This window comes from Lotus japonicus, chromosome 3 (assembly GCF_012489685.1).
Source record: "Lotus japonicus ecotype B-129 chromosome 3, LjGifu_v1.2".
In the NCBI taxonomy this organism is placed as follows: Eukaryota; Viridiplantae; Streptophyta; class Magnoliopsida; order Fabales; family Fabaceae; genus Lotus; species Lotus japonicus.
Window position 1 is genome coordinate 24049026 of NC_080043.1, and position 72089 is coordinate 24121114.

Genomic DNA, 72089 nt, shown 5'->3' on the forward strand with positions numbered 1-72089 from the left:
GCGTGTTGTGGTTCACTTCCCACACGTTAGGTGAATCATTGTGGAAGAGATTATACTTCATGCGGTGCAACATCCTCTTTATCTATTGGCGATAGGCGCCCAAATAACAAACATATCAAACAAAAGAGGGTTAGCGCCCATATGAGAATAAACAAGAAGAAACAAGTCTATATCTTGGATGGCACCAATATATAAGATAATCAAAACACAAGTGAAATAAAACTCAGGACAAAAGTCAGTCAAGTAGAGGTGTCAGATCCTAAGAACTATACGCTACTACCAACAACTGGTTCAAACACCTCAAGAGATGGGACAATCAGATGGGACGACTGTCATCACATTGCCACTTCAATCAGGATGTCAACACATCCTGTTTTCAACCCTATTTCCAAATGTTAGAACCAAATAGTGCATCTGCAAGTCTCTTCCAATCACAAAGAGCAGGATTCCAATTATCACCAAACGAAAATGGCAAAGAACAAACATAGACAATTTAGAGGCAGTAGGTAAACACGATCAATAATAATTCATGTAGCAAGGTATACAGATAGATGGTACGAGGGAACCAAGAAGAGAGACAGTATCAAGTTTGGAAAATAATTAGAAATTAAGGTGTTATCAGGCATGGTAATACTTGAGGGAAAAGTGGCACTCATAACTTAAAATTTCACCAAGAAGAGGCCTAGCCTCGGTTTGATTTAACCAGAGAGCAACACAAATATTAAACCTTGCGACCTATCTCCCTATCATTAAGAATAGTTTTAAATGAAACAGATCATGACCAATAAAAATAATATTTCTAATATTTAAGCATGTTTACCATTGGTTCTTCCTAAGTTGGACTTGCTGTACTAGGTAGATGGTTCCATTCAAGAGGCACATAAGACAAACAAAACCAAGAAATTTGTTGCATATATCTCGAGTTACATCTCAAGTAAAATGGTTCACGTAACTGGGCATAAAGCAGTAAGATTACATTTAAAGAAAAAGGTACAATAGCATATCCAGATATATCAAATTGATTTAGGAAAATAAAGGTTCTAGCATGTGTATAGATACTGCAGTAGTAATTCATATAGTAGTTCAGAATTCAATCACACAGATAGACACAAACTCTAGACCGGCACCACCCTTGCATGTACTCTCTGAATCAAATTTTCCAGAAAGAAGGAGAGATAACCGATGAATTTTTCTCAAGAAGAGTGCTATATATAATCTACTGGAAGATAATAAAAGAAACAACCTCTTAACAGCACCCTTTTCTGCAGCACAACTCGGTTGCTTTCTCCCTTCTTTTTGGTTAAGTTTAAATTTTGTTTTGATAGCAATGTATCTAGTCATTTGGCTTAATCTCACTCTATACACTGAAACCAACTTTCAAATTTAAAACAACTCTATTACTCTTATTTGAAATTATGACTTTAAAAAGAAAAAACAAACAAATAAATAAATAAAAGCAATTATGTTCCATTTAACAACCAACAGACTACATGGAGCATTATAAAACCGATCCTATCTATAAATAGCCTATGACTCCACATTCAAGCAACCAATTTTCTCTTCTAGATAAAAGTTCAAGTATTATTTATTTAATAATAGTAATAATCCTCACAAAGACTCTAAAGCCTTTGAATTAAATACGGTTCTCACATTATCTATTAATCTATTTTTATAAGCTCCAAACTTATACCAATTTTTATATCATTATTAGTGAGAATGTATAAAAAGTTGTATATATATATTATTTGCTTATAGATAATGCTTATACTTGAAACAACATATTCTAAATCAAAATAAATTAATTTACTGATGAATTAATAAATTTAAATTATGGAAAATCTGGTAGCCTTGCCATGCTTCATGAGAATTCAACAGTTGAGTTGATAAAAATTATCATTTATAAAATAATATTGAAGAAAAAGTGGATTCTGTTGACAAAAATATGAAGTCTTGTTTTGTCTATTTGGGCCAACAACAATATCGAAATGTATTCAATTTGGGCGAACTCAAAATAACTCAACCTTCGACCAAAAAAAAACTCAACCCAGCTTTACTCTATTAAATTATTTAACAGCTCATTGACAAAAAAAAAAACCATCTAACAGCTCCACACGGTACATACTGTATGTACTATGTAGTACATCTGCTTTAAAAAAAACTGTAGTTTATCTATCACATTATCTATTGTCCATGTTATTTCACAAATATAATGTGAGTTGACATTGTTTTAACAATCAATCATTAAAGGCCATGTTTACTCACAACTTCTTAACTCATCGAGTCATCGGCTAACCTCCTATTGTTGTGCGCTGCTGACCGCGAGCAGTGACAGATCTAAGTAGAGCACCATGAGGACATGTGCACTCATTTAATTTTGAAAAAAATTATTAGAAAAAAAATTGAGTAGTAAAAGTATGTGATTTTTTATTGCTCTTTTGGTAAAAAATGTTCTCACTTGTGTTTCACATTGCTAAATGTCCTCACTTGTATTCCACATTACTAAATGCCCTCACTTGAGTAGTAAAAGTATGTGATTTTTTATGACTTCCTTGGTAAAAAATGTCCTCATTTGTGTCCCTTTTTTAGTAAAAAATACACTTACTTCTAATAGATTTATTAAAAAAAATTATTCAAATTTTTATGTTTATATGACCCTCACAGCATCAAATTTCTGGATCCGTCACTGACCGTGAGGCCATGTATTACTTAACTCTTGCGACCATAAATAACTCATTCGCTAGCCTCCGGTCTTACAACTATTGGTTGTGAGGATACACGGTTAACACCGGAAAAAAATTATGAATATTTTATTTTGAAATGCACTTCTTATATCTTCTGGGTAGTTGTTTTTTGGATTTTTGTTCGAACTTCTTTGGGCTTAGCCCATCTATAAGTTGGGTTTAGCCTAGTTCTAGCATTTTCATTCGTTTAATATATTCGGGTTAATATTTTAATGGGCAACCCGCAACTCAACCCGTTAAAACTTATAAAAACAAAAGGGTTTCATTTTAGGGTTTTACTTCTTCTTCTTCTTCAGCCTTTAGCAATGGAGACACAACAGCAACCATGTATGTTACACCTTTCAAGCCATGAAATTTTGATTGCAATGAGTTCAATTAGTTTCATTCCGGTGTAGTAGTAGTATAAAGAAAAAGGAGAAACCATGAAATGGAAAATTAAAGTTATGATTGATTACACCATTGATTTTTTTTATTTTTTTTTTCTGATGTTATTAGCTTTGAAGTAATAGCTATTGGTTTCAATGGCCCAAGTCCATATTTGAGCTTCTAATCCCCCAAAACCCTAATTTCACCCAATCTCACTCAATATCTCTCAAGTCGTGCCCATAACTGCTGTCCAACCAACCTCTGACCACCGCTCCGCCCATTCCCGCCCAACAACGGCCACTCCGGTATCCGGCCGCTTCTCAGGTTCGTTTTGTCTGCAATTTCTCAGTTTCACAGTTCATGCGTCCTCTCACTTCTGTTTCTCAGTTTCCGTCTCTCTCATCTCCCAAACGCCTGATTCGTTTTCCTGCTCTGTTTCTGTGTCCTCTGTTACTGTTTGGTTACAAGTTACAACCCTCATGTTCTTCTCCTATGTTTAAAGACACTAGGATTATGTCCCGTTGCCGTGCGATGCACGGACGAGCGATTCTGTGTGTTATGATTTTTAATTCAATGATTTATAAAATTAACAAATTTATTTATACACCATTAACTTTATCGAAACATTGGTGATGTTAAACTAATTATTAACTTTAGTGTATATAGTATATAAAATATATGGATTTAAAAATAAATTTCATATTTCTGTTTTTAACAGATTTTAGAGAACAGAAAAAAAGTTGTTTTTGTTTTTTGTTTTATTATTTTATTTCCAAAACTATAAAAACACGGAGAACAACTTTTTCATTAATGGCAAAGTTGCAATTTTTCACAAAATGTTTAATCGTGAGAAGCCTCTGACGCTGACAAACACACTGAACAGAGCAAGGTGAGACCAGTTGGGCAATGAAGATCATATCCACCCTCATTGTTGCTACAATGGTTTATGGTGCTTTTCATGTTCTTGACGGTGTGGCGTGGCCGAGATGATGATTTTAGTGTGATGAGCAGGGAGACAACGGAGGATCGGGTGGTGCAGGCACATGCCGAGCTCGAACCGTAGCAGGGCTTCAGAAAGTAAAAAAATGAATCCAAAATAGGGTCTTCATAGGGTAGAAAAAAGTTTTGCTACTTCATAGCAATTCTCTCTGAAAAATCTAAAATTTCTAATCCTATTCATATGCATATGATTTGATTCTCCAAATATCTATTCACTGATTCCCCTCTGCCCAATTTCTCAGATCCAGGTTCCTCTCTACTGCTTTTTCAAAACAAAACAAAAATACAATCTTCACCTCTGTCTCCTCGTACCCTCTTCAATTTTCAGCTTCCTATTAACGTTTTGAATTTGATCCTTTTGATGACCTCTTGCTTTGATAATCCAGAACATGTCTCTTCCTTTTTGTCAATTCAAGCATGCTTCTGGATCGACCCATGGAAAAATCTATTGTCTGCGCCACACACACACTTAGAGGAGCGGAATGGGTGGCTTTGGGGAACAGTGGGTTGGGTTCGACCTACAAGGCTATCAACCATGGCGAGTGGATTGTCTAGGTTATCTTTTTACAGAGAAGTATCCAGAGGAGAATATTGTGGGGAAGAAACGCTTCTTTTTTTCCTTTTTATCCAATAAATTCATAAAAGAAATTTAGCATAATCAAACAAGTTTTTTGTTTTTTATTTTTAAAATATGATTTCAGAACAAATTTATCAAGCAAGATTTTATATTTTATAATTTCAAAATCTGTTTCTAAAATAGGATTACCGAACAGATTTTTTCTTTGCTTTTTCCTCAAAAGTAGTTTTTAAAATTTGATTTATAAAACAGTTTTTAAAAACAAAAAAATCAAAACAGAATCAAACAGGAAAATAAAAACAACCTATCAAAACTTAAAAAAAACCGGTCAAAACTTAAAAAAAAACCGGCTCCAGCCGGTCAAAACCGGTCTGGAACCGGTCAACAACAGTTGGATGACCTGCCCAGCAGGTCACCCACTATATAAAGTTCATTCCACTCTTTCTCACCCCAAAAACCCTAGCCGCCCACCTCTCATCTCTCATTCTCTCTGAAACGTCTTCGTCCTCCTCTCTTCTCCTCTCTTCTTCTCACTTCTTCTTCTTCTTCTTCTTCTTCCTCCCTTTCTCCTTCTCATCTTCCCGTTCTCCCCCTCATCCTCTCTTCCCCTTCCTTTTCTTCCCCTTCTTTTTTCCTCATCTTTCTTCTTCTTCTTCTTCTGCGTATAAAAAAAAACTTCTTCTTCTTCCTCCCTTTCTCCTTCTCATCTTCCCGTTCTCCCCCTCATCCTCTCTTCCCCTTCTTTTTTCCTCTTCTTATACTGTTCTTCAAACCCGATTCTTCTTCTTCCTCATTTTCGCCCCCAACCGATCCAAAACCCTAACTTTCGCCCCCTGCCGATCGAAAACCCTCATTTTTCTCCAAAACCGAGTCAAGAAGCACCTGGATCGGAGATTTTTAAAACGATTTGATGCATGCAAGGCTCGTTGCTATCCAAGCAACGATTTTTTCACCAAAATCCGAGGGAAGAAGCACCTGGATCGGACATTTAAGGCTCTGAGGTATGTAAAAATCAAATTTTTACTTGATTTTGTTTGTTTAAAATTTGCACTAACTGAATCCCTCTCCTTTCCCTTCCAGATCATCTCCCTGTCAACCAAACTGGACTTGCAAGCCACTGAAGATGAAATTTTTTTTTTCCATGTAAATTTCAATATTCTGTGTAAAAGAACGATTTTTTACTGTAAAGTTTGATTTTTTATGTAAAGTTTGGATTTTTATTAATATTGCTATAAGATGTATGCTAAATGCTAACCTCTTTAATGCTTCCTTCCTTTCTCCTGCTTGTTGATGCAAGTTTTCCTCTACTTCTCCTTCTACTTTCTCATCACCTTCTATTCTGCTTTATACTCTGGTTGATGCAAGCTTCCTCTACTTACTTTCTCATCTGACCTTCCAATTAATTCGAACAGTGAGAAAGTGAATGATGGGAGTAGAGTAGAGTCATGGAAGGTGGTACAGCTGATTGAACAGGTGAACACGGGGAAGGAGGAAAGTGATGCATGAATAGTGCAATGAATAGTGCTCTTAGCTGGAATCAGGACTTTGAAAATAGCCTTTAGATTAGCAGTTGAAATTAATGGTCAGGATTTCATTTCCCTTATGAATAGTGCTTTTCAAATTGCCCGTTAAGTAGATGTAGATAAGTCTCTATTTTCTTTGGATGATTCGTTATTTAGATTGAATTCTACTCTTTAGACTTTATTTTTCATGTCAATTAAAACTTCAAGTCTTGAATTTGTTATCATGTTTTGGTAATTGGTATGTAATTTGTTCAATGAGAGTATCAGACTTAATATCTACTGAACCTTTGTTATGATTTGCTATTATATGACTATGATATTGATCCTATATTTGATGATATAACTTGTTATTAGTTAGCAGAATTTTTATTTGTTGTATTGTATAATTGCATTATGCAGGTTTTTTAATGTGTGTATGTATAATTGTATATATATATTTATAATTTTTTTTTGTTAAGGCCGCCATGGCATCCGCCATAATTATATGACGGTATTTTGGCATTCTGTCATGGATCATCATCCACAATTGATGGACCATCACGATGCATATATCTACTAACTTAAAATGCAATGTGCAATTTTACTGTTCATAGTGCACCATTTTTTTGTTGCAGTTGTTAGATAATTGGGCCTATTACTGATTTGGGCTTTGGTTGAATGTTAGGTTTTGTTTCCATAGGTTAGCAGAAATCAATCTTTCCCTTTCTTCCTTACGCACGCTCCACCCTCTCCTGCCTCTACCGTGTAGACTCTGCAATCTCCCTCGACTGCTTTTCCGTTTGCCTATGATGCCATCTGCAGCTACCCTCCTCTACGCTTTGCTCTTTCCTCTCCTCTACGCTCTGCTCGACCCTCTCCTGCTTCTACCGTGTAGGGTCTGCTCGTCCTCTACTACTTTTTCGTTTTCGACGGCGTTCTGCAGCTACCCTTCCATCAGCTATGCGCTTTCCTCTACTCTGCTCGTCCCTATGGACATCACTTTACAGGTATTTTTCCTATACCCTAATGCATCCCCTATTTTCTTTACAGCTGTTCTGATTTGATGTGTTAAATTTCTCTTTTTGATTTTGAATTTGAATTGGAACTCAAATGCTGGGAGTGTTTCTATAAATTGAACCCTCTTCTCCTGAAATTCCCACATTGTATTCCAGTCTTCTGTCCTGATGTGTTAAATTTCTCTTTTTGATTTTGAATTTGTGGAGACAGATGCACTTCGAACACGATGGTGGTGCTGGTGCTGAAGGTGGCGCCGCTTCATCAAGGTTGCATTCAGAGGATTCGGAAGGTGTTTCCTACTATCTGTTTCTATTTATGGTATAGTTATTTTCTTTGGTGGCCTTCCTTGATCATATGAACAGATGATAGTTTTTTTAGTCACTTTTAAAGCTTTTGCCCGCAAATTAATTCATCTGTCATTTTACTTAACAGTGTATGTATGTTGTTTATTTTCATTATTCCTTATCTGTATCAGTTATTTTCATTATTCCTTTCAATTTTCAGTTTGTATGTTGTTTATCTCTTCGATGTTATTGTTATGTAGAAATGAGATTGCTCTTGGTTCTTACTAACATTGGAAGTATGATATACCAATTTTTTGGCATGAGTTATTGAATCATGGTTTTCATATTGTTAACTTCTTTTCATCCATGTAGGGATGATTTTGAAGGACTGGTCTAAGGACTGGTCAAAGTTAGGGTTCATGGCTTCTATCTTATCAAACGTCTAAAGTTATCATGCATGAAACATTAGATGCCATGTCTATATTGTTAATATTGGTGACTCTCTTTCATTTGTTTAGAAGAATATAGCTTCTCTAAATATTATTAATTGTGAATTTGCAGTTGCATGACAGAGCTCAAGTATTTATCTGTTGCCCTTCCAAAGAAAGTGGTTCAAGGCCAACTTATGTTGGAACTGTTGAAAGAAAAAGATATTCAAATTACAAACTTAGCCTTCCTGGACTTAAATGCCATTCTAAAAGCAACTTATTTATTCTGGCATGTATCTGCTTTTTTATGTATTCTCATTTACTTTTTGTAAGAGGAAAAACATGTTTAGGTTGAAAACATGATCGTGTAAATTACGGGTCTTTCATCTTTGATAGGAAGGTAAATATCATATGAATATGAAGATGCCTCTGCATACATTGATTGTAGTTTGTTGATCTTTGTCAAAATTTCTACAGGGCATTCTGTCTTCTGTTTATCTAGACGGGGAAATAGTACAAGGGTGGAAAAGGATCCCTGTTCCCTTGCTTACAACCCCATCATCCAATCTTCATATTCTGCATTGAAGAAAATATCAGCATCCAGAAAAAGGTTGATATATAAATCTGGTATGTACTACAATACATTTGGGAAGAAAAGCATGATATCATGTTATGCTCAATCATCACTTCGTTATGGTAACAATTTGTGACCAAGGTGTTTCTTTTTTCCTTTGCAGAGAATACTTCAAGAGAACCTTACTTTAAATTTAAAAGAAAATATATTTTTAGATATACTATTTTTATGGATGTTTCTTAGGATCTGGGTGTTGTAATTAGTGAATAAAAGTTACTTTATTTACAATTTTTAAACCATGTGGTATGTATAGTTTTTATCTCATCATATATCAGTTGGTCTATTAATATAAAACTGCATGAGTATTTATATTACCTCCATCGTTCATCTATCATCTATGACCTACGCCCTATTTCAAAATCCAGCTGTGGATTCTGCTTTCCAGAATATGTGCCTAAACTCTAGATCAGAAAGCCAGCTCTTCATTCTTCTTTACAGGTTGGTTGATTTGAGACACTCCCAATACTGCTGAATTTCCTATTCTCTATTCTATGTTCTATATATTACCTATATACATAGCCTTTTAGTGCTTATAAATTGAACACATTGTTGCTTGGTTCATCCATTGTTTGCAGGTAGGATTGTTCTGGCTTTGGGGGTTTTGATTTTTTTCCAGCTCCATCACTTTCACTCATTCTGGTAAGGAACCTTTTGATTTCACCTTCTTTGTTATGAATTCTGTCTTCACCGCCATTTATACCTATTTTCCTAATTAATATGCTCTCAATTAGTATTTTTTTTTGCTTGCTAATTCGTTAAACGAGGCAGATACTGACTTGAATCTGAGTGGTGTAGTTAATGGTTTAGAACAATGACAGTTAATGACCAAGGGCAAAATGAGGTTTGTAATTTTATATGTTGAAGGTAGCTTGATCATACAACACTGGTCTTTCTCATATAGCTACTTTTGTGAGATATGTAAAGCATGCTTTAAACACAATCAGAATGTCTTTTTAATCTGCTTATGACACTTGAATTATACATGAGTGGCTTTTGTTGAATTATACATGTTGGGCGGGATAGATAATGTTAAGGTTTTGTTCTTATATCAAAATTAAATATGACTCACTTGCTCTTTTAACCTGCTTTTTTCCCATATAGGGTTCTTATTTTTAATTATTGTAATAGTGTATATCATGCTATTATGTCTCCTTTTCTTGGCAGGAGAAATAACTTGAAGGAGTAGGTTGGGGGACAAATTTGAATCATTTCTTTTCATCAGGTCATTGCTATTATTGCAAGGTAATATTTGATTTGTACTTCTATATGGGGCTGGCCAAAATTATGCTTATAGTTTTAACTTTTCGATTTGATTTGTTTCAGATTGAGAATGAGTATGGGAAACGAAACAGAGTAAGCTACTTGGATCTGCTGGCCAAACTTCTGTGAGTTGTGCTGCAAAATTGGTTGTTAACATAGGGACTGCGGTTCCATGGATAATGTGCTAGAAAAGTGATGCACCGGATCTAGTGGTGAGCATTCTCCCTCTTCCTATTGAAAGACATCTAACATCACATGATATTCTCTTCCTATATTGTTTTGAGCGGTTAGATTGGGCCTGAAATATAAGAGACTCTATGACAAATACAATGTGTAAGAAATTAGGATAGTGAAAATAAAGTCTAACAACTTCCAAGGTGAGGATGGATTTCCTGTAGCCTCATGAGATTTCCTTGGCCACTACATCCTCATGGTGAACTATGTTTCTTGTAAGGCCCAAGTTTTTAAACTCATGCCAAGAGAATAAAATCCTATTCACGATTAGGGTTGATGTATTGTGAAGGAAACCTGAACAAGAGTTTACCAAATGAAATAAATTTATGAGGGAGAAAGTTCAGGAAAAGTCAAAGGATTGTATCGAAGTCGATAAAAGTTATAGCACGATCGTTACACGCTTAAACCTAGGTCAGAAACCCTAGTATATAGCTAGTTTTGACTTATAGGCACGATGGAAGTTAATTCTAAAAATCTTCAGAGAAATGTTAGAACTTCTCTTTTTCCATATATCACAATCGTTTCGAGGCGAAACTCTAGGATCTACGAACGTCCGATTCCAATCATCGGAAGTTTGCCGAAACCGAATCCCTGGTATTTCAAAACCCTAGAATCAACCGACAATGAAGACTTTTGCTATTCTGAACATCAAATGAAGATTCCACACGCGTACACCCATTTCTCTCGATGATTTCAATCTTTCTTCAGAAGGAAGTTTTCTATTCCGACATTCGATGCAAAAAGCAACTTATCGGGTAAAATAGTTTTACACCGACTTTGCATTAGTTACCAAAAATACAAGGAGACCTCATTTTAGTTTTGGAATTCTTTCGCCAAAACCTATCTTAGAATTCATAGTGAATGAAGCCGGAAAAATCAGATTCGCGAAACTTTCATTTTACCGCGTTTTGCCAACCTCTATATATAGCCAAGAAAAGAGAAAATATCACAAAAACTCACCCAAAACCCACCCAAAGGCCGCGAGTTTGAGAGGAGAGGAGGAGAAGAAGATTTTGTTCAATCCTTGCTTGATCGTCGATCAATTAGTTGCTGCTTCAAGGTTTCGAGGTATAGTCGCTAATCCTTACCTCTGATCGCTTTTTCCATAGCTTTTCTGTAGACTTTTCTGAGCTGATAGTTTTGAGGTTTTTGCAAAACTATCATGAATATTTCATTTCTGATTCTAAATGTAACGCCCCGATTTCTCGGACGTCACGAAAAACCAAAAATCATGATTTTCACAAAGAATTTTCGCCGTCCATTTATTAATCTTCATTAAATGACAAAGATCCAATTATTACGAAAGTTCTCAGCGTTAAATATAAATCAAATAAACAAACGTGCGAGTAAGGAAAACGAACGATTGATATAAATCCAATAACTGAAATAATGTACGGTGGCCACACCCATGTGTGTAAACAAAACCACCCTAGTAATCTGACAAAATTGTTTACATTTGAAAATCAACTACAAGTACTTCAAAGTAAAATAAAAGCTCCAAAAATAAAACAGCGCTCTCAACCCAATCAAGGCCACTCGTTGCAGTCTGCATCTTCTCTGGCCCACATGTTGGAAGGCTCCGGCGTCTCCTCTCCCGGCTTCGGAAGCTCAACTTTCATGTCCAGGTTCCACTGCCTCAATGCCTCCAAGCTCCACCCAAACCCTAATGGTACGGGATCCATGAGTCCCTGATTCAGCTCTTGCTCGGGTGGTGCAATGGGGCTCACCGGCTCCTCCTTCGGCACCAAAAGTCCCTCTGTCAGATTCCGGTACTCGGAAGTCACTGAAGGCTCGCTCCCCTCGCCTGACTCGTAGCCTGGCCCCTCACTAGGGTCCGACTCCGAACCGTTGAGAAAATCCATCCCTAAGGGGAGTCCAAAACGGAAGGGTGCGTGAGGAAACCGAATCTTCCCTCTGATAGGCTGAGTCTCAACAATCTGCCCAGCTTGGTCTCTTTTGAAGATGGTCGCGCCGCCGACGTACACGTTCTTCTCCTGGCGGTAGTCGACACCCCAGGCCGTGTCCTCATCAAAACTAAGGAGATAAATCTCCCAGTCCTGATCCACTAGCTCCTTCCTGATCACCATCTGTTGGCGTTAAGCGCCCAAACAACAAATAGCAAATAGAGAGGGTCAACTTCTGACTCTCAAATATCTCTAGTCTCTAGCATGTTATAGACAATATAATATCATCATTAATCAACAGAACATAACTAAAAGGTTAATCACATAGCCTAAGTTTCAGTTAGTCTATGCGTCCTCACTTTTCACACAACCACCTTTCACCTTGGATCCAACACCATTCGTCCAGCAGACGAACAACACCATGAGCAAAGCTCACAACATCATGGCGTTCCTTGGAACGACCACAGCACACCATGGGTCAGACACCCACAAGTCATAACATCACGGTACAAACCGCATTCACCCTCGCGTGCAAGTTATCCGTTTTGTCTCTAACGGAACCACTGTTCTCATGGTTCATAGTCCTAACCAGACCTATGTTCCACTAATCATAATTTACTTGCATGCGAGGGTGAATGCGGTTTGTACCGTGATGTTATGACTTGTGGGTGTCTGACCCATGGTGTGCTGTGGTCGTTCCAAGGAACGCCATGATGTTGTGAGCTTTGCTCATGGTGTTGTTCGTCTGCTGGACTAATGGTGTTGGATCCAAGGTGAAAGGTGGTTGTGTGAAAAGTGAGGACGCATAGACTAACTGAAACTTAGGCTATGTGATTAACCTTTTAGTTATGTTCTGTTGATTAATGATGATATTATATTGTCTATAACATGCTAGAGACTAGAGATATTTGAGAGTCAGAAGTTGACCCTCTCTATTTGCTATTTGTTGTTTGGGCGCTTAACGCCAACAGATGGTGATCCGGAAGGAGCTAGTGGATCAGGACTGGGAGATTTATCTCCATAGTTTTGATGAGGACACGGCCTGGGGTGTCGATTACCGCCAGGAGAAGAACGTGTACGTCGGCGGCGCGACCATCTTCAAAAGAGACCAAGCTGGGCAGATTGTTGAGACTCAGCCTATCAGAGGGAAGATTCGGTTTCCTCACGCACCCTTCCGTTTTGGACTCCCCTTAGGGATGGATTTTCTCAGCGGTTCGGAGTCGGACCCTAGTGAGGGGCCAGGCTACGAGTCAGGCGAGGGGAGCGAGCCTTCAGTGACTTCCGAGTACCGGAATCCGAAGGAGGAGCCGGTGAGCCCCATTGCACCACCCGAGCAAGAGCTGAATCAGGGACTCATGGATCCCGTACCATTAGGGTTTGGGTGGAGCTTGGAGGCATTGAGGCAGTGGAACCTGGACATGAAAGTTGAGCTTCCGAAGCCGGGAGAGGAGACGCCGGAGCCTTCCAACATGTGGGCCAGAGAAGATGCAGACTGCAACGAGTGGCCTTGATTGGGTTGAGAGCGCTGTTTTATTTTTGGAGCTTTTATTTTACTTTGAAGTACTTGTAGTTGATTTTTAAATGTAAACAATTTTGTCAGATTACTAGGGTGATTTTGTTTACACACATGGGTGTGGCCACCGTACATTATTTCAGTTATTGGATTTATATCAATCGTTCGTTTTCCTTACTCGCACGTTTGTTTATTTGATTTATATTTAACGCTGAAAACTTTCGTAATAATTGGATCTTTGTCATTTAATGAAGATTAATAAATGGACGGCGAAAATTCTTTGTGAAAATCATGATTTTTGGTTTTTCGTGACGTCCGAGAAATCGGGGCGTTACATTGTGGTATCAGAGCTCCGGTTGAGAAACCAGAGCACTAAGGGTTTTGGGCTTACGAGTTTCGGAAACTCGTGGTGTTTTGTTTGATAAATGTGTTTTCAAAACTTCGCGGTGAGATTGGGTAGACTTGTTTGCTAAGATGTTTGAAGTGTGATCTTATTTGGAGTGGAGTATCAATGCCATGATGCTTTGGTTGAAAGTTTTTACTGTTAGATGATCTCTCTGACTGAGGAACTGACGTTTGGTTGTGGTTTTATCAACAAGCAGGTTTGACATCATGCCTCCTAGACAGGACCCAACTAACGCTCAGCTCGCTCAGGCCATGGCTCAATTGGCCCAAGTGGTGGCTCAGCAGGCCAATGCTAGTGTTACGGTGGCCGCTGCCCAAGCTCAGAGAGAGGTTGAAGAACATGCCAGAAGGGCGCAGAGGTTGGAACGGGAGCTGAACCAGGATCAGGTCAGGATGAGAACTGATTTCAATCGGCAGAACCCGCCAAAGTTTGAAGGGGAAGTTGAACCCGAGAAAGCGGATGATCCAAGAGCTGGAAAAGATTTTTGAAGCTTTGCACACAACTGATGGAGAGAAGGTGAATCTCGCTACCTTCATGCTGAAAGGGGATGCAGAGTACTGGTGGAGGAGCACCAGGCTGTTGATGACGACTAACCAGGTGGCTATTACCTGGGATTCATTCAAAACAGCTTTTCTGAACAAGTACTTTCTAGAGACTGCAAGAGATGATATGGAGAACCGTTTCCTCAGACTGAAACAAGGAAGCATGACTGTTGGGGAATATGCAGCCAAGCTGGAGAGTCTGTCGAAGTACTTTCGCTTCTTCCGAGAACAAGTTGATGAAGGGTATCTCTGCAACCGTTTCATGATTGGTTTGAGGGATGAAATTGAGGAGTCCGTCAGACCTTTGGGAGTCAGAGTCTTTCAACAACTGGTTGAGAAGTCTCGCGAGGTTGAGGTCATGAAGAATCGTCGAGGGAACCGACAGGAAAGTGGAGGGCCAATCAGGTCTGGTCAGAAACAAGCTGGGAAGACTGAAAAGGGTAGGGCTGGTCAGAAGAAGCCTTATCAGAATGCAACTGGTAGGACATCATCTACCAAAGTCGGAGCAAAAACTCCGAGAGAAGATGTTACTTGTTTCAAGTGTAATGAGAAAGGGCACTATGCCAATGAATGTGGGAAAGAGATTACTTGCTGGAAGTGCCAGAAGACGAGGCACATCTCGACAAACTGTCCTGATGCGCCAAAAGCTGAACCTGTGTTGAATACGGCAAGGGGGAGACGTCCAGTTGCTAAGGGACGTGTCTTTGCTGTTACTGGCAAGCAAGCTGAGGGTGTTGAAGATCTTATTCAGGGTACGTGTACTATTGCTGGTATCTCCTTGATGGTTTTGTTTGATTCGGGTGCTACGCACTCGTTTATATCTGATGAGTGTGCGAAGAAAATAGGGTTGCTAACCTCAGAGTTACTTTTCGATATGGTGGTGACAACCCCTGCTGCCGATCGCTTAGTTACTCGCACGGCATGCTTGAAATGTCCGTTGGTTTACGAGGATCGGAAGTTCCTTGCAAACCTTATATGTTTAGGGCTTAAAGAGCTCGATGTGATTCTGGGGATGGACTGGTTGGCGCAATATCATGTTCTTTTGGATTGTGCTAACAAGGCCGTGGTATTTCCGGATTCAGGCGTTACGGATTATTTGAATTCGTACCATTTGAAGAAGGGTTCACCGGCGTTCGTGAACTCTATCGTGGCGGAAGCAAGAAACTATAGTGATGTACGGAACATCTCGATAGTGCAAGACTATGTGGATGTTTTTCCAGAGGATGTGCCCGGATTGCCACCAGTAAGGGAGACGGAGTTCTCCATTGACATCATGCCCGGCACGGGACCGATATCGATGGCGCCGTATCGGATGGCACCAACGGAATTGATGGAATTGGCAAAACAGTTGGATGATCTCTCTTCAAAGGGATTTATTCGACCGAGTGTATCTCCTTGGGGAGCGCCAGTGTTGTTGGTAAAGAAGAAGGACGGGAGGTCCAGGTTGTGTGTAGATTACCGACAACTAAACAAGGTGACAGTGAAGAATCGTTATCCGATGCCTCGGATAGACGACTTGATGGACCAACTTCGGGGAGCAGTTGTTTTCTCGAAGATTGATCTGAAATCAGGGTATCACCAGATTCGGGTGAAGGAGGCTGACATTCAGAAGACGGCATTCAGAACTCGATATGGACATTATGAATATCTCGTGATGCCATTTGGAGTTACTAATGCACCCGCAGTTTTTATGGACTACATGAACCGTGTGTTCAGGCCATTCGTGGTGGTGTTCATAGACGATATTCTAATTTACTCGAAGAGTAAGGAGGAACATGAGGAGCATTTACGTCAAGTGCTAGAGGTGTTGCGGAAGAAGGAACTCTATGCTAATGGAGGAAAGTGTGAGTTCTGGATGGAGGAAGTGAAGTTCCTTGGTCATGTCATATCTAGCAAAGGTGTGGCAGTGGACCCCAGCAAAATTGAATCAGTTTTGGCATGGGAACAACCGAAGACAGCAAGTGATATCATAAGTTTTGTTGGGCTTGCTGGCTACTATCGGCGTTTCGTGAAGGATTACGCCAAGTTGACTGCACCGTTGACTCATTTGACAAAGAAGGATCAACCGTTTGCGTGGACGGAGAAGTGTGAGGCTAGCTTCCAAGAAATGAAGAAGCGGTTGACCACCGCACTTGTACTAGCTTTGCCAAAGGAGGGAGAACCATACGACGTGTACTGTGATGCGTCGCATAATGGTTTGGGTTGTGTGATGATGCAAGAGAAGAGGGTGATTGCTTATGCTTCGCGACAGTTGAAAGTCCATGAGAAGAATTACCCTACGCATGATTTGGAGTTGGCTGCTATAGTGTATGCTCTCAAGATCTGGAGACATTACTTGTATGGCAGTACGTTCACGATCTATAGTGATCACAAGAGTTCGAAGTACTTGTTTGATCAGAAGGATCTGAACATGAGGCAGAGACGGTGGATGGAGTTTCTGCAAGACTATGAGTTCTCATTACAGTATCATCCGGGGAAGACCAATGTTGTAGCTGATGCTCTGAGTCGAAAGGCTATACATGTATCCTCGTTGATGGTCAAGGAGTTAGAATTGTTGGAGGCTTTCCGTGATCTGAGTTTGAATGTTGAACTCGCACCGGGGAAGCTGAGCTTTGGAATGGTGACGGTGTCTAGTGGACTCTTGGATGAGATAAAGTCGAAACAAGAGACCGATGAAGGGTTGATTGAATGGCGCAAGCTTGTGGCACAAGGAAAAGCGTCTGAGTTCGCTATTGGGAACGACAATATTCTGCGTTGTAAGGGACGAGTTTGTGTACCCAATGATGCAGTAATGAGGAAGCTGATCTTGGATGAAGGTCACAAAAGCAGATTGAGTATTCATCCGGGGATGAATAAGATGTATCAGGACTTGAAACTTCATTTCTGGTGGCCTGGGATGAAGAAACAAGTAGCTGAGTATGTGTCGACATGTTTGACGTGTCAGAAGGCGAAGGTGGAACATCAGAAACCAGCAGGAAAGCTGCAGTCATTGGATGTCCCGGAGTGAAAATGGGATAGCATTTCCATGGACTTCGTGACGGCGTTGCCGCTTACACGAAGGAAGTTCGATGCAATTTGGGTTGTAGTTGATCGATTGACGAAGACTGCTCACTTCGTGCCAATCAATCTGAACTACAAGGTGAGGTTGGCGGAGATATACATTGCTGAGATTGTACGCTTGCACGGTGTGCCATCTAGCATTGTGTCGGACAGAGACCCGAGGTTTACCTCGCGTTTCTGGGAAGCTTTGCAGCGGGCTTTGGGAACCAGGTTGAAATTGAGTTCCGCTTATCATCCACAGACGGATGGGCAAACCGAGAGGACCATCCAATCCTTGGAGGATTTGCTAAGATCTTGTGTGCTGGATCACAAAGGCAGCTGGGATGAGATGTTGCCATTGATCGAGTTCACTTACAACAACAGCTTTCATACAAGCATAGGGATGGCCCCTAATGAAGCGTTGTATGGTCGGAGGTGCCGTACACCCTTGTGCTGGCATCAAGATGGGGAGAACTTGATTATTGGACCTGAATTAGTTCAGAAAACCACAGAAGAGGTGAAGCGAATCCAAGAGAAGATGAGGGTTTCGCAGAGTCGTCAGAAAAGTTATGCTGACAATCGCAGGAAGGAGTTAGAGTTTCAAGCTGGAGATCATGTCTTCTTGCGGGTTACCCCGATGACAGGTGTCGGAAGGGCGATCAAGTCAAAGAAGCTTACTCCAAAGTTTATCGGACCGTACCAGATTACGGAGCGTGTTGGACCCGTGGCGTATAGGATTGCCTTACCGCCGTTCCTATCCAACATACATGATGTGCTGCATGTGTTGCAACTTCGGAGGTATATGGCTGATAATTCTCATGTGATTGAACCTGATGATATTCAGCTGAAGGATGATCTAACGATGGAAATGCCGCCCATCAAGATCGTCGACAAAAGCACCAAACGCTTGAGGAACAAGGAAGTATCCTTAGTGAAGGTTGTATGGAATCAAGCTACGGGCGATGCGACTTGGGAATTAGAGGATAAAATGCGGAAATCACATCCCGAGTTGTTTGTAGACCCTTAAGTTTCGAGGTCGAAACTTTTTTAAGGGGGGGAGTATTGTAAGACCCGGGGATTTATTTATGTTTTGTATTATTGAAGAATAATATAAAGTACGATGTTTTATTTTCAGTAAGGAGAAAATGCTGATTAATTGTTACTATAACGCTTGTATAGTAATTTATTACGTAATTAATTATTACGTAAAGCGCGAGTAGTCGATATGCATGCATGCACATGCATAATTTTGGGTAGTGCATAAAATATGCAAAAAGGGAATTTTCGAGACTCATATCTATTATATTGGAGGAGTTTTATTTATTTATTAAATAAATATAAAGTGTTATGGGAATTTATTTAAATCAGATTTTTATTTTGAATTAATTTATTTTGAGAAGATAGGATTTGAAAATTGGAGATATACTTTTTTTATGTTGGCCGAAAATTTGGTTTAAAAGGGCAAATATATTGGAGATATTTTATAATGAAATAAATGCTTTGGGTCATCTTTATTTAAAAAAAAAAAAAAATAAATTCAGATTTTATTTAAACTAATATGGAAGGTTTTTAATTTTTGAAAATTGGTTAAGGAGAGAGAGAGAGTGGCCGAAAACTCTAGTTGCTAGGGTTTAGGGCTTTATTTTGAAATTTAAACCAATTTTCTTTGATTTGAGGGTTTAATTGAAGAGAAAATCAGAAAAATATCCTAACTACCTAGATGAGGGGGGCGGCCAAGGCATCTTGGAGGGGATCTTGGGATATTTTGATTTTTCTTGGTGATTAAGTAATTAATTTGAATTAAAGTTTATTAAAATTATATTTTAACCCTGGGCTTGGGCTGAAAATAAGGGTTTTATTGTATTTTCACCTCCACACCCTCCACTATAAATAGGAGTCTCTAGTGAAGGGAAAATCACAACTCAGAGCTCTCCAAATTTTTGTGAGTCTCTATCTCTCCCTCTCCAGAGTTCTTCTTGACCTCTATAGGAAATAATTCCTATAGTAACTAAGCTCTGCTTCCTTCGGGAAGTAGTGAACTCAAGTATTTTTTCTTCTTGTTTACAAGAAGAAGATGAAATATTGTTTGGTTTTAGGGGATGGGGTTCGAATATTTGAAGAGGGGAAATGATGCTCCTTTTTCCTTCAAATTCTAACCCTAGTTTGTTGGTCCGTGCAGGTTCGCGCACGGAAAGGTTAGATCGAACGTACTCGATCTCGCGTGGAAAGCGTAGCCAAGGTGAGGGCACTTCCGTCTAGAGAAGTATTACTGCTTTCCTGCATGTGAAGTTGTATGCGAGTGTGGTTGATAACATGCTTAGTATTAGTATTCAATATTATGCTAAGTGATGATATGATGTATGATTTATTACTAAGTTAATATGATAAATTCTTAGTATGCTATAGAACTAGTTAGTTGATGTATGCTAGTTCAAGTATGCCTTATTTGCTAAGTGAAATTATGCATGATGTTATTTAATTTCAATAACATGAGATAAAATGCCTGTCTATTTACTTGAAGTAGTAACATGAGACTAGGATTTTATGATGTTTACTCGCATGCAAGTAAATTATGATTAGTGGAACATAGGTCTTGTTAGGACTATGAACCATGAGAACAGTGGTTCCGTTAGAGACAAAACGGATAACTTGCACGCGAGGGTGAATGCGGTTTGTACCGTGATGTTATGACTTGTGGGTGTCTGACCCATGGTGTGCTGTGGTCGTTCCAAGGAACGCCATGATGTTGTGAGCTTTGCTCATGGTGTTGTTCGTCTGCTGGACGAATGGTGTTGGATCCAAGGTGAAAGGTGGTTGTGTGAAAAGTGAGGACGCATAGACTAACTGAAACTTAGGCTATGTGATTAACCTTTTAGTTATGTTCTGTTGATTAATTATGATATTATATTGTCTATAACATGCTAGAGACTAGAGATATTTGAGAGTCAGAAGTTGACCCTCTCTATTTGCTATTTGTTGTTTGGGCGCTTAACGCCAACAGATGGTGATCCGGAAGGAGCTAGTGGATCAGGACTGGGACATTTATCTCCATAGTTTTGATGAGGACACGGCCTGGGGTGTCGACTACCGCCAGGAGAAGAACGTGTACGTCGGCGGCGCGACCATCTTCAAAAGAGACCAAGCTGGGCAGATTGTTGAGACTCAGCCTATCAGAGGGAAGATTCGGTTTCCTCACGCACCCTTCCGTTTTGGACTCCCCTTAGGGATGGATTTTCTCAACGGTTCGGAGTCGGACCCTAGTAAGGGGCCAGGCTACGAGTCAGGCGAGGGGAGCGAGCCTTCAGTGACTTCCGAGTACCGGAATCCGACAGAGGGACTTTTGGTGCCGAAGGAGGAGCCGGTGAGCCCCATTGCACCACCCGAGCAAGAGCTGAATCAGGGACTCATGGATCCCGTACCATTAGGGTTTGGGTGGAGCTTGGAGGCATTGAGGCATGGAACCTGGACATGAAAGTTGAGCTTCCGAAGCCGGGAGAGGAGACGCCGGAGCCTTCCAACATGTGGGCCAGAGAAGATGCAGACTGCAACGAGTGGCCTTGATTGGGTTGAGAGCGCTGTTTTATTTTTGGAGCTTTTATTTTACTTTGAAGTACTTGTAGTTGATTTTCAAATGTAAACAATTTTGTCAGTTACTAGGGTGGTTTTGTTTACACACATGGGTGTGGCCACCGTACATTATTTCAGTTATTGGATTTATATCAATCGTTCGTTTTCCTTACTCGCACGTTTGTTTATTTGATTTATATTTAACGCTGAGAACTTTCGTAATAATTGGATCTTTGTCATTTAATGAAGATTAATAAATGGACGGCGAAAATTCTTTGTGAAAATCATGATTTTTGGTTTTTCGTGACGTCCGAGAAATCGGGGCGTTACACTAAACCTCTTCCTTATGTGCCCAAGATCACTTCTGCCGGATTAGATTTTCCGTTATGCCGCCGGATTTCCGCCGGAATCAATTTTAATCTTAAATACCCATTTTTGGAGTAAAGCTTCAACCTTTAGGCTGAAAACTATCGCCTTAGCTTAGTGTTAGTATGATTAGTTGTCATAAACGTCGTTGGTGACGTCCCTGTCAAATTTGCTTTTTGGGATTTCAGTTTTGAAATTCTAAGTTAAAAATCATGACCAAAATACCCCTGCGACAGTTTTTGATCCGATAATTTTTCCGAGTTCAGAATACCCTTAGTTACGGCTAATGATAGCATAGGAACCAAGTTTGATCGAAGAAAAATCGAATCCCACAATTGTGAAAAGTGGCCGAGCCCTATAGGGGAGGAGGAAGAAAATTCCTTTTTCGAAAACTTGTCCTTTCGCGCTAGATTATCGTACCTTTGAGTATGTATTACTTCGGGTAACCTTAGTGAGCATTGATAGCTTAGTTTCCGATAGATTCTGATAGTATTTCTGTGGTTTTGCTCTAAAGGTGATTTTGAGGAATTCCCAGAGGAGCAATGCTTTGATTGTGAGGAAGAGCTAGAGAACCATCCTGGAGAATCTTCAGGTGAGGGCTTCTCACTGAATCTCTAGTTAATTCTTAGGGTCGATGCTTTCGATATTGTTTACTGTTTATGCACTTGTTTGTGTTTGATTGGAAAAACGTTTTCTGAGGCTTCGGCTGACAATGTAGATGATTCATCTACTGAATGTTTTTGAGAGTGAATTACATGCTAAGTGCTAATTGGGTAATTTAGGATGTGTGGTGCATGCCTTATATGCTAAGTGCTATGTGGTTATTGCTTAATATGTTGATATATGACATGTTGATTGATTGTGCTGAGTTAATTATGCTTTGGCAATGAAATCTGAGTTTCTGAATAGTGAGAATAGCGGGCAGGTCATGCCGATTTTATTTTGAGAGTTTTGAGAAAGTTTGATAGGACGAATGAGATTCGAGCCTTGTTATGATGTTTATGGATCGAGACATTCTCTGGAGTCATTTGGGGATTTGGAGATCCCGAGAACTGATAGGATTTGCGATAAGACTAAAAGGATACTATTTTGTAAAGAAAACTCATAAGACATTAAACAACCTCTAAATCTTCAAATAAGGATAATAAACTCGAAAGGAAGCTTTGGATGCAAATCTTAGTTTTGGAAAACGATAAGTGTCGTCGGATCCAAGTGTTGAGGAGACTGGTAAGTTCTGAGTATGTTGATACTCCTTCGCTCGTTGAGCAGTTTGTTTAGCCATCCAAGGGATGAGCCGAGAAGCTTTACTGAGGCGTGAGACCTTGTGAATGCGTGATACTCCACTGAGGCGTGAGACCTTGTGGAAAGCATGGATCTTCACTGAGGCGTGAGACCTCGTGAACAGCATGAAGCTTCACTGAGGCGTGAATCCTTGTGAATGCGGGATACTCTTGTGCTGTTGGAGCAGCTGTGTTGTTGGGCTATCCTGGGATAAGTCAGGGAAACCGTTAGTTTCCGAGAGTGTGATACTCTGTGCTCGTTGAGCAGTTGTGACCATCGGATTGAGATGAGTCGGATGATTTGGAGATCATCGTGGGTTATGTGTTGTTGGGAAGAAGTGTCTTTTGTCGCAGAATCGACTTTACCTTAGGGTAAGCTTTTAGAGACTTTAATTTAGCTAGAACACGTGGCGACGTGTCGAGTGAGATTCGGAGACGTTGTTTGACTAATCATCATGCATTCATGCAACATTAATGAGGTATTAACACAGGACATACTCTGGACCTCGGAATGCCGTGTAAGAGCGTCTGTAGACGACTCTTGTAGCATACCGAAATGGCAGACCTACGGGTTACGGCTGATCTGGCTACCTTTGTGTGGTGTAAGAGGCACGCGGGCAGAAATGGTCCCACCGTTGCTGGTGCTAGGATTGATCCGTTTGATGCCCATCCGTTCCGGATTGCATGTTGGTTGACTGTGTTAACCTGCATATCATTTCATATAACATGCATACTGACTTAGTTGCTGAGTGTGATTGCTACTTGTTAATTCTATTTGGAACATGTTAAGTGTTATTATTGTCGTTTATGTTATTGTGGAATATGCAACCCTAGGATGTTATCCCTAGCTATAAGCCTAAGTGGCTATTCTCTTATCTATATCTATTGGTGCTATTATTTACGTAATTCTTTGGAGTTGACCCTCGCGTCTTCTGTGTGTGCTTTGGCGGACAAACGCTCATTGTCAGATGTCTTTGGCGGGCTGGTTCACGACGGTTCACCCTTCGGGGAAAACTAGGGTTGAGATGCTGGAACAAGAGCGAGTCGCGTTCGCGAGAGGAGGACGGATGGTGTACATAGACTAGGTCGTTCTGGATTTCGAATTCGGACGACGATCATACTAGCATGTAGGTTTTAGTGCTGGTGTGAGCTCCTTGAGATGGGATTAGTGTAGGAGTAGAGTCTTAGCTCTGAACATCATTTGTTTCTTTGGGGACAGGGTAGTTTCCCACCTATAGCTTTTTGTGTGGTTTCTTTACGGGAATCACGGAGAGTTGGTTGGACTTAGGAGGTCTTGTTTCAGGCCGATTGGGCTAACTTATTCTCGTTTTTGAGGTTTGTGTTGCGGACACTTCCCCTCTACTTTGGTCTGTACTTTTGCCTACGGGCGCTACTTTTCTTATTACCCGTCACTGGAGGTTTGCTCGTGACGTGGCTAGCTACTTACAGCGGGGGTTGTTATATATATTGTATATTAGTTCTGTTTATCGTTATTGTTGGGTTTTATCTATTTCAGTCTTGTCTTAGTTATTATCGGAAAAAAAATATTTACGTTTTTCTGCATTAAGTTTATTTTTGGTTACTAAAGTGACGCCACCGAAATCGGGGTGTTACATTGTGGTATCAGAGCACGGTCGAGTCTTTCAGGAGTTGTTGGGGAATAGGTCTTCTGTGCTAGGTTGTGTGACTCTGCAAAGAGTGAAAATTGATTGTCTGCAAGCGATTTTTCGCTTAAAAAATTGATTGAAGTTATTGCTTAATCATATTGTATAGTTATGGAAATGCTATCTTATGATGAGTACTAACTGTTTGTCTAACTTAACAGAACATGGTGAACACTAACCAGTTAGCGGAGATGATGGCCACTATGGCCCAAGCTGTGACGGCACAAGCGAACGATAATGCTATGAGGCGTGCTGCTGAGGAGGCACGTGATCAGCATCAGCGTCAGAGGGAAGTAACTCTGGACCAGAACAAAGGCCTGAATGATTTCAGGAGGCAAAACCCATCTAAGTTCTCTGGTGGTACTGATCCAGACAAAGCGGATCTCTGGATTCAGGAGATAGAGAATATATTTGGCGTACTGCAAACTGCTGAGGGTGCCAAGTTGGGTATGGCAACTTATTTACTGCTCGGTGATGCTGAGTACTGGTGGAAGGGCACCAGGGGAATTATGGAAGCTAACCATGAAGAGATCAACTGGAACTCTTTCCGGACCGCATTCTTGGAAAAGTATTTTCCAACAAGTGCTCGGGATGAGCGGGAGTCACAATTTCTGACACTCCGTCAGGGAGGTATGTCAGTACCGGAATTTGCTTCGAAGCTGGAATCTTTGGCGAAGCATTTTCAATTCTTTCATGATCACGTGAACGAGCGCTACATGTGCAAGCGCTTTGTTAATGGACTGAGGCCTGATATTGAGGACTCAGTGAGGCCACTGGGAATCATGCGATTCCAATCTTTGGTTGAGAAAGCCACGGAGGTGGAACTGATGAAGAACCACCGGGCTGGAACTGGAGGGCCGATGAGGTCGGGCTCTCAAAATTTTCAGAGTAGAGAGAAATTTCAGAGCAGGGGGCCATATCAGCGTCCTGCTGGAAGAGGATTTACTTCAGGATCTTACAAACCCATGGCGGGTACTGCTGGAGGTCCCGGAGATCAGACTTTGAAGAAGGAGACGACCTGTTTCAGATGTGGGGAGCCGGGGCATTATGCTAATGCTTGTCCCGACAAGAGGCCCAAATGCTTTAATTGTAACAGAATGGGGCACACTGCCGATCAGTGCAGAGCACCCAAGACGGAGCCAACCGTGAACACTGCTCGTGGAAAGCGTCCTGCGGCTAAAGCAAGAGTTTACACCATGGACGGTGAGAGAGCTGAGGGGTTTGTCAGAGGAGAGCGCAAGAACGATGGTAACCTTCTAACCATTCTTTCCCATTCTAGTATAATATGTTTCATTACTCTCGTAGCGTGTGCAAACACGCCTAACTTGCCTATATTGTTGAACTTTGACCTTATAGTTATTACGCCTATTAATACCTTATTTGACCGTAGCTCGTATTTTAGCTATAGAAGTACACGAGGTTTAAGATAACACGTTAAGCCTAGAAAGTAGTCTTGTACCGATTCGTTTAACCAGAAGCTAGAAGCTAAAGAATGAATCTTAGAGAGATTTCGTATGGATAGCATACGTATGATGTCGAGAGTGTGTAGTTCCGTAGCGACATCATTGAGGATTTAATATCGAGATATTTGTGACTATTGGATGATAGGAACTCATTGACTGTTCCAGTAGGTTTTTCTAGATTTCCACCTTCGATGTATTAGGCCTGATCAACTTAATATTGAGGGGGTGATATTCGGAATCATAGCTGGCTATGGACTTTGATAGAAGGATTGGTAAGATTAACTTGATTTAATCGAAGATTAGTTGAGTTTGGGAGGAGAAAGTTCTCATTAAGTAATTGTTTTCCTTGCGAAGGAGTTGTAGTTTTAGGAGATGAATATTCTTTTAGGAAATATTGAAGAGTTACAGAGCATCAGAGATCCAAACTTGGAAAGGTTTAGGTTTTAAGTATATTAATTCTTGTCATAAGTGTGTAGGACTTGAAGTTTGTCATAATTTGATTGGAAGATTAAGAAGTTTATCGACGAGATGGTAATCAAGTTACAAGAAGGAAAGTGTTAGTATTAAGATGAATACTTGAAGTTATCATATTTGGACAAGCTACTCAGAGTCTAATAGTGAATGGAACTTTGTTATGGATTTCGGTGATGCATGCTAGAGTTAGCAGGTGAATTTTGCTCAGTTGAATAAGAATCCTATGATTAAGATTGACTTAGGGAGTTGAAAATCATGTATGAATAAGGGATGTAGTGGTGATAGCCGTTACGATAGTAGTTAAACCTTAGAAGGTTGGAGGATCGGATGATAAAATGACTAGTTGAGACCTTTGAGGTACAGTTATGAATTGATCTTCTAGAGGATAAATCTCGATTTATGCGAAGTGTTAGGGATTTCAGTAAGCCTAAATTGGTTTGAGTGAGGAAGGTTTTGAGGATGAAGACGACAATAATGAATTGTTGGATATTAAGAGGATAATTAGCTTATGAGTGATCGATGAATTTAAGATTAAGGGGATGAGTCTTGTCATGCACGAGGTATTAAGACTCAAGTCAAGTTTTAATTTGAATGATGACTAAGGAGAAGATTGATTTCATGGTGCGAGCGGTGATAGTTACGAAGTTGGAAGTGACGTTAATGGACTAGTAGATTCCAAGGCAATAGTTTGACTAGGAGTTATCAAGCGATCGAGTTGAGTTTTGGACCATAAGTGAACATCACGGGGACAAGTTGAGCATTCACTCCAGAACATAGAGAAGTACCGAGCTTCTAATCAGTATTTTGGACGAACAAAAGCAAAGGAGCAAGTGGTTAAGGTTGTGCGATTGCACGAATGCCAACAAATCTTATTTCCAACGGAGACCCGACGCAAGTGGTCGAACCGGACAACATAGAGTTGGAAGATGATATGTCTTTTGAGACGCCGTCGGTCCGCATTGGGGCTGGAATAGTGAAACGATCGAGGAGAAAGCAGAGTGCTTCGGTGAAAGTTATTTGGAACAAAGACATGGACGGTGCTATATGGGATTTAGAGGAAAAGATCAAGGAATAATATCCGGAACTTTTTACTGACCCTTAAGTTTCGAGGTCGAAACTTTCTTTTTGGAGGGTAGTAATGTAAGGCCCAAGTTTTTAAACTCATGCCAAGAGAATAAAATCCTATTCACGATTAGGGTTGATGTATTGTGAAGGAAACCTGAACAAGAGTTTACCAAATGAAATAAATAGGAGAAGTTATATATATTCATTAACGAAGTGAAAAAATTGCAGTCCTAATCATAGTTTATCTGTGTGGATGTAGAGGATGGGGACATAAACCGCATAGGAGCAATTTTCTCAAAAGAAGACATGGTGATTATGTTCACTAACACTGAAAGTATTATCATGAAAGTTTTCCAACCAATCACTACGCATGAGATATACTAAAAAGTTAGGCATGAGCTTTGACAAGCTCATCACTTTAAGTTTCATTTCTATTCATAGTTTTCTGGTTCTGTTTGTTTCATTCTGCCGCATGCTTTACTTTCTACGGTCACTTTGTGGTGGAGCAAACACCCCTCTGACACTTCAACTTATCTGCATCATTTAGACCTTGATTTCAAAAGCGTAATGCAATACTTTCTTTAGCCATCTTTGAGCTTTTTAGCTCTTAAAAACTAAACACATTTCATCATCATGTTTCAACAACCCATTACTTAGTTGTATATTATTGATTGATATCAACATGTATCATGTTGCTAAGATCCCTCCAAGTATATGTTTACTAATGTTCTATATTTATAAGATGATCAGTCATATTTTTGGGTTAAATTTTAAACCCATGATTTATTACTTTTACAAGATCTTGCCCAATTTTCTTATGCCACTATTTAAGTTGTTGGCACCTCAGGATCCTTGCAAGATATAGATGAAGTTGAACTCCTTGGATTTCTCCTGAGGCAAAATAGGGTGTTGTGTATGTGGTGGTCTCTACAAACCGTTTGAATAAGGCCATCAAGATGATAAAGAGGAGTGACAGTCAAGTTGGAAATTAAGCATTACATTAGGCAGAATGCTCTGGTGTCACTCATTTTCTTTTTAATGGTTTTTGGTGAACATGTAGTGTTCAGATTTTCCAATTGTCTTAAATGTTTATAAATGGTTCAAACCCATGAAGGCTGTAAAGTTTTGTTAGGATATGGCAAACAGGAAGTTTGTTTGTTCACCAAGGTCATTTAAATATATCAGATTGGATTTGCGTTCATGATATCTTGATTATCAACTTAAGATTTTTGACAGTTTACCCACAAACTTCAGAAGTTTATTTCTTTCTTCTCTTACAATTGAGAAAATTACTACAGAAACATAAAATAGGCTATATCTTATGTCAATTTAATATTTTTTAGAATATTGTTGTTTTGTATCCTGTAAATTTGATCATTAAAGCTACTTTGAATTTGTTTATGACATTGTTCTGTAATCAGTTTAGGATATACTAAAAAGATCTACATTAAAATTTGAGACTTTTATTTGCCAAGTTGGATACTGTTCTAATCTTGGAGTAGTGATACATATACACTCAACTTATCTTTCAATCGACTTCCACCCTCTCTCTCTCTCTCTCTCTCTCTCTCTCCCTCCCTCCCTCCCTCCCTCCCCAGTTTCTAACCATCACCTACCGAATCACTTATTTTCTCTTTTTTCTTCTTTTCATGGGGTGTAGAGGTAGTTGGGGGGTGTTCACATAACTTAATTCATAATCTTCAACCTCTACTTGATTTTGAGCACTTCTATAGTGTAGTAAATTTGCTACATTTTTCTAAGCAGTTGACGTTTCAATTTCTATGAGTTTAAAGGAGTTTGGTAGAGTGAAAAGGTTATTGCCAACTTTTACCATGATGTTGTGGAGGTGGAATATGCAAACTTTATTCAACCAGCTCCTGCCAATGAAGAATTTTTGTGGATTGCTGACCTCTCTCCTGCATTATCCATGGGGAATCAACTTCTGGTAATAGCTATCTATTTTGTTCAAACTTTTTCTTTTTCTAAAATTGACAATAGATCCTTTAAACTATTTAGTTTTGATTTTGTATCTCATACCGGTATCAGTTGTTATTGATCATCTTGACCATCGCCCACACTCAGTTAGTGTTAGACTAGCTAATGGTATTACGCATGAATGACAACTCATTTGGGACAGCAAGAAGGTGCGTCAATGAATGATGGGGGTTGGCTGGTATCAACTTTGCAGGTCCAAGAAATTCAAGTTCCATGAACAACTACAATTTTTCAAGCTTCCACAAAACAGCACTTTCAAAGTTGTTATTATTCGAAACTAATAGGTGTTCCTGATGGTGTGTGAAAATGAACAATCTGTTTCTTCAACTGCAGTAGTTCCTTTAATAATTTAGCTTTGTCATCTTTTTACTGTTTTGCTAACTTGCCTTTGATGTCTGTTGTTTTTTATCCAATTGCAAGAACTTTATTCTGTCTCTTGAAATTGTGATTTTATTTATTAAGCTCTTCTACATTGTTCATCTTATCGATTTATAAGTAAGGTAGGTCGTACTTATATTGTTGAAAGCACGTAAGGAAATATATTAAGTCGTTTTTGTTACTTGATAAGCCTTTATAAATTGATATTCAACGGATGCTCCAGCATTTTTAATGGCACATATGTATCTTTTGTAATAGTCTATCTACATGCATTTATGGTCTGTCTAAGAACAAACCATTTAAACGAATAAAATGAGCGGTTTCGATATGTGTATACACTTGAAGGATAAAAATGCGAACAAAGAAATATAAACAGGTTCCGTGCATCGCACGGGTAAAATCCTAGTTCTGTCTAAGATTTTAAGTCATGGGTGCACGTTAGATAGAAAGTTATGGAGTTAAAATGAGTAGTGCATTATCATTGGACAGTTGTGGCCGCGATAAAATTTACACACACACCATTTAGAGAAACTATATTAGTTATTAAGATTTACTAAAAAATCAATGGTTAGTTATGTCTCTAACTTTGTAACGTATTCTCCCACTTTGGAGCAATGTTGTTAATGGCGGGGAGCCAAAAATCTGCCATATTTGATGAACTTATGGTGGAATATTGTCTATAGAGGAGAGTCAAAAACCCGCCATGAGACTTGCCATGGGAGATATTTGATAACCCTGCTTTAGAGGAGTTAAATTCCCATAGTTGTACTCCCTTTAGAGGAACATCAGACATGGACGCTCCTAAATTTAGTTAGATGCGTGCCTTTTTGACTCTTTTTCACCTCTCTTTCATCTCAGAAACTTTGGTAACATTTGGTTATATGGTTTATTTTTTTTGGGTTAAAGTGTGGGCATGTAGTCATGAATTGTGGTGGTGGATGTATGTATTTATAGTGGGAGGGTGCTGAGGAAGAGGGTATAGGAGACAATATATGCATTTTCTTGGATCAAAGAGAGTAAAAGAATATATTTGCCTCATAGCCTTAGACATATGATTCCAGCTTTTAAGTTGAAACCCTACATCATTGCAGTGTATGTGATTGAGCAGAGGTTCAAAAAAAATTTGAGTATTGGAGTGTGTACCAAATTAAGAGTTTTATTATTTAGCATATGGTCAGGTGAAGACTTTTTTCTTGAATTTCTACTTAAGGATTGACTCAAGCTTGTTTTGACAAGTTGGTTTCTATCAATCTCATGATTTTTTTGTTGATTTCCTAAAATTTCTTTTGAAGTTCTTTCAATCATAGTTTTCTTTATTGTTTTTAGTCTATTTCTATTTTAAGGGATAGGTTTATTGGACGCTATTTGCCTGCTAATTGATTTCTGCTGCATGTGACTTTGGTTTATCCCTAACTCAATTACGTTCTTTGATGTTATACTGAGTCCTCAGATTACTTAATTGATGAGATTTATGCTTACAGTAATTTGATAATATATGTATATGCTAACAATATGTATCTTCTAATTTTTCCTCTATTGTCTTGCAATAATACTTTTTACCTTACTATCATTTTCTTTTTTGGATCATTTTCTTCTAGTGAAGTGCTGCTATAATTTGGAGGCACAATGAGGTTGGAGAAATGCTGGTTTTGTTCTTCAACTGTATTCCCGGCTCTGGACATGGAATCCAGTTTGTCCGTAATGATGCGAAGGTAAAATGAGTTTCGCTACATAACTTTGTTACTCTTTGATCATCTACACTTCATCTTGATGAAATTCAACTCTTATCTAAAAATAAATATGAAATAATAAATTCAATTCTACCTTTCCCTGCCCCTGGAAGTTCTGCCTCTCATCAATGCTGTTCCACTTATGCGAATGCTACTTGAGAATTATTAATTATGCAATTAATTGGTTTGTTGAATCAGATGAGATAAAATGATTTATGAATGCGAGGCCCATATGACATCTTAGGGGCTCAAAATCCTGCTGACAACCCTTTTTTGTGCAGATTTTTCGGTTCTATAGATCCAAATGCCACAAGAACTTTAAAATGAAGAGGAATCCTCGTAAAGTAAAATGGACCAAGGCATATAGGCGAGTGCATGGAAAGGAGATGACAAGGTTAATGGGCATCTTGGTTGTAGATATCTGTTTGTCTTGATTTGGTCAAACTTCATAACTAATATATTTTTCTTCAGGATTCAAACCTTTGAGTTTGAGAGAAAGCGAAATAGGCCTGAGAGATATGACAGGAATGTTAAGGAGGATGTCCTCAAGGCCATTCCTAAGATTGCTAAGATCAAAGCCAGCAGGGAGGAGACACACCATAAGAAAATGTCGTTCTTTAACTCCACTAGTTTTAAATACATGTTGTTCGAAAGCTTTACAAAGCGTTTTCCTTTGGCTTTCTCTGCTAAACTTGAACAGGAAGCAAGGAAAAAATGAAAAACAGCGGAGGGAGGCAGAAAAGGAGTTGAAGCAGGGCATCAACATGGTCAATTGGTCAAAGCTCCTTCTGTTTTTCAACAGGATCCTTCATACACTTTACCAATCAAGGTCAAGGTTTCCCAACAGAAATCAGTGGAGAATCAGCCTATGGAAGAATGATTCTATCAATGCTGCACTTATATGTATGTTTTTCCAGTTTAATACTTGTGGCTAGATTAGTTGCCTCTGAGGTCCAAATTACCAGCTGCTTTGGGATCATTAATGTGAATGATATGATTTTCAGACAAGATTTTTGGGCAAACGTTTGGTGTGTTGTCTACTTGTTGTGTTTGTGTTTGTGCTTGTACGAAATTCTTGTTCAAATCAGCTTATTTATTACTTCTCAATGTCTTCGACAGAACACATTAATACGTTGCAGTAATGCGAGTTAGTATGTTGGAGAAATTGCACTTCATTACGGTTCTGCCAGATTAGATTTTGACAGCATCTATCTATCTATAATCTATCTATATATCTATCTATAATCTATCTATAATATATATAAAAGCAGAGTTTCTGCAACCTTGAAGGCAAATTAGTAATTTAATATATTTATGAACATGAACTACAATTTTACCATGGATATTTTAGTCAATCTTGAAATAATTAAATTGGAACTCAATCTCAGCCATCCACTGCTTTAATCTTTACGGTTGTCTTCTTTTAGTCTTAACCAAACCTTTACTAATAGCAACCTCTCGCATTCGCTCTGGAATTAGGATTTACGTTTTCTTTCTACCACCTCTTCTGATGCTTACGTTTTGGTTCTGCAATCAAAGCTTCGGTTTCCATTCCACCCCTTCTTCTAACCTCATTCGTTATGTTTCAGTAATAAGGGAACTGATCCGCAACATTAGAGAGATAGCTTGCGGTAGAGGACTCAATTCTCTCAGATGCTTCTCCGTCACTTTCATCACCAAAATCGCAGTCCACTCTGCCCCGTTGAGATGTCTCCTTCGCCGTAGCCAGGTTAGATCTCTGTTGACATCTCTCCCTTTGTTGGATTGTCCCACTTTCAGAGTTTCAGGCTGTGATAAAATTTCGCCCTTCATGTTGCCTGCGCTTGCCATGTTCCGTTCGCAATTCATGGTCGCTTGAGTTGCTATCCCTGTTCCATCAATCTGCAGTGTGAATTTCCAACCGCTCTATTTTATTCTCTCACCGTATGCGATTTCTCTTGATTCAGATACAGACATACAGTTGTTTACCATGACTTCTCGACCATTCATGTGCTGCTGCTAGGTTTGTGTTTCATTTCTTCCTGGCTTTAGTTCTCAAGTTCCTTAATTTCCTTCAAGCCTTTCTTGGGGTTTCAATTCTGCTCTGTCTGTATGGTTGCTGAATCAATGGGACCATCGTACCTGCCATCAATGTCAATTCTCTCAACCTCCTTGCTCCTTGGTTGGTACCTTTTATTTATTTCAGTCACTGTTGAATTTTCTCTAATATTGTTTGGTAATTTTATTCAGACAGATGGTAGAAAACTTGATCCTATTGCCACACCCTTCTTCACTGATTCAATGATGAACATGATGATGTCGTAGTTGCATTCTACCTTCCGGTGAGTAACTCTTCCAATGTTCTCTCTATTACCTTCTTTGGTGCTTGCCTTCTGCGTTATCTATTGTCCTCTCCTTTCTGTTTTTTTTTTGTTTTGTTTCCTGTTTCTACACAACTGATTTTATGCAAATTTGTTGATGAAGGTAGCCTACAATATTATCTATTTCTTTCTTTGGTTTTGATTGATATTATAACTTTTAAAGCTGAATGATGAAAGTGACGCAGTCACTGTTGAAGCTTTTATCGATAAAGCATCGTTCTTGGCTAGCAATTGCGAGCATGAAATACTGAATTTAAAGTATAAGGTCTGCTCAGTGTTGTCAAATCGCGATCGCGGAAAATCGCGGTGAGGCCAAAATCCGCTATTGCGTTTAGCGGATAGCGTCACGGGCAAATAGCGGTTAAAATAAGTAAAATATTATAAAAAAAAAAACAGCTTATCAGACATCTATTGCAATACTAGAGCAGAAACATTTGAAATGAACAAATAAAAACTGCATAAAAAACAACAGCTTATCACATAACAATAAAAACTGCATAAAATCATCATTTTTAACAACCAAATTTTAACTATTAAAGGGTGCCACGAGCTCAAATCAAATGTCAAAAGACTTAAAACAACATAAACCAAACACAAGTCTTAAAACAGTGAAACAGAAAAAGGAAATGCAACAAAAACGAATTAATGGGGAGTTAATTGGGCTTGTAGAAGAAGGATGAGAGAAGGAGAATTAGGATTTTGGAAACCTTTTCAATTCTGTCGTGATTCTTCATGATGAAGCGTAAATATAGAAAAAAATAATTAATGGGGAGTTAATTGGGCAGTAAAGCAGTGAAACAGAAAAAGAAAATGCAACAAAAACGAATTAATGGGGAGTTAATTGGGCAGTTGGTGGCCCACTAGTCAAGAATTACTGAATTACCATATTTAAAAACCCTAAAAAATAAAAAAAAACGTGCAGTATTCCTGAAAATCCGCTATTTCAGTTTAGCTTCCAGCGCCGCTACGGCCGTCGCGGCCGCAATTGCGTTTCTCGCGTTGGCCGCTATGTCGCGGCGTAGCGATTGCGGTGGCCCTAAAATCCGCTACGCTATAGCGGGTCGCGGCCGCTATAGCCGCTATTTGATAACACTGGGTCTGCTATTCCATGTACTTTTTATTATTTATATGATTTCCTTCTCTTGATTTTCCTTTGTTTCCATTTGTAGCACGTATATATTGGATCAATTTCTTTTGTTTTTCACTTATTCAATGCTTCATTGTTATGTTTGTGCTTCCCTGGGAATTTTCAGAAATCTCCAACCAAAATTTAAGTAAGTAAAACTTATCTTCCTTTGTTTTTATTTGCAGTACATATTTTGTCTTTCTTCCCTCACTGTGTTTGTTGTTCTTCGCTGTGTTCCTTTGCAGCTTTACAATTCTGCAAGTGTTTCTTCTCTTTTTGTGCCCCTTTCCACTTTCACCCTTAATTTCATGTGGATATCCACTATTTCGATTTTGCCTGTTACAAACCATTTGGTTGCTTCTTTCTTATTACTTTTTTATTCTTTTTTACGCAGCAATTAATGCTAGGTAGAACTTATGTTGTTAGCCTTCCTTTGATTCTTCCTTCATGTCCTTCCTTTGTGGATCCAAAGCACTATCTTCTCTTCTTTTATGTTTTTCTTGGCTGAACTTTTTATTGGGAGCACGTCATGTTAACATCTTACTTTTGTGGAGCTATATTATGACATGCCATATTTAGAAATTTTAAGTTTCATCAGTATTCTACCTCTTTTATGAGTGAATTGTTTGTCTTTTATTAATTTATTCTAACACCAATGATGTACCTTTTGCTGGAAATAATAAACAGATGATTTCTCAAAAGTTCTTCAATTATGTTTGTATACTGATCTTGAGTTCCTATTTTCAGTGATTACGACTTCCATTGTTTATTTCTATGTTTCGTTTATCTTTTGGAATTTTTGTAGCATCGTGGAAGAAGATTGGATGCATGGAGGTCCTATGTTAATAATTTATGTATGTATTATTTCAAAATATGTTATTGCTAATAGTTTTTTTGTTTTTCTAATTTTCTAAAGATGGTAACATAGATTATCTTTGATTGTGTGTTTGCAAGTACATGCTTAGATTTTGGTTCCTATTTAGCCATATTACATTTTATCTCCTTCTGACTTATTTTTACTACTATATTCAATTGAAATTGTTTGATTTCCCTTTTGACCATGGTCACAAGCATCAGATTCAGCTCCTCGCTATCCATTGTGCCAACAAGTGTCCTAATACATGTAAGTATTAATTACCTCCACTTTCTTTGCTTAGCTTCAAGAGCTGCCTTTATGATGTTTTCCCAAGCAACAATAACATAGAGCAGATTTTCCTATACAGGTTCATATACCACTGGAAATGGATTTTGTACACTATTTTTGTAGAGCTTTGAGATTTTGTATAGATCAGAGAATAAAGGATCCAAACTGAAGCTGCAAATAGTGATTAGAAAGGAAAACAAGAATCTACCCAAGTTCGTTTAATTGATTTGAGGCTAAATTGTGGATTTAACTCATTGAGAATGAGGACTCAGATTTGTGATTATTTGAATAGTTTTTCCTGATAGGCTTGAATGGTAGGACTGGATCTTATCATCATATCTGGGCGCGTGCTATGACTTCTTTCATCAGATTTGCATTGCATTGATGTTCATGTGGGAAAGCTATTGAAGGGCTTTATTGGGAGAGGTAAATCTGCACTTTTGTGCATATGCTTCCATATTTTTCTTATTTGAGAAAATTGCCTAATTGAAGTGTTGCTTTATACAATGATTTTTTGTGGTCTAATTCTGGTGTGGAAAGATAGGAAAAAATATCAGTTTGTTAGGGAATCTTTTGTTTTCTTATGTTATGAACATAATTGAGAATAAGAGGTGAAGCTTATGAACCATATTTTCCAGACAAATGCAAATTTGGGCCAGGAAAAACTTCGACAATGGCAGGATATAAGTAGTTCACGTAGTTAATTTGCTAATTTTAGGAAATCAAGTTGGAAGAAGGTGGACTACAAAACCAGTTGGTTATTGTCCTGTTATTTTCTGCCTAATAGGATTTTCCAACTATACTTATTTGCTTGGCTTATTCTTACAATTTTCATATTAGAAGCTAATAGTTCAGTAAATGTGATTAGTGGTAGACTTTCTAAAAATTGGTGCATGCAAGCTGTGATGGGGGCATGACTGCAACCTGAGTTGAGGTTTGTGGTGGGAAACCACCATCAAAAAGTCCCATGGACTCAATGGGAATCACAGGTTGTTGAATAGCTTTCAGAGGAATATCACCTTGAAGACCAACATCACCTTCAGAACCACTATGATTTTTTTAATGGTGGAATTAGGGGTTTTAATTTTTAAACCTGAAATGTTTTGATGATTATGATTTTTGGTTAGAAGAACGGAAATGTCAGAGGTTAGAATTAGTAAGATCTGAAACGTTAGCTTCAAATTCTGTTACATTTGAATAACATAAGTTATGAAATTAAATTGTCTTTAACAATATAAGTTAATGTACTTGGAAATTTTAAAAGACGCAAGCTACCCGGCCTATGCGAAGCCTTTATCTTGAGAATCTACCAACTTCAGCCTTTGAGAAAGCTGTAATGGATGACTTCAATAATCTCTTGCTATATGTTGGTGTACATCATATCCAACAAGCTCAATCGTGTATCAGCTGCACTGTGAGTTTGTAGCGCAAAATGTGAAAATTTAGTTTTACCCCTATGATGCAATGGGTTTGAGTTGTTTGTTTCCTTACAGCTGAGGATGCATCAATTGCTCTTTCTTTTGATGGCAGTGTACTGTGTGACTCTGTTGTGAAAATTAGACGCCCTAAAAGTGGACAATGATAATACAAATTTAATCAAGCTATAAGTTTAAAGTTGTCATGCATTTGACTGAAGAATGCATATGGAAATTAAAACAAGACAGTTACAAAATTTATTTGTCTTTATAACTGTATAGTGGTTATAGAATTCAAGCACACCATCAAATAAAACAATCGTATTGGGTAACTAATAAATGTTTTAGCCTTGATTGCCATGGTAAAACATAGAAAGAAAAGTGGTGAGTAAAATAATATTTATTAATTGTGGCTAGGAAATTTGTTATGCTATAGAGCATTATGCAATTCAAGAGTAAGTTCTAAAGACCTTAAGAGCAGTTGAAGGTGAAATAATAGCAGCATCAAGTGTACAGATTATTTAAGGTCTCAGTCAGTCAAGGGCATTTATTCTAGGTAAGCTCCTCTCTACTATTATTGATCAAATTCCCTTTGCAGGTAAGACATTGAGTTGAAGAAGTGAAAGAGGGGAGAGGGATGTGCCTTGGTGAAAAGCAAGAGCTTGGAGCTGCTAAGAAGAAAATAGTAGAGAATCGTGAGATGATCTACAATAGGACTAAGCAGTGCATGAAGGAGTGCAATGAGAAGGAAAGGGAAATGATTCAATTGAAAGGTTGATTTTATGTTGATCCTAATGATAAGTTGTCTCTTATTTATTATTGGAGGATTTTGCAGCTATTGCGTTTGAGACAGATTTTTAATGTTTTTTTATTGAAGTTAACAAACCAACAATGAAAATGCTGCATAATGCATAGTTGAGCCCAAATATGAAGAGTTTAGGTATGGAAAGTTGAACCAACAGAGAAGATATGGAAAGTTGAACAAGCAAATAATTGCTCTGGCTGATAACTCTGTTATTGAGGGGGCTCTGGGTAAGTATGGCATTATGAGACCTTATCCATGAGATCATGATTGGTGGACTTCATTTTAAGGAGGCAAACAACCTTCCTTCGACCATTTTAGCTTAAGGCTCCTTTGGGGCACTTGAAGAAGAAAAGGAACCACTATGTTGAAGGGGGTGATGTCGAAATCAGAGAGAATGAATTAAACTGTAGTAATTAATTAGGGCTAATAAATCTTTAAAAGGCTTTAGAATAAGATTAAACAACTTTGTATTTGAAATTTTGGAAATAGCACTTTTTTGGCTTTCAAAAATCATTTTGCTAAGACTGAATTTGTTTTTCATATTTTAAGTGTACGTGATGAGTTTCATATGTTATTATATGTCTATGAACATTAATAATATAAACATGAAAACTACTGGCTAAAATTTATTTATAAATGGTCAAAATTCAATGATTAATGACAAATAATCATAAAATTAGAACAAAAAACTATGTTGAATATGTTGTATAAGGAATAAAAAAATAGAAATAAAAATTTCAATAACTAAAATAAAGATTAAAGGTTTGTGCATTGTCACTGTAAATTTTGTCTATATAGATCTCCGATTGGTTTCTGCCATAAAAGCAAAAGTTATGAAAATGTTATTAAAATTAGTTTTCAAACTTCATATTATTTTTCCCAAATTATTTTATTTTATTTCAAGAAACTATATTTAAATTATTTTTTTCTTTTAATTCATAAATTATTTTTTAGTAAACATAACAAAAATAACACAATAACTATAAGACATCATCATTAATTTGATTCTTGGATCTAAAATAAATTTAGTTCTCTTAATCAATAAAATATCATTAAAAAAATCTCACAAAGCCTAAAATGAATATCCCCGTGCATCGCACGGGTCAAAAGTACTAGTATATGATAAAAAAAATTAATTTGTATGTTCTAAGAATGAGTTTAGAAAAATATTATTTATGCAGATAAGTTATTGCATTATTTTTTAAGCACAAACATACTACAATTTTGAAAACTATCACAATTGAAAGGAAGTGGATGGGAGTTTGTTTCCTAACTCCTGTGAATGAGGAAAACTCATTCGTCAGCTCCTAACTACTTAATGCACCATGTGTGATCCCTACCACTTAATGCACTATGTGTGATGAGAGATTAGTCTCATGAGTCATGACTATCAGTTGTGGGGATACCCTGTGAGGATATTTAGTTAAGAATTTTTTTGGTTAATAGAGTAAGAAATCAACAATAAAATTGCCAATGCTTCATCAATTAGTCTTTTATCATAACCTTTTGTTTTAATACTTCTATTATTTTGTTGATCTTCACTCACGCTTTTGTTTATTAGTAAAGGATTACTGGGTCCTCTTTTAAGCATAAACATATACAATTCTAGGGTTCAATATATTATTTGATCCACCTAATTGGACGAATCTGGTTGTTGGTGTTGCCGACATTGGGAATTTTTTTCATCATGAGTGAATGTAATTTAAGGGTTGAATAATACAACGGAATTTTTAAGTGTCATTTTCATCAATTAAATTTAATACAAGTTTCCATAAACATGAAAAAGTCATCTTCACATATCTTGCAAGAAACAACAGAATCTCAACACAGTTTTTTTTAATTCTTCTTCAGAATACGACATTTATGAATTTAGATAGTGCATTTCAACTTAAACTCATCTTGGAGGCAGATTAAGCTTGGCAGGCTAAAACTTCACATGCTTAAGAAGAATCAGATGTCATTTTACACATGATTGCAAATGATACTTGGAAAAATATTTATTAATCAACCCTAAGGCTGACCTACAATTATATATAGATCTTGACTAGGATTAAGAAAAAAAAAATGGGAACAGAAAATGTGATCGAGAATTTAGGTCCCTTGACTTTGTCTAAGATTTTCCTATCATCATTTTTCTTAACTCTTATCAATTCTAATGTGTAAATTTTGCACCAAAGGAAAAGGAAAGGCAACAAAAAAACTTATTATTTATTATTTTATTCCATAGTTGGTTGTAGGATGATGACACCCAGAGTGAGAATAGCTTAATTCATAAACGAGTATTGATTCATTCACACTCTTATTACGCTTTCATCTCATTTCCACACATTTCCTCTCTTATCTTTTTGATCTATTTTTATGATATCATTTATCACATCTCTCATTTCTTATTTATCTCACAAAATAGAGGTGGAATGTGTTTGTAAACAAAACATTATTGATGATAAATTGATAACTTACCGTGATCACCACGTAGCATAAGAATGCTATCAATTGTTTTTAAAAAAATTACCAAATGCAAATAAAGAAAAGTAATGGATCCATTGATTTAACTAAGGAAAGAAAAGTAAAATGTTCAACTCATCTTTATTTCGGAATCAGATTCTCTCATGTGAAAACTCTTTCATGTGTTATCATGTAAAGTTTTTATGTCTATATCTCTTTTTATATCTATTAAATATGCGAGACGATTTGAATAATTATTAAGATAGGGATAGATTCAATTTTGCACTTGATATTGTCATATAATACGAGATGATTCACATCCCTTTTTCTATTATATTAGTTTATTTTATACTTTTGTCCGCACGCATTATAAAGCAAAGCAGCTTGAATATACTTCTAGTCAATCCATGTCTCTTGTGTCATTAATGTGAATATATTTTTAGTTAACTTGAATATAAATCAAAACACACACTCAACTTGGTTTACTTTTGTACCTTCTCAACTAAGTTATACCTCTGACAAATTAAGACTACTTTGATGACAGTTTACCATATATTGTTACGAGAAATGCTCATAACACTCATTTCGACACTCACTTTTCAATATTCGCTCTTATATATTGGATGGAATTCATGTAGGTCTACTAAATTATATGGCCTCTACTCCAAATTTAGTGGAGTCTACATAAATTTCAGCTAATAAAAGAAAGAATATTGAAAAAAGAGTGTTACTATTGCATTGAGAAATATATCAATCTAGGATCCAAACTCTTGATGACACTCTAACTACAAACCATGCTTGGAGACAAAAGCCACATCCTGACATCCCTATATATGGTGCAGTAATCACGCACATAACTCCAAGTGGGGGATGTGTAGCTCACATGATTGCGCTAAGAGTAATTGTAGGTGAAAAATCAGGTTCAAAATATTAGGAGAAATAATTTATACTAATTTACTAACAACTAATATTTACCTATAAAAAAACCACGCATAACTCCAACAATCAGGATGAACGATGTATCATCGCCGTAAATGAGGTAGATTATGCTACTCTAATCAATTAAACAATGAGGTCCCAATCAAGATCGTTTCCATTAAAGTACTTCGGTTACTAGTTTCAAGACTATAATAAAGTTGAATACTGAAGGGACGGAGACACATAACCTTCATCAATCTGCTCTAGTGCTCTCTAGAGCTAGCCTAGGGTCAGATTAAGCTTGATTGTTCTAAGGATTCCTCTGTGTAAACAAATGCTTCTGACATACGTAAATCTTAAGCCAGTCATGTTTATTGTTTGTACTTTGTAGAAAGCGCTTTGCATAATTGCCACCTGTAGTAGAAAAGTTCGTTTTCTTCTGCTGTAAACATTTACTCATTTGATATTGCTTTCAAAGGTAAATGATACTCTTTAGGTTAGAGTAAGACCTAATATGAATTTTAATGTGGTATGATGAAATATATTTTACATTCGTTTATTTGATTATCCATATGAATCATTTATAAATGTTCAATATTTTTGCAAATTTTACACACCAAATATCTAACATTTGACGTGAAAATGTGTTACGAAGTAACATATTGACAAAAGATATAGCTAAATAAATCTATATAAATGTCCATCATCCATTGTTTCAAAATTAATTTTTAGTGTAGAGTTAAACTTAATTCGAATGGTTAAAAAAAGTTTTTGAAGCTTACCTACAGACCTAGCTACCAGCCGGCTGCAGCTGAAACATCCCCTAAGAGGACTTGGCCTTGGGCATTAAATACGAAGTTCATAACTTTATAAATTAAATTGACCCCATAAGGTCCACGTGATGTGACTAACATTAACAATTAATGACAAAGATGGTTTATTTAGTAGTACTTCAACCACCATGATGTTAAAACAAAACTAAAATTGCATCTCATTCAGTGCATTGCAGTACAGTCAACGAAACAGCTTTTTGCTGATCAATTTTTTTTTTATGTCAGTTTGTTCTAGATATTCGGACAAGCATAAAATTAAATCATTATTTTTAAAATATAATTTGTCAAATATAGTATTGGTTCTTCCGAAAATAGAATCATGCGCACATGTGGAAGTAGTAGCTAGGCCGAATGCTCTTGATGTAGTGGAGATATTCACGGCAGAGCATGTTAAATAACAATAAGGAAAATATCTGCAAAACACATTTCAATACTCAAAGAGAGAATGTTAAAGTTTAAGAGGGATTAAGAGGTTGCATAATTAATGCTTGAGTAAATGAACAATCAAACATGGATTAAAGGCACAATGACTGTATTTTCAGGGATTTGAAGTCTGAGGAAGCCTTGATGAAATGTGTCAGAACAACATGCAACTCAAGCTCAGTCAATTATAGCCTATAACACTTCATTAAGAGAGAACATGGTAATATAATAATACACACTTGAGGTAGATTGTTGAGAATTTTTCAAGTGTGATTAATGGATAAAAATAAAAAAGTCTCACATTAAATATAATATTAAGTGAAAAGAATCATACACACGCCTTAAAATTTTGTGATGAATAGATGTAGATGAGGTTTAAATTATTCTTAAATTATTAATGCTAATTGCTGAATGTGAATAGTAAACTCTCCAAACGCATCATCATCATGATCCAGCAGACTATAAAGAGTCTTGTAAAATAATGATTGTACTTACATTGTGCGCAATTATAGCAACTGGCTCATGAGCCCGGGTCACATGGAAAGGGCACTGCTTCTTTTAAGAGACCCAACCGCCAACTAGGTAACTTCGACCCCTTCCCTTGCTAGTTACTAGTATCTTATTAAAAAAGTTAGAGTTTTATTGATAATATAGTAATTTTTACAATATTTGTATTATTTTCAATCATCTTATCTCATTCTCTTCCTATTTTTCTATTACATAAAGAATTGTATATAACATATGCAGAAATAGAATTTCCAAAAATACTTATATTATTTCTACTCTCTCTCTCTCTCTGTGTAGGGTCACTTTTAAATTTTGATCATGTAATAGAAAGTCGATGTCAGTAAAACAAAGGGGGTAATCTGTTTCTAAAACAATGGTCCACCTAATATGCACCACTTTTTAGTGGTGTAACTTTACACCACTATATTAATTGTCCATTTTACCCCTGTTTAAAAAATTAATCCCATCAAAATCCACCCGGTAATACCAATATTTTTTTCTTTTTATAAAATAATTTTTTTTAACAGGGGTAAAATGGACAATTGATATAGTGGTGCAAGGTTGCACCACTAAAAAGTGGTGCATATTAAGTGCCACCCTAAAACAAAAGGGGTACTCTGTCTTTCGATTTGCAAAAATCCACTCAAGAGAAAGAGTTGACTATGAGAGTTCGTTATCTTTCTCATCTCATCAGTTGCAACTTGTTAGCATGCATATGCAATTATGCAGCTTAATATTGAGCATTTTCACAGTACATTCAATCGACATTAATCAACATTAAAAACAATTACTAATATGTATGTCAATTGAATGCGTGCATGAAAATGTATGATCCACATATAATCACTCTTTTAATATTGTTTATTTAGGCCAGCCTAGCTAATTTGTGTATCAATTCCACAATTCCCAATAGTCCCGCTAATAGTTTTAGCTTTCCTCATGTTTCATTAAGAAAATCAAGGGGGAATCTATATATGTGGTTTTAATTGAAAGTTGAAACTATGTTGCTGGCTGGTTAAGTTATTTTATTAAAAAATCATATATGTGGTTTTAATTGAAAGTTGAAACTATATATGTTGCTGGCTGGTTAAGTTATTTTATTAAAAAATCTATGTAAAAAATAGTTCAAAAGGAATCAGCAAATGCCCTTCATGGAATTTTGGGAGAAGAGAATTAATCGGTATATATTGGTTATGGCAAAGACACATGAATTTCCTATCACTTTTGAATTGTCACTCTTCAGTACGTATGAATGATTGTATCATGTGCAGATCAGGTAACGTACATCCATAGAATCCTTAAGTTTACCTTAAGCAATCTTGAATTTTTGCTTCATAATGACTAATGAGGACTATATACTTGAGCATGCTTCATAATCCATAGCAAAAGGTACTTATGCCCTCACACTTAAGCAGAGAAAGATGTCCCTTTGCGCTGTTTACTGTTGTACGTGTATGAAACTTTTCCCATCTCTTAAGGGCAATAAAGCTTGATGTGGGCATAGCAAATGCACTTGATTTTGCTTTTTAAAAGTGGTCACTATATTTAAAAATGAGCTAGTACCCACACACATATTTCTTTGTATCACTACAAGATAAATAACATTTTGCAGTAGATAATTTTCGACGGTTCCATTGAAACCACTACGAAGTGTCAATAGCTCGGACAGATTACTCACAAATAGAGGTAATATTTTTTTTATGAGTTGAAGGCGGTTTTATGTTATTATAAAAGATAGTAAAACCATCGCCAAATGATAAATAAGATTGGAAAAAATCACAATGAGTCATTTGGTTTATTTCCCCTTTCGCTGAAGCCCTAGCATTTCATGAAGTCAATTGAGTCTAGGTGTTCGTTTTCACCCTCAAATCCCAAAAATCATTCGCTTCCCAAGTCTCATTCTCACTCACTCAGCCACAGAATTGGTCGCACTAAATGATATTTGTCGCTCAACGGTTATTCCAGCTGTTGGTCAAAATAGCCGCAAATTGTTTGCGCAATGCTTGAAACCATACTGATTTTTGAACCGCTGCTAATAACATTTTACGACGGTTGAAGCACTTAAATCCGACGTAAAGTGATATCTCTCTTAGAGCATCTCCAATGAGGATTACTTAATCCAATTGGAGCACTTAAACGATGTTGCTTATTTTGGAGCATCATGACATGACAGTTCTTATTGCTTAAATTTTAGTAACGTTGCTAATTTAAGTAACAATCGCTTATTCTCTTTCTTTTACTTTTTGACCAAAAAAATTATATTTTCTTTTTTCATTCATGACATTAAAATAATATAAATATATGAGATATAGTGAGACTCAATCAAAAATAAAATAAGAAACCGCTTGAAGCGAAATCTATATAAGTTGCTTATTGCTTAAATCCTATGTGACAATTTGAGTCTACCGAAATAATGTTTAAACAACCCAATTAATAAGTCATATATAGTTGGAGATGCTCTTATAGTAAATCCACAGAGGACTTGAAAATTGTTTCGGCCTTTTCAATTGTATTTCAGTTTGAGCCATTATACAAAATCTGAAAATCATGCCAAGTTTTTCTTTCCCTTCTTTTACGGAGGTTTTCTTTTTCCCATACCTCATGCTAAAAAAACTCATGCAATATTTTTTTTTTCTCTATTAATTTCAAAACCTTTTCATGCAACTTTTATTTATGTGACTATACGGGGCTCACTGGTTCAGCTTTCAGAAATTCATGATGGAAAGTTGGTGGGAGATTGAGAGGGAAAGAAGATGGAAATTGGCTCTGTTGACCAATACATTGGCTTATGCTGATTCAAAATCTGTTCTTTTGCCTAATTCCACAGTACTGCAACCACATGATATTTTGCATTGAAGGATGTAACATGTAGACCATGACAAATTAAAAATAGTGCTCACATTCCATTTTATGGTATTAAATATTTCATTTTGGAATTTAATGTCTCCGAGAGTAAATAGATAGGAAAACTTAAAGGTTGCTCCTTATACCTTGTATGGCTCACGTTGTGGCTTTTATTTCAATAATCATATACATATATATATATGGCAATTTCTGTGGTGCCCGCAACTTTTTTATGGGTAGCGTACAGGAATTGCGTGGACCAATGACATTATTTCATTTGTTTCGATTTTTTTAAATCCGGAATAATAGCAATATCCTTTCGTAAATCATGAATTTACCCCCTAACTTCATTTATTTATAAGTTGGTCCCTTAGCTAAGGTAAAAGAAAACAAAAGCTAAGTTAAAAAGATCTTGGAGGTAATTTACATTCTGGGTTCGTGAAAGATTAGATTAGGGTTCATGAGATAGGTTTTGTTCCTGAAGTCACCTAGATTGATTTCCTGATTTCATTTCATCTATTTGAACTGTCGTCTTCGGTAGCCTTTGGTTTGTGTGATTTCGAGGGTTTCACAGGTGATTCTTCTTCGACTGTGCTTTCACTGATGAATTTGGTTGTGCTCGTCTGTGTCGCTGTAAGATTTTGATACGAGAGTTTCGACTTGTACACTACTCTATTGAGCAGGGATCGAAGTTGCGGCTACCTGAACTGGTATGATTTTTAATTATTTTTACCCTAAGTATGGTTTTATTAGGTAGCAATGTCTTGAATCGTCGGTTTTGATTTTATTTCAGAGTTGGGAAAATGAATGATTCTTCAGGAGATAATTGGCTTAATCCGTTTGATGACGAGCTTTATATCATCGATGAGGATGATAGTCTGAATTCTAGCCCTGCCAACGGTTTGAAGCAGGGTGTGAATGAAGGGGATAATGATGGGGAAAATTTTGTGGATGTCGATGAGATGTTTGAAACTGGAAATGACAGTCAAAAAAACTCTGATGTAGAAGTTAAAGTCATGAAAAGGATTACTGAATTGTCTGCAGACGACATTAGAGGGATGGATTTCTCTTCTGAGGAGGAAGCATGTGAATTCTATTCTAAATATGCTCGTATCCGTGGATTCTCTCCAAGAAAAGATAATGTATACAAGGATGATGATGGCAAGATTATCTCACGACAGGTGGTGTGCAATAGGGCTGGACAAAGGCATCAGAAGCATATGCATAATAGTGGCAGAAGAAAACAACCTAAGCCTATTACTAGAGTGGGTTGCCTTGCTAGAATTCAATTTCGTTGTTTTTCTAGCAGTAAAAGGTGGAAAGTGGTTTTTTTTTGCGATGAACACAATCACCCATTAACACCATATAACCATGTTCATTTGATTCCAAAATTCCGGCAATTGAGTGAAGGGGACAAAGCTCAAGCAGAAGGTATGAACCTATTTGGTGTGAGGACCCGCAATATTATGGAGGTGATGATGGGCCAAAAAGGTGGGGCTGAGTCCGTAGGCTTTACCGGCAAGGACTTAGCCAACCACCTAGACAAGCAAAAAAGGAAAAGAGTCAAAGATGGTGATGCAGTTGCGGCGCTGTCCTATTTACAAGGAAAACTTGACAGTGACCCACTATTTTTCTTCAAGTACAACAAATCGGAACAAGGTAATCTCCTTAACTTGCTATGGTGTGATGGAACCAGTAGAATGGATTATAACGTGTTTGGAGATGTGGTTGCCTTTGATAGCACATACAAGAAGAACAAGTATAACAAACCTCTTGTGATTTTTTGTGGATACAACCACCACAAGCAAACAACTATCTTTGCTGCTGCACTTGTTCATGATGAGAAAACTGAGACTTTCATATGGGTTTTGGAAACCTTGACTGAAGCAATGTTTAACAGGCATCCTAAGGTGGCGGTTACAGATGGAGATCTAGCAATGAAGGAAGCTATTAGAGTTGTGTGGCCGAATACCACGCATCGTCAATGTGCATGGCACATTCACCAGAATGCTTTGAAAAATATTAGAAATCTTGATTTTGCAGATGAATTCAAGTTATTTGTGTACGCTAACTTAAACCCTGACAAGTTTGGAGAGAAGTGGGATAAACTGGTTGAGAAATATGGTATAGCCAACAATCCACGGATTGATACGATGTATGAGACAAGAGCTTCTTGGGCAAGCACCTTCATGCAAGACAAATTTTTTGCCGGTATTAGGACGACATCCTTATGTGAAGGTATTAACTCATTCATAAAGAATTATCTGCATTGTAAGTGTTCTTTGTTGGATTTTCTTTTCAATTTTGAGCGGGCTATGAAGAAATACAGGCACAATGAGTTGGAATCTGATTTTAAGTCTTCTTATGGTGAGCCTGTTATGACAACTGCACTTAGTGGTATTGAGTATGGAGCTGCCAAAATATTAACAAGGAAAATGTTTTGGGAAGTCAAGGGTCAAATTGAAGATGCCCTGGGGCTAAATGTGGAGCGTTCTGAGGTGGCCAATATTGTGATGATGAAAATGAGAAAAATTAGCAATCGCAGAAAAGAATATATTGTTGTTTATGATAAGAACCAGAAAAAGTTTGTATGTGAATGTGGTTATTTTGAGTTTTATGGCATCCCTTGTTCTCATATAATAGCTGGGATGAGAAGTGAGTATATTGATGAATTTCCAAGCAATCTAGTTTCTAAGAGGTGGTTGAAAACAGCCAAGTCTGCTCATGTGTATTCAATTTCAGAGCCTAGTATTCATTCACAGAATATGAAATTGTTGCGAAAAGGAGCTATGTCTGCCGCATGCAACTATCTCGCAGAAATAGCATGCGAAAAGGATGATGATTTTTCAAGTGTAATGGAAGACATTTATAAGCTGTTGAGGGATGTTCAGAAGAGTCGCAAACCGGGTTGTACAACAAAGAGTGCAGCCTTTAATGTGGGTGATCCAACTGTTGTACAGGGTAGAGGTGCCCCCAAGAAGACCAGAACTGTCACCAAGAGAAGGCATTGCTCAAATTGCAGGGGTATTGGACACACGATTCGTACGTGCCCGGTTTTGCTTTATCCTGATCAAGTCAATAACAGTGAAACAGGTGAATCTGCAAGTGAAGGAATTGAGGACAGCACAGACGACGAGGTGATTCTGATATTCACCATATTTATTGCCTGGTCTGATCATAATCATGTTGCTTGTGCATTTGGATATATAATTGTTAAAATTGAAATGATTTACAGACAAACGTTGGCAGCGTAGATCGGCAAAATAATGGGGCTTCGGTGGCAAGTAAACTTAAATCGCAGCAACGGAAGCAGGGAAATGACTCCTCATCCACCCAAGTATCTGTAAATGAAATGCTTGTCATTCATCTTAAATTTTCTTGCATTGTGCTCAAGTTTTCTTTTTAGAGTGATGTGTGCTTACAAATTTTGCAGAACAAGCGTTCAAATCAGAACACGGTGTCGACAAAACAAAATAAGCGTAAATCTAAGCAGCGAGAAGTCCCAGTCATGATTCATTCAAGCCAAGTATCTGTGAATGAAGTGGTGAGTATTTTTCATTATCTTCTTATTTTTAAGTTTACTTAAATGCATCAATGTGTGAGTCTCTGATTCCTGGTCATAACCTGTGCAGACTCAGAGTTCACCGAATAATGCAGGTCGCGGTGATGTGGATAACAACAGAGTTACTTTGTTGCCCCAGCATCCACAGGAAATACCTTTGACCCAAGAATCTATGAATCAGGTAATTAGAATGGTTGTATAATTTATTTATTTTCCCTTCAGTGGTGTTTACTCAAGTTTCTCATTAAATTGTTTTCTCGTGGACATAATCTGGGTAGGTACAGGTTTATAACATGGAGCCTATTGTACAACAAGTCCACTATCCTGTTGTTCGTGCTTCAGCTGGACTTCCATTTTTGCAACCTACTTATGCCGTGAATATGACTAATGGAGTTCAGGTGTTTCCACAGTTTATACAGCACCAAAACGTCCAGGTTCCTTACCAAGGAGTTCAGATGCAAACGCTTTTTCAAGCTGGACCTTCTGGCTTACTCCCGACATTCTCATCGACGTTGGCGGCAGTCGATAGGAGACACAATAGAAATTCAAGTTTAGGAAATAATTGAAAGCATTTCATTTTAAGTCATTTTGATTTTGATATTGGAACAAATTATGTATTTGTGTGAAGGAAAAAAATTATTAAATTATATTTTAAAAACATCTTCTGAAAAAACAATATAAGTGCAGACTTTACAATATGTGAACCACTTTTTTCATGCATTTTTTTTTTGGGTCAGAGTGTTGTTCATCTCACAAAAGGGTCAAGCCCAAAAACCAGGAGCCTGTTACAAGTGAGGCTCAAAATAAAATGATCAAACAATAAAATTACAACAACCAAAAAAAAAATAGCTGATCACTGATTGCATTAAAGCTGCCTTTGTTCACAATAAGAATTGGCTGAACCCAATTTTTTTTTTGATTTGGCCTTTTGTTGTGAAGACCAGCAATGAAGTTTTTATTTTAGATCCTTTTATAGTCCCCAAAGGTTTTCATTTTGGTCCAGTTAGCACATTTCATCAGTAGAAATCAACTTCAAACATGACAAATTATACTAGTAAAACGTAAAATTATCGCTAATAATTAAGGACAGTAACCAAGATTATCAGCAAAAGCTACCGAAATTGTTCCAAAACGTCACCGAACATGTCGGTGAACATAAAAGTACGGTTACCAAACAGCATAGCTTAGGTTCAAATTATAAATTTCAGCAAAAAAAAAAAAACAAAGCCAGTCCAGTTTCCATCTCCACTCCACCCTAATCAGCAAAGGCAATCATGATGTCCACAATTCTCTGATTCATGTAATGAAACTTGAAAGCACATACATCCCCTTCTGCAAGCTGATACTTTCTAACGAATTCCCTCCAGCCACTACCAAACTTGCTCTTCGCCTGGCCATGAATGAGTTTGCATTCCACCAGTTTATCATTTGGACCCTCATATGGACCTTTCAGAAACACTGGATCAGATCCAAACTTCTTTAAGTGCTTCCCAATTTTCACGGGTAGGTCCTAAGAAATTGCATAAAACATGGGTTATATGCTTGCTTACATGGTACAAGAATTAAAAATGCTGATGGAAATAAATATAGAAAGAACAACAAGTTACCAGTTGGCTTCCTTTGGCATGATGGTCTTTGAGGGTAACAGTGAAGGATGGATTTTCAGATTCATGGTTAAATAGCACAAAGGTGGAGTTGGGAATACGCTTGAAAGGGGGTGTTACTGTAGGTGGTGGAACAGACAGGTATTCACGAAGCTTATTAACATCATCTTCCTCTGTCTTCACGGGCCAGCCATGATATTTGATTTGCTTATGCTTAGCATTGAAAATAAAAATCTTAAATCTTGACCTGCCCACACATTTGAAGAGGAACCAGCACACACCAGTGAAACAAAAGACATTGCGTAGCCGTGATAATCCTGTTGTCAAGTACCCTTTTCCATGCAATCTTTCATACCTAACTTTGTGTGTTACACCTAGAGGGTCAGTCAGATACCAAGTGCAGTCCACCCGGTAATTGCCCATCTTGACCAATGTCTCAGGGACTTCTAAGTGAGTCTACAAAGAGGAAATCCAAGTAAGAAATCATCAGACTAAAATATACATGTATGTGTATGAACAGATAGTATCTAGTTAGAATGCAGACTATTACCATAGCTTGTTCATGACATGCAACGAAATCGTGCTCGGGGATCCTTTTTTGACTGGGTGCCATGGTAGAACACAGTACTTGCTTCTATAAACATGTTTGCACAAAAAAACATGAAGTAAATCATATGATTTTCACCACAATGAAGAGGAAAAGTAAGAAAAGAGCACATAATAAATCGTTTACAAGTAGCACATGCATGAAAATCAGGGTAAAGGACAAACACACACAAAGTATTCTATTGGATAGAGATTATTCAATATGATTTTCGTCACAATGAAGAGGGAAAGTAAGATAAGAGTAATATATTAGATGTATAACATGCATGAAAAATCAGGGGAAAGGGAGAATGGCAAAATATTCAATCTGACAGTAAGTGAAAAAAGGCAAAGTATTAAATTTGACAGGAAATGAGTTACAATTGGAACTATGTATTTTAAGTAAAAATTTGTCATAAACAAATGTTTGGTAAAAAATGGAAAAGAGACTATCAGTATTGAAAAAGGTGGAAACTTTGAACATGAATATGGCATATACCATAAAGACATAATCAGATGGTCAAAGGTCGCTGTCAGTCTGAACAAAGATGAAAAATTTGTGACGGACAATGGCATATAACTTTAATTAGTTCTTTTGTACTGCAGGCAAAGGTCACTATCATACCGAAGAAGGGTGGAAAATTCGTAATGACAAGTTTCATAAAGAAATCAATACCCATTAGAAATAGAACATGCATGAACATCAGGGGGGGGGGGAAAGGGAAACGGAAAGCGATTCAATTTGACAAAAACTTGTGAACTCAATGTTTTCCATGCACAACTAAATCGGCGACCCAAATTTCATGAATATCAAAAAGAAATCAGGAATATCAAGTATCAAAATGGAGTGAAAATTCTGTAAAATTGAAAGAATGTTACCAGAGATGAGTGTCTGCAAGCGTCTCAAATGTCCGTGCAAAAAAACCCTAAAATCGCCGTCCACTGCTTGGAAGAATGTCTACCCTCTCGATTTCTCCTATGAGTGGGTTCTGATGGTTTTTTGTTCTTGATAATCGAATAATCGAATAAGCATTGAATGATCGTAACCGATCATATGGGAAATATAAAAAGTTGGTGAAAAAGTTTCTTTTTTACTGAATATATAAATTTTGAGTCTTATAAAAAACAAAAAACAATCACTGTCTAAGTGGTTAATACTACTCCTATTTAGCAATAGGTCCAAGGATCAAATCTAAACTTGGACAGTTTTTTATTTTTACTAATATGTTAACATTTTTATATTTAGTTATATAAAAAATAATATATTTTATTTTTTGCGAAAAATCATTTTTTTTTGTCATAGATTAATTAACCTTAATCATGGCTGGAACCCTAGAGCATCCAACATAACCTAAGAAGCATTGATTCGTCGTTGCGTGGGACTAATGGGGTTAGGCCAATGAACCGTAACGCTAACCCTAATAAGTGTTACGCATGACTCGCACTATATCGTTGTGTGAGCCATGCACGAGGGTGAGCGAGCGATTTGGATAGCTTGGTGTGAGCCACTATATCGCGGGAAGCCTACATCATCTAACATAACCTAATAAGCATTGATTCGTCGTTCGGTGGGACTAATGGTGTTAGGCCAATGAACCGTAACGCTAACCCTAAATATGTGATACGCATGACTCGCACTATATCGTTGTGTGATCCATGCACGAGGGTGAGCTAGCGATTTGGATAGCTTGGTGTGAGCCACTATATCGCGGGAACCCTAAATCAACTAACATAAACTAAGAAGCATTGATTCGTCGTTCGGTGGGACTAATGGTGTTAGGCCAATGAACCGTAACGCTAACCCTAAAATGTGTTACGCATGACTCGCACTATATCGTTGTGTGATCCATGCACGAGGGTGAGCGAGCGATTTGGATAGCTTGGTGTGAGTCACTATATCGCGGGAACCCTACATCATCTAACATAACCTAAGAAGCATTGATTCGTCGTTCGGTGGGACTAATGGTGTTAGGCCAATGAACCGTAACGCTAACCCTAATATGTGATACGCATGACTCGTACTGTACTCGTACTATATAGTCTAAATGTCTAATACACTCTAGCACATGAACCCTAATGCATCAAGTGGCGGAACTTGGACAACAGAGTTACAGAGTATATACTTAAAGAGTAATGATAAATAAATTGGGTTATATTCAAAATTGTTATACTTAAATGACAATTATAAATAAATAGATGTATATAAAATCTCAAAATTAGTATTTAAAGATAATATTTAGAATTGTTATACTTAAATACTAATGATAAATAAATAGATGTAAATAAAATCCCAATAAAAATATTTAAAGTTTTTCTTTAAAATTGTTATACTTGAAGTTTAATGATAAATAATTAGATGTAAACAAAATCCCAAAGTAAATATTTAACGAGATGGAGCAAAATAATACGAAAATGTTAAAAAATAAAAAAGGTTGGGTGGATCGAACCCTACCAAACAAGGTCGAATAAATAGTGTGCAAACCACTGGGACAAGGGAGACGTTATGAATTTATATGGCTTTTATTTTATAAATAGTATGTATCAAAGAAAGAAATTTAACCTAATCATTAAATGATCGTAACAGACCAGTGGGAAAGACGAAAACTTGTTTTCTTGGTTTTTTATAAGTTCTGTTTTAGTAATTGGGACATATAAGTGTTGAGTTGACCGGATAACTGAAAACAATCATTGTCAAAGTGGTTAATGCTACACTTATTTAACCTTAGGTCCAAGGTTCAAACCTAAACTTGGACATTTTTTTTATTTTTACTAATATGTTAACATTTTTAAACTTAGTTATATAAAAAAATAATATATTTTATTTTTGGCAATTAATATCTTTTCTTTGTCATAGATTAATTAACCTTAATCATGGTGTTACGCTCATGAATAAATTGGTGTGGCTGGAACCCTAGAGCATCTAACATAACCTAAGAAGCATTGATTCGTCGTTGCGTGGGACTAATGGTGTTAGGCCAATGAACCGTAACGCTAACCCTAATAAGTGTTACGCATGACTCGCACTATATCGTTGTGTGAGCCATGCACGAGGGTGAGCGAGCGATTTGGATAGCTTGGTGTGAGCCACTATATCGCGGGAAGCCTACATCATCTAACATAACCTAAGAAGCATTGATTCGTCGTTGCGTGGGACTAATGGGGTTAGGCCAATGAACCGTAAAGCTAACCCTATGCACTATATAAAATCACAATTTTCATAAAGTTCAATCTCATCCACTTCGCAGCCCCAAACAACAATGTCTGCATCTTTGTTTCTCTCTAGAAACTAGTGTTAAAATACTAAAATTAACAATATCAAATTTATTTTTTCATTAATAGATAAATTGATTTATTTTCACATAAGATATCTATTCTCATTAAAATGTTTACTCAAAAAACGCCATATTTTATTTAAACCTGAACAAAGTAAAATTGATTTATTTACACATGTTCTCATGAAAATGGGTACTCTATAACGTCATACATTGTTTGATGATACTAAACTACACAAAGCACGTTCACGCTAGCAATACATATGAAGCTGGGGCCTGATTTTTACTCCTACCTAGGGTTCCAACAATATTTCTAAGATTAAAGAATGGAGATAGAAGAAAATAATACCTTATGGAGCAATGTTGGGTGTGAATAGACTTCTTGGGGAAGATATGGTGTGAATAGAGATGGTGTGAATAGATTTCTTTGGGAAGATATATGACTATGGCAGAAATGTTTGTGTAGGTTGAAATGGTTGCAACTTTTGGAAGGTGGAAGGTTGAAATGAATGAAATTATTAATTTGTTTTCGGCCTGCTTAGAGTGAACTGGAATGGAGAAGGTCAAAGGTTTATTTAGTTAACATTTCCAAATATTTATGGAGATTAAATTAACGAATTTTAAAAATAACTCAAATTGGCTCATTGATTATGAGGTTTCTTAAAACTTATTTTTTAATTTTCCAATGATCCAAAACCAATATGCTTTTGAAGCACTACTGGTAGAAATAATTAAGAGACTATGATGACAAAAATTAAATTATAAGGATGAAGGGGAAAATCAATTGAACACACGTTTCAAAGAAATTTCTTGCAAATTTTACTTGATAAAATCACATGCACTATCGGAGAAGAAAATTTATACAACACATTGATTCAGAAAACCCCATACCCAAAACGCTCCTAAATATGCTCTTGAAGCCCTACACCCTGGGAATATAAGCAATTCGATTCACTGCATTGGTAAAACGGAATCGGAGAAGATCAGAAGCGCATATATCGTTAACATCGCAAAAACTACTCCATCCATCCCCCATCTTAGCAATGCTGGAGTTGGTAAGAAGGTGCATGGAAAATTCCCTCGGATATTGCTGAGGACCGATAAAAATCCACTTGTCAACCCCAACTCCTTTCAGGAATGAAGCACCAGATTTGGGCACGGGCTGCATAAAATAAAAAATATTGAATATGGATTAGAAGACATAAATATCACAAATTCATATATAGCAAAAGATAATCATAAAGAAACTTACAACTTCATTAAAAGAGAAAAACTCTGAAGTGATTTGTGTGTCAAATTCACATTCAAATTACACTTCATGAACAACATTTTGTTCAGCAACATCAACTTGCATGGGACCTTCTTGAATAGAACTCTGCTCATCGTCAGACAAAATAGGAGGCTCAGAAGGAGTAGGAGGGTTATACGAAGGACTCCCATTCGGATCAACTTCACCTGAAAAGCTAAGATCATGATCCATTATAACCGAATAAAATATGATATGGGAAATCCAAACTAAAGAACGGAAGACTTTATAGAGGGGAAGAATTAAAAGACATGATGGTTGGAGTTCCATGCAAAACGAGATGTTTACACGTGTTCCACTTTTAAACCACCTTTCAAATTAAAATCAAGGAGAAGGAGAAAAAAGCATTCATGGAAGATTCAATGAGATATGAAGCATTCGTTGAATAGACATTGATATCTGGTCATGTAAGTTGATGTAACAGGTGCAGTTGAAGACGGAAAGGTGGTAAAAAGAAGCAATGATGAAAAAAAATCGCATTGGTCCCCGTGCTGGTTCGTTGGTTCTTTCATTATACTAGTTTAAAAAATCCGCGTGCTGGTCCCGTGTTCGAGTCCATGTCTCAATTTTTTTTTTCCTTTCATTTGCTTTCTTGTTTTATGATTTATGTGTTAAATTATTAGACTTATACCTATTAAATCGAACAGATCACAAAAGTCGATAACTGTCAAAGTGGTTAATGCCACACCAATTTAGCTATGGGTCCAAGGTTCAAATCCAAACTTTGGCAGTTTTTTTCTTATAATTTTTTTTGATAAGCTAACTTTCGTAGTTTTTTAAGTAGGTGACTTAAGGTTGATCTTATAAAAAAAAGGTTAAATTAGGATTCGAACGCTCTTACTATATTGTTGTGTGATCCATGCACGAGGGTGAGCGAGCGATTTGGATAGCTTGGTGTGAGCCACTATATCGCGGGAAGCCTACATCATCTAACATAACCTAAGAAGCATTGATTCGTCGATTGGTGGGACTAATGGTGTTAGGCCAATGAACCGTAAAGCTAACCCTAATAAGTGTTACGCATGACTCGCACTATATCGTTGTGTGAGCCATGCACGAGGGTGAGCGAGCGATTTGGATAGCTTGGTGTGAGTCACTATATCGCGGGAACCCTACATCATCTAACATAACCTAAGAAGCATTGATTCGTCGTTCGGTGGGACTAATGGTGTTAGGCCAATGAACCGTAACGCTAACCCTAATATGTGATACGCATGACTCGTACTGTACTCGTACTATATAGTCTAAATGTCTAATACACTCTAGCACATGAACCCTAATGCATCAAGTGGCGGAACTTGGACAACAGAGTTACAGAGTATATACTTAAAGAGTAATGATAAATAAATTGGGTTATATTCAAAATTGTTATACTTAAATGACAATTATAAATAAATAGATGTATATAAAATCTCAAAATTAGTATTTAAAGATAATATTTAGAATTGTTATACTTAAATACTAATGATAAATAAATAGATGTAAATAAAATCCCAATAAAAATATTTAAAGTTTTTGTTTAAAATTGTTATACTTGAAGTTTAATGATAAATAATTAGATGTAAACAAAAGAGTTTAATGGATATGCACTGACAGTGTAAAATAGTTTTACACAGTCATCCAATCAAAGCATGCCACATATGAGAGATAATTACATTTGACTTTAATTTTAATTAAAAGAATAAAATATTTTATGATTTGGCGGAATTCAATTGGATGTCTGTGTAAAACTATTTTACACTGTCAGTGCATATCCATTAAACTCTAAACAAAATCCCAAAGTAAATATTTAAAGAGATGGAGCAAAATAATACGAAAATGTTAAAAAATAAAAAAGGTTGGGTGGGATCGAACCCTACCAAACAAGGTTGAATAGATAGTGTGCAAACCACTGGGACTATATCGTTGTGTGAGCCATGCACGAGGGTGAGCGAGCAATTTGGATAGCTTGGTGTGAGCCACTATATCGCGGGAAGCCTACATCATCTAACATAACCTACGAAGCATTGATTCGTTGTTCGGTGGGACTAATGGTGTTAGGCCAATGAACCGTAACGCTAACCCTAATATGTGATACGCATGACTCGTACTATATCGTTGTGTGAGCCATGCACGAGGGTGAGCTAGCGATTTGGATAGCTTGGTGTTTTGAATAACTTGGAACCATGAAAATAGTTTAAAGGCGTCATTCTAAAAAGAATTGAATTTGCAAAAAAAAAAATATATATATAAAAAATAGGTCCTATGTAGGAGTTGAACCCTTAACATGTTATAAATTTTATAAAAATTTGGCCACTGAACCAAGACAATTGTTTGAGTAGAAATTGAATTGAAAATATATATATCTGAGTAAATGGTCTTACTAGCTATTAAACACAAATTCTCTACCATCTCCATTACGCGCCAGAAGATAGTTTCTTCCTTCCCTAGTTTATCAGCGTTTTCCTACTACAAATCATGACCCAACTAATCCCACTTTTAATAAATGTTAGGGTCAGACATAATGATTCCGGCATTGGGAAAGAAGAATTTTGCACAGTATTCAAAGGCTGCAGATTGAATCTACACACACGCCTAAAACTCTACTGGCCATTGTGAGGAATTGAAAACGTCATATAAATACCTCAGAGATCATTTTTATGGGTTTTTCACTCTTTCCTCATCCAACCATCAGGATTTCAAAGGCAGAGATTACGAAATTGAGGTTAGCCCCTTATGGCATTTGATGGGGTTTCTGCATTTTTTTCTCACGAATTTCTCATCCAACCATCAAGCACTCTTGTTCCTGTTTTGACTCTTGTTTTGGCTTATTTATTTTTTAATTAGGTTTTCAGGTTCAATTTTCCCACAAATTTTCCTGCATATGCTTGATTTGATTTTTAGTTTATCTGATTTCATCACTAAGTAACCATATTGTGCCTTTGTTTTAGCTTTGCTCATCCTCTATTTTCGGCTTTGATACTTATTTGCCTATTTACATTGTTTTTTTTTTTTTGAAATGGCCTATTTACAATGTTGCTCTCAACTGCCTTATACACTTATTTCATGCAGTTACTTGAATCAAGTTGCAGTTTATTTTTATGGAATGATGTGGCGCACACAAACACACACACACCGTAACTTGGTTGCAAACCGTTTGGTAACTTCCCCCGTTTTGGCCTATATATAGTGATGTAGTGGTGTATATTTCCTCACGTATTCTATTAACCGAGTGTAAAGGTGCAATTTTCAACTTTTAATAACTGAGTGTTCAAGATAAATATGCATTGTTTAAATTCTGTATCATCTTCGAATTCAACATGCAATCTGTTTCTTTCTAAGATGCGTGTTTCTTGTTGTAGCATAGATATTGCCTTTTTTGTTTAGTGCATGATTGTTGATGCTATTCCCTTAAATTATTTCAAACATACTTTTTGTTGGTGACATACTTTAAGTTTATTGTTAAACTGAACAAACAAACCCCTTTTGTTCAAACCCGATTTTGCTTTCTGATGTATACATTGTCTACATTATGATTTGTTTGTAGAAATTATTACTGCCATATTTCATAAGATGCCTCCAAGAGCTATCTGTCCACACATGTGCTATGATCCAGAGGACTTGTCTCTTTGGAAACTTCCTGCTGCTGATTTGATCACACTTTCATTACTGGATGTAATCAACACTGCTGCCTATGGCCATATTTACCCAGAAATTGTACAGGAATTTTGGGGGACCGCAAAATTGACTGAACATGATGGACTGTTAGGGGAGTTTTTTGACTATGCCCTTAACTACAACATGAAGACAATATCAGAAGTGCTACGGGTTCCCAGTGAAGGAGTACACTACAAAAGAGGGTGGAGGGTTGATTCTGATGATGATGATATCAGAAGCACTGTTTTTGAAAATGGTAAACTCTCTGCCTCCGAAGCCAAGAAGGCAACCAATCTGACACAGGCTGCAAAATTGATTCATGTGTTGATCACACATGTGTACTGCCCGAGGCTCAACTTCCATGACTACGTATATGACAAGGACATTTTCATAATGTACCATATGCTGAAGGGTGTCCGAATAGATCCTGTGCACTTAGTTTATGATCACCTTATAAGTGTGCATGCCAACACTGCACATGCAATTCCATACGGCTATCTCATCACACGATCTCTGAATGCAATGATGTCTCACCCCTTTCCAGGTTGGAGCCACTTCAATCCCCTGAGAACTGAGGTTATGAACAAGGATATCTTTCTGTGGAACGGTATCACAGTTCCTGATGATGACAATGAAGATGATGAAGATGCTGGTATGGATTCAGAGGATGGGGACGAGTAGGGTTGATGCTGATCTGTTCTGTTGTTGTTTTTAGTATAATTTAAAATTCTGGTCTGTAACTTAACAAGTGTTTGGACAAATTTATGTTTCATTTTCCTCTGGTGAGGCAATAGTCAACCAGATGGAAGCTAGCATTGTATGCCCTCAACAATGGTTTTATGTTAGGTTTCAATTTATGATTCTGTTTTGTGTGCTAAATTGCTTAATCATTTTGACTATGGTTTTATGATTTTACTTTCATTATAAGTGGTGGTTGTGGTTGTTATAAATTGATTTTTGCAGATAGTGGTTGTGTACTTGGAACTTGGAAGCAAAGTTACAGTTGGCTAAATTGATTTGATGATTTTTCCCAGTTTGATTATATGCACTTATTTTTTTTTTAAATATAAACTACATACTTAGTTTATTAAATTAAAACGGGTCAAAAAGAAACATACTTAAGTACTGGTTCGTTGGTTGTTCTGTTTAGTTAACCCTATATCCATCCTTGCCTGGGTTCGATTCCATGTTTCTGTTTTTTTTTTCGTTTTTATGACAAAAAAAAAAGAAAAAAAGCTTTGGACATCAGGACATGAGTTGAACCCAAGACTGTATAGATTTGGGTTACAATAGTTTCCATTGAACTATAATATCCTATTCTATAATATACGTTTTACTATATTTATAAATGAACCATAAAATGAGCATTTATAATATACGTTTAATGCAAAAAAGGATGATGAAATAATACTATATATAACAAAATGTGTATGGAATTAAACAATATGCTACACTGGTTCAGTGGTTGGGAACAACGCACATGTTATTAAGGGCTGAGGTTCGAATCTAGCCTCAATCCTTTTTACATTCTTTTCATTTTTAACAGCTAGCCTTAGTTAACTTGCACAAATATTAAAACTTATAGGGTTCCAAACTTATAAAAGGAAGTTATTTAAAGGTAAAATATATATCCATAAACCAAAAATTGAAAAGAAAAAGTAAATTTTCAAGATTATTAACCTAAATTATAATAAATTTTCAACAACCATATTATCTGAACTATTTTTTTTATAGTTTATATATTGCAATCTTCTTTTAGCTCCCTCAAATTTTTTCTTCAAGTTCCGCCACTGATGGTGAGACATTTTTAATTCATTACAAGGTAGAAACATAAAATATGATTAATATTATTAAAAAAAGGTTCAGTTAGGATTTGAACCTTCTACCTTAAACTACAAACAAAATCACTTGGCCACTTAGACAACGCATGATCATTGTCTTCTTCCTCAACAGAATTCAATATAATAAATATTAATTGTTACACGGTGTTGTAACACACAATTCATCAAGCTCCTCCACTTCGCGGCTCACAAACAATGACTGCATCTTCGTTTCCTTCCTTCAATAGAAATCCTACCTAAATAGACCCTAATAAATGTGTCACCATCCAAAAAGGAAAAAGTTGCACTTTGTTCAAAGGCTGCGAATTAAATCCCACACCCACGTCTGTTCTGCAAGCCCTAGGGTTCGATGCCTAAATGACTCTCTTTCTTCTTCCTTCTTTCCAGACGCATGCAATGTAGTGGTGTCGATTATTCTCTTCAACACATTCCTAATGGGCATCACATATCCAAAGAGATATAAAATGCTGATTTTAGGGTTTCGTTTGAAACTTTTTTTCCCCAAATTTCCCTCCTACCATCAAACCTCGAACACCAATCTGAATGAGTCATGGCTCGCAAGGGAAAGAACCCTCGACGAAATCATCTCAGAAAGCGTCCATGGGGAATTGACGACAGTCAATCCGTGTCCGGTCCTTTGTTCAGTCCTAGGGTTGAAAGAGCCCTTCGAGCCAATGCTGGCAAAAAGGAGAAGCCTCCGTCTTTGATAATACTATCCTCAAGGTATTTGTTATGTAATCGATAATGCGGTGCAAAAAAGGTTTATGATCTGATTAGTTTAGTTGTTCACATTTTTTGCAATACAAGTTCTGCTCAATGTTTTTTCAATTTAACATTTGAAATCCAAAATTTTTCAATGTTTTAATGTTTACAAGAAACCCACCTCACCAAAATTGACTTTTATTTCCAGTAACCAAGAAACCGAGCTCCATACCAAACAAGTAGATGTATTATGCGATGAGTCTCCTACCATGAAAGACTGTCAAGAGAAGGATGCCAATGTGAATCAAGAAGATAAGGTCGAACAAGTTGCCTTTTTTGATTCTGTTTCTTTTGCTTATTGTTGTCATGATACCATGTTTTGTTCAGTACAAAACAATAATTTTGTTTTTCTTCATGTCTTAATTCACAGTTCTCTGCTTTAGATGAAAAATTGGAAAAGTTTATTCTAGCAGTAGGCATGCTTAGCCAGGCCCTTCATAGCCCTCAACAATATACTCAGTTGGCTTCATCATCTCCGTTGCCCCTTTGTGTTACTTCACCAAACAATTGCACAGTGTCTGAACAAATGATTGCTACTGAAATGATCCTGAAAAAGTTTATGCAACCTGATGAAGAAGCTCCGAATGACAATGAAGAACGTGTAAGGGCCAAGGCAAAGGGATTGGTGAAGATGCTTTTTAACCGACCTGCAATGGATGAAGACAATAACTTTGTACCTGGACATCGACCTATAGTATGCACCCCTCCTGCATCACCATTCTCGGTTCCAGATGTAAGTATTAATTCATCTGAATATTGTCATGAATTGATACATTTAAATTTTGCCTGATGAAGAATCTTAAGGTCCCTGCAATGAGATGTTTCCTTTTGCATTTCTACGATATATTGTGTGCTTAGCTTACATATCTTTTATAGCTTTAATTCAACAACACAACATTAGTTTCCCTAAACCCTAAAATGACAGTCATAATATGTCCTCTATAACCTTTCCAAATATTTATGGAGATTAAATTAACGAATTTTAAAAATAACTCAAATTGGCTGATTGATTATGAGGTTTCTTAAAACTTAATTTTTAATTTTCCAGTGATCAAAAACCAATATGCTCTTGAAGCACTACTGGTAGAAATAATTAAGATACTATGATGAAAAAAATGAAATTAAAAGGATGAAGGGGAAAATCAATGATGATTAATGAATCTAGTTTGAAGTTTTAGGCTAGTTTGCATAAGTTAAGTTCTTTCAGGTTATGTCTTAGTTGCATGACTTTGTTGTCATTTTTATTGTGAAATATAATATTACTGCTTCATGTTACTGCTATATTTTGTTAGAGTCATTTTTTTTCTAACCTGAACATTGTCATTAATTGATACACTTAAATCAGTTCATTAATTTACATTGTCATTCAACATTTTTTTAATAGTGGCTGCCTTCCATGTTTGGGAATACAAATGTGATGCATTTGAATCATCTTGAGGTTGCTGCTGCAAATTACATCTTCAACCCAAAACATAAAACAGGGGCTCCACTGTAAGTTTAATACTATGTGGTTTGTGGTTGTATTTAGACCAACAACATTTGCATGCCCTTAATTATAGACTTTATATTTTTTCAAGGGAAGAAGAGATTGTGAAACTTGAATGCAGGGATGCTTATGCCCTTCGAAAGGATATGTTATGTCTTCAACCAAGAGGGAAGCTTCAGGATGAGGTGAGTTATAATCTAAAGATTATAAATGGTGATAAATTAGTTTAATCTGATTATATAGTTTGTCCAGATATTGACCTTACATGCCAACATACTTACACTGAAAGAGCGAGCAATGACCTTCTACCCATCTATATGGTTCATGCCTACTGCATTTGCCGTGAGTTTTTTTTCATATATATGAAGAACCGATATTAGGTTTTGTTTATAGTGATTCATAACTAAAATTTGACATACTATTTGCACTGTTATCATGTCAGCAATTTGTCCAGTCCTGGACCGTAGAATCAGCTGACATGATCGAGTTTTACCAGAAGGATTTTATGGGAAAAATCAACTATGTTACCAAGGTACAATGATGTTGTATGAAATTAATTAACAAAAATATCCATTACATGTAGTCTCAATGTTTGTTTTACTCTTGTAGATATACATCCCTATGAATGACATTGGCTGCCACTGGTATTTACTTGTTGTTGACTTTGTCAACAAGAACTTGGTGCTGCTTGACTCCTGCCCAGATCCACACAGGCTTGATTTTAGAGTGTTGGACATAAAGTACATGGTTAGTAAATAACTATCAACTACATTGTATTAGATACCAACATATTGTTAATATATTTACCTCTTTATATCACTCAATCATTGTCTCAGGCTCTTTTTATCGAAAGAATGTTAATGGATCAATCATTCTATGCAATGGGAATGGCAAGGCCTAAGGTATCGGAATTTAAGATTGTTATTCCAGAAGGGCTGAGCATGCAGAAGGATAAAACGTAAGTTAGATTTCAAGTGCTCCATCTCTGATTCAAAATGTTTACTTAGCTATAAAACTAACTTCTTGTTGTGCCTGTAGGAATGATTGTGGAATCTTTGTGGCTAAATGGATGTCACACCATGGATTCATTCACTACAAGATTGAGGTAAATAAGAATTTCATACTTAAATATTTTATAAATTACTTGCTTCAAATTTTTAATTATTTATCGGTATTTACGCAGGTTGATGAAGGTTCCAGGTTGAGGCTAGCTCTAGACTTGACAATGAATCAATTTAACAACAAGTATGATGTCCTTACCAAAAAAGCTTTGACCTGCATGGACATATGCAAGGATGCAGTTGTGTCAACAACTTGAGATTTTTCATTACTTTCTGGGCACCTACTTTCTGACATTTAACTGCTTGATCGTGTGTTGAATCTTGTCCTGTTTCTGTTCTTGATCATTTTCGACTTTTTATCCCGGTTATTTTGTTTGGACAACTAAATATTGTGACTTCTGGTGGTTAAATGACTATAATTTTGCTATGTAGTCTTTTTATATCTACTATTTCCTGTGAATGGTTGAACTAAATATTGCTATGCGTTATTGTCGAACCTTTCATTCATTTTAGAAAAAAAAAATTGAGTATTAAAATGTTTTCAAAGGAATTTAGGTGTCAGGTTATATTACTATTTCAGTCACAAAAAAAAACATGTACTGTATCAAATAATTTTCCCGAAGCATTCATCATATAGTTCGCAAAATTAATTTTTTCCTCAAAATGTTCCCTTATTTTTTCCAAACAATTTATATTTCAAGTATGAAAATACAATGTTAGCGTATAATTTTTCTATAACGTATTTCCTTATAAATTTTCCATATATTTTCCACATTAACAATTGATATATCAATTATATTGTTGCATCCATTTTAATTTTAGCGTTTTATTTTACTATCAAGTATTTCCTCATAATTTTTCCATATATTTTTCACATTACTAATTGATAGGAAAATTTGTCAGATTAAATTTTATGAGGAAACGCCAAAATAAAATTTTAGCGTTTGAAATTAAAATTTTAGCGTTTACTACTTTTCCTATTGAATATTTCCCCAAAATATTCCGTTTATTTTTCAAATTAACAATTGATTTATTATTAATTATGCAGTTCAAATTTTAGCATAAATTAATTGACTTTTAGCATAAAATTTTTGCATAATTAAATTTTTAAAACAAAACAAACATACATTACTTTTTTTTTCTAACTAAATTAATTAATAAAAAATTAAAGCGATTATTTTATTATTTTTCCAAACATGCTTATTTTTTATTTTATGAAAATCAAAAAATATTATTCTCCTCACTAACAAAATACACACACTCACAAATTGGTCCTCTGGTATTGGGAAATCAAAAACCAAACCTAGCCCCTTTCTTCCCAAAACGCATCAGCCACCCTAATCATCACTGCATTGGAAACCATCAAGGTATTCAATTTTCTCTTAAGCAATCTGCCAAATGGCTGCTGACACGAGAATTGAAACCATACTCAAGCATCTCAACCGGTGCAATATCAACACACGATGCCTTACCCCTTGAATATATGAAGAGATTTCCACAACCACTGCAAAGGTTTTTCGACACCTGCGAAATTTCAAGGTACCAACCATTTTTTTCCATTTTTTTCTCAAATTAGAAGTTAGGGTTTTAATTTTCTTCATCTATCATCATGTCGATTGCTTTCTTTGTGGTTTCGGTTAGAATCTTGTAAGCGTTTTGTCAATTACTCAATTTAGAAATTAGGGCTTTATTTCTCGTTCTCTATCATGAAGTATAATGATTTCTGTGTGATTTGGATTACAAACGATTATGGGTATTGTCAATTGTTCTTCTACTCTATTTATAATAGATTAGGGCAATAATCTTCAAAACTGCTTCATCTTCGAGTTCAACCTGTTTAATGTTTTATGAGTTTGATGGTTTCGTTTATTTAACATTGTTATTATTAACATGTTTGAGTAGTTTGTAATGAGTAAACCTGTTTTATGTGTGTTATATTCACAAAAACCAGTATATGTATGTTTTTCAATGTTTACCCCTTTTCAGAGTTTTTTTCCCAAATAAATCATAATTGCTTCCTATTAATGCTTCTAATATATGAATATAGATGGCGGTTTTTAGTGAATTATCTACATTTTCTGATCCCTTGTAAATTCTCACATTTCTGATTCCAGGCTCAAATGGCAAATAGACCCATCTGCAAGCCATATTTTATTGACACTCATGACTTATTGGAGTGGAACATACCAGGCGCCAAACGTATTCATTCTAGTTCGCTTATGCACATAAATTATGCTGTTGCTGAGGAAACCATCTTTCCAGAGCTTGTGAGAGAATTCTGGGGCGGTGCCCGGTTCGATGAAACAGGGACTTTGAAAGGGCAGGTTCTGGACTATGATTTGTCATTTGACATTGACAGAATCTCCGATCTTCTACAAATCCCAACTGGAGGGGAAATATATGATAAGGACTGGAAACGTGAGAAGGACATGGATGATATTCGCCAAACTGTGTATGGCGCTCAGGAAATCTCCAATGCAAATGCCACCCGCGTCATATATCTGACCCCTGCTGCCAGCCTTGTTTTCCTTATGGCTGTCAACGTCTTCTGTCCAAGGGTATCTCAACATAACTATATCACAGATCTGGATGTGTTCATCATTTATCACATCTTGAAGAAAATTAAGTTAGACCCTGTTAATCTCGTCCACCAACATTTAAGGCGTGTCCAAGCAAATAACTCCATGGGCATTCCTTATGGATTTCTGATAACTCTATACCTGCGGTATATGGAACCGATGCGCTTTGCTGGGTGGAACCAATTTGCTCGACAAGAAGCACGGCAGATGTCATCTGCCTTTCTTGAATGCAGAGGTGTTGGCACTGAGGAGCGCCCAGAGTCTGAAAGGGATGCAGATGATGATGATGATGATGATGATGATTTTGCATTGGATGCTGCTGCTGCACATGCTGAAGATGATCATGATGGTGCTGGAGATGCTGAAGATGAACATGTTGATCCAGATGATAACAGTGGGGACAATGAAAGCACATCCAGCGTTGTTAATTTATCTGACCCTACTTCAACCTCTGGTAGTCCTTCTTCATGTCTCAGTACAAGGAAGAGGAAGAGAATTTTTCCTGGATCACCTTCTCAACCAAATTAAGTTTATTTCTGTTGTTATCATTATGACTATGACAATTTTATGGCTACTTATGCCATGGTTTGTAATTTTTGGGCATTGCTGACAATCTTTTTGGGCCTTTATGACAAATTTCGATTTGATTTGCATTTTGTTAAGATTGGAAAATGTTTTAATGGCTGATTTTACATCTTTAAGTTCTTTACTTGTGAAATGCTTATCCTTATTGATATGTATGGGGTCATACAGATACAACTCACCACATGCTATTGTCCTATAAAAACAGAGCAAAGGTTAGGATTTTTTTGAAGTTTTTGGGTAGACTCGCTCACTCATAGACATAGGAAATGGGCCTGGCCCAAGTTCTTTTTTTTCGGTTTAGTTTTCATTCCACTTCATTTCACTGCATCCAGGTTTTCTGTTTAAGATTCAAGATTAACTGTGGAGATAAGATAAATCTTTTTCCATGAAGCTTGTGAAAAATTGTACCATGTTTTCATTCATTGCTGAAGATGAATAACCTTTCCATGAAGTTTCATTTACATCTAGGGCTAACAATGATAAACATATTACTTTAGCAATGTACTTATAACCACAAAAATGTACTTAACTTATAACCACCAAAATGTACTTAAGCACCAAAATGCTAAAATTTAGCATAATCCACACTTAGTCTAATACAAGAATTCGAAGACAATAAACACAACAATTACAACTTCAAAATAACAAGCAATAACGTAATTAGGACCACCACAAGAATTCCAAAAACTACGCTCAACAACATTTGGTCCCTGGACTTCATTCCATCCACCAGTTTTTTAATTTTGACATTTTCATTCTCATGGCCACTATTCTCTTCTTCTTCAGCTACTGGATTAACAAAACATGTACTCGTTTGATTCCTTGGTTGTCTACTAGTTCGTTGTTGGATGCGTCGAGGAAGATCAACCCAGACAAAATAGTCACACTTCTGTAAAAATGAAGAAAGAAAAGAAAAAATATGTTATTCAAACAACTTGAATCAAGAATTCGTGTTAGCAACCAGAAACGATGATTACCATTGCAGGACAATTATAGAAACGACGTCCATAGTTAAAATCTGTCCAGGATGTCCTAAACGAAGCTAACAGACCACATTTGCATAACCTTTCATAATCAACATGACTACAAGGTCTTGGGGAGCTATGTGATTGGGATGTCATGATCTTCATGTAACACCTACTAAAAATAGGATACCACACATAAGTTATAGCATGCCAATAATATGCCTTTTCAGATTAAAATTTTAGAATTTCAAAATCCAAAACCCCCAATTCGATAAATTACAAACCCTAATTTCCCAATTTCGCAAATCTGGGTACAATCAGCCCCAATTTGTACGCATTGGACAAATCGTGACTTATGCTTTACCAATAACGATCCAATTCAACCCTACCATTTCTAATTTGTCATCTAAAAAAATTAGGGTTCCAATAAATCCCAAATGTTCCCCAACCGACAAATTAGGGTTTCAGATAACAGTAATATGGAAGCTAAAAATGACAATCAACACCAACATAATATGGAAGCTACTACTAAACAAATTAATCGTTAATTTAGGGGAGCTAGATCAAAAATTCCCAAACGGAGACGAACGAGACATCTCACATAGACTAACTGACAACACTCAAACTGTCTAACAAAGAAAACAAAAGTAATCTTACCTTAACTCAGCGAACGAATCAGGAGGAAATAAGATGAAGAAGAGAACAGAGGTGGAGGATCGAGTCAGCTCGCTAATGGTTCACAGCCATGTTCATCTTCTCCGTGCTCGCGAGTTGATTCCAGAAGCAAATGGTGAAAATGATTTTAACTGAGGCAACCTCAATTTTACTAGGGTCATGTATTAAATAGTAAAATAAAATTGGGGCTATTTCACAATTAATGAAAGTATAAGGATATATTAAAACACTATGTAAGTTCAGATCATGTGCTTAAATACTAGTGGTCAGTCAAATTCCTGTACCTACCCATGTTGAAAATTGCGGGCACCACAGCAAACACCTATATATATATATCCCCGAGGATTAACTCAAATAGTAAGAATTAGGAAAGAGTTAGATGAAAGATGAAGGATATAAGGTTTACCCTGAGGAATATATATTGGAATTTGGGAGTGGGAGTTGGTTGCTCTAAATGCGAAAGTTATTTTGTGGGCCATTTATTAATCATGGGTTCGCCCTTTTTCATTCTTTTGTGGTTATTCATAAAATATGTAAAGTTTGTTATTTTTTTCACAAGAAAATCAAAAGAAAAGCAAATCTACATTATATAGCATGGCATTACATTATAGATTAAATATTATTACTAAAATTCCTTAGAAAAGTCTGCGAAAACATATAGCTAGTAAGGATCACTCATTATTTTTTTTTAACTATAAATATCCTCTACAACGATAATCTTATTCGCAACTAACGACTCAGGCATGATCGATTAAATGTATTATCAAAAGTGTATTTTCTAGAGATTCAAACAACTATATATTTTTAAGCACTGTGAATTACATTCATTAGGTCATTTGTATTATTCTTGAAACAATGAAAATAATATAAGTGGCCCCTAAATATACATTTATTTGTCAAATTATCAGGTCGCAAGCCATTTTTATTAGTACAAGCCATTTAATTATCATATGTAAATGTATTCTTTTTGTGTGTTTGTGTTCCACTCTCTTTACGTTTATCCGTTTAAATGGCTTTTAAATGCATTTGTACGAATTCAATCGTTGTTTTTTTGGCACATTATATTAATCATATTGTTCAAGTTGTAATTTGATGAAAAAATGAATGTTTATATAGAAACTTTAGTAGAAATATTCATTATTCTTGAATTTGATATTGCTATATTTTAAATGATTAGGCTAACCAATCACCACTTTAGTGTGTGTGATATGGTATGGTTGCTCACCCCTCCTTTAATCGCGAGGTTAGTGATCCTTATCTATTAAAATAAATCACATTTTATAGTTATTGTTTACCATTTACTGCGAGCAATTGTTACGATCGTCTTTGAAAGATCCCCATAATCGCACTAAAATTTGGTGGGGTTTGGTTCCCTTTGATGGGTTCCTTTGAAAGTTTTGCTTGGCTCGGGTGTCCTTCAAGAGTTAATATGACTTAACAACTCGTGCAGAAAATTAGGGGTTTTTTGTGAGACTTAAATTTAGAAGTATGATGAGTTGATGATTTTGAATTAGAATCTGACACTAGAGGGGTTTATTTTTATTTTTATTGTGAGACACTAGAGGGTTGTTTACTTGTTTATGACGAAACTGAAATATTAGTATTTTGGTACTAAAAGTGGTTAACGTTGCTAAGTACCTAATAAGTTGAATCAGCAAACCGTTGACATTAGCTATAATCCTTACCTAAATTTCACAAAATTAAAACATGCATTAACTATATCCTATCAATTAGTATATCTTTTCTTACCTAACCAAACTAATTGATAAGGAAAAATGAGAGTAATTACATGTTAAAAATATAAAGAATATACTAAAAGAGTAAATGATAATTCTCAGTATATATATATATAACGACATTATTATATTTTAAATCTGTGCATTGCTATATATATTTTTTTATAAGCAAATGTTAGTTGTTAG

The 72089-nt window shown here is 36.7% G+C and overlaps 3 protein-coding genes across 48 annotated transcripts; all 3 read left to right on the forward strand.

The window, feature by feature from the left end:
* Positions 1-6873: 6873 nt before the first annotated feature.
* LOC130748096 (uncharacterized) lies at positions 6874-28526 on the forward strand. Of its 4 annotated transcripts, none has more exons than XM_057601240.1 (8): positions 6874-7192; positions 7413-7520; positions 8392-8541; positions 8914-8986; positions 9124-9187; positions 9713-9790; positions 9872-10020; positions 24485-28526. In XM_057601240.1, exon 8 carries the CDS (start codon positions 24488-24490, stop codon positions 25751-25753), a length of 1266 nt encoding a protein of 421 aa, XP_057457223.1. In that variant the 5' UTR covers positions 6874-7192; positions 7413-7520; positions 8392-8541; positions 8914-8986; positions 9124-9187; positions 9713-9790; positions 9872-10020; positions 24485-24487; the 3' UTR covers positions 25754-28526. The 4 variants fall into 4 exon arrangements, 3 of the variants coding, with proteins under 3 accessions (XP_057457223.1, XP_057457224.1, XP_057457225.1); XR_009022587.1 differs by lacking the exon at positions 24485-28526 and adding an exon at positions 12918-14055 and having other exon boundaries at positions 6886-7192; XM_057601241.1 differs by lacking the exons at positions 8914-8986; positions 9124-9187; positions 9713-9790; positions 9872-10020; positions 24485-28526 and adding exons at positions 8048-8203; positions 8652-8907 and having other exon boundaries at positions 6882-7192.
* On the forward strand, positions 14388-38466 carry LOC130748094 (uncharacterized). 43 transcript variants are annotated; one of them, XM_057601216.1, is made up of 16 exons: positions 14388-15159; positions 19626-19685; positions 21894-21971; positions 29090-29270; positions 31302-31410; positions 31710-31822; positions 31900-32037; positions 32129-32331; positions 33018-33589; positions 33658-33749; positions 35042-35062; positions 35720-35768; positions 35986-36037; positions 36138-36270; positions 36351-36484; positions 38072-38466. In XM_057601216.1, the coding sequence occupies exons 1-9, from the start codon at positions 14400-14402 to the stop codon at positions 33284-33286; spliced, it is 1911 nt and encodes a 636-aa protein (XP_057457199.1). In that variant the 5' UTR covers positions 14388-14399; the 3' UTR covers positions 33287-33589; positions 33658-33749; positions 35042-35062; positions 35720-35768; positions 35986-36037; positions 36138-36270; positions 36351-36484; positions 38072-38466. The 43 variants fall into 43 exon arrangements, with proteins under 43 accessions (XP_057457199.1, XP_057457193.1, XP_057457219.1 ...); XM_057601210.1 differs by having other exon boundaries at positions 36364-36484; XM_057601236.1 differs by having other exon boundaries at positions 33018-33157; positions 33375-33589; positions 36138-36484.
* An 8585-nt stretch (positions 38467-47051) lies between these two features.
* LOC130743798 (protein FAR1-RELATED SEQUENCE 5-like) lies at positions 47052-50376 on the forward strand. Its single transcript, XM_057596025.1, has 5 exons — positions 47052-49385; positions 49484-49591; positions 49682-49792; positions 49881-49991; positions 50089-50376. Exons 1-5 carry the CDS (start codon positions 47052-47054, stop codon positions 50374-50376), a joined length of 2952 nt encoding a protein of 983 aa, XP_057452008.1.
* Positions 50377-72089: the final 21713 nt, after the last annotated feature.

Coding starts and splice junctions, on each gene's coding strand:
- LOC130748094 (XM_057601197.1), top strand. CDS start 14,400: ATGCTGAAAGGGGATGCAGAGTACTGGTGGAGGAGCACCAGGCTGTTG. Junction 21,972..29,089: donor CCATCCTGGAGAATCTTCAG/GTGAGGGCTTCT, acceptor TTTTCTAAGCAG/TTGACGTTTCAATTTCTATG. Junction 32,332..33,017: donor TATCAATGCTGCACTTATAT/GTATGTTTTTCC, acceptor GTTATGTTTCAG/TAATAAGGGAACTGATCCGC.
- LOC130748096 (XM_057601240.1), top strand. CDS start 24,488: ATGGTGAACACTAACCAGTTAGCGGAGATGATGGCCACTATGGCCCAA.
- LOC130743798 (XM_057596025.1), top strand. CDS start 47,052: ATGAATGATTCTTCAGGAGATAATTGGCTTAATCCGTTTGATGACGAG. Junction 49,386..49,483: donor AGGACAGCACAGACGACGAG/GTGATTCTGATA, acceptor AATGATTTACAG/ACAAACGTTGGCAGCGTAGA. Junction 49,793..49,880: donor AAGTATCTGTGAATGAAGTG/GTGAGTATTTTT, acceptor TAACCTGTGCAG/ACTCAGAGTTCACCGAATAA.